Raw genomic sequence first — 68,442 nt, 5'->3', positions numbered from 1 at the left:
AAAACATTTATAAACGTGGTAATGTATTACCACAATGACTGAGAGAACGCACCTTTCATTGGAGAAAAACTCATCGACATAATCATTTTCATGCTTGTTTCCAGCCTTTGCAGCAGCAATTGCATGAGCACAAGGAAACTTCTCAACATCAAACACAAAGCATGAACAATGCCTTGTTTGAAAATTCACCACTTGATCTCTTGTATCTCCCTTAACCTCAAACTCTGAATAATTGATTTTGGAAACTTCAAGAAAGCGAGACGTAAAATCTTATAGCTCCTTCATCTTGTTCCCCACATCGAACGTGACAGGGTGCATGTGACAAATTCCTTGCTCACGTCGTTCAGTGAACCACCTAGTCGTTATCAACCTAATAGTGTTAAAAAGACAGACTATTGGATACTCACGACTCACTTTCAGCAAATAATTTATAGATTCGGCCAAGTTTGACGTCATGATGTTGAAGCGATTAGCAGGAGAATAAGCTCGGGACCACTTCCTGAAGTCTGCTTTACGAAGATAATCTGCTAATACAATGTCGGACACCTCAATATCATGAAAGTAGCAATCAAAATCATCCTTGGTGTAGACATAAGCAGCTCAACAACCAAAGGGACAAGTGTTGAACTCTTGAAATTGTCCTGGACATTCTTTTCAAAGTGAAAGACGCAGATTCCATGGTGAGCAAACGGATAATGTTGTAAAAGAGCATTTTCAATAGAGGTTGCACGATCAGAGACAAAAACTAAATCCTCTTCAACAGGAATGATGGTTTTCAGACATTTCATAAACCAACTCCATGAGGCATCATTCTCAGAATCAACTATAGCAAAAGCTATAGGATACAAGTGAAAATTATCATCTTGTGTTGTGGCAGCAAGTAGAGTCCCTTTATACTTTGATTTCAGATGGACACCATCAACAGAAAGTACCTTCCTCATCAACTTAAACCCTCTGATAGATGGACCAAGCGACAAAAATGTGTATTTGAATTTCCCAACAGAATCAACTTCGATAAAAGTCACAGAACCTGGATTCTTTTCTTTTATCATGTGAAACCAGCTGAGCAAAGCTTCATAACTGTCATCAGGAGTACCCCTAGCTATATCTTGGCCGTGCTCTTGAGACCTCCAAGCCTTTGAATATGAAATCACAACACCATGATCTTTTCTAGCTTTTTCCATGATCTGTTTAGGTTTCAGCCCAATCTTTCCTCCTTCATAATGATTGCTGACCATAGTTCCCAACAGTTTCGCAGTAGCTTGCCGATGACTAACACTACTCAGAGAAGTGTCACAAGTATGTTTAGATACATAATGACGAACAAAAAAAACTCCGAGATCCTTTAACTGATTTTGCACGAAAACTCCAACTGCATCTTTCATCCACGCAACTAGGGATGTCAAATGGGCCTAGTGTCCATGAGTAAACCATGTCCATATCCAATTGGACTGACCATTTTTGACCAAAAAATGAAGTTGTCCAATTGGATAAAAACCAATTAAACCCAAAATTATTGGGCTTGCCCATTTGGACTTGGGCTTCCAATAGTCTTCAAAATCCTAGGGTTTTCAACATTTGGGGGAAATCTCTCAAGCGTAGATCTCATCTCTCTCTCTCGACTCTCTCCGTGGGTTTTCAAAATCTTAGGTTTCCAATAGTCTCTCTCTCTAGACTCTCTCCGGGAGTCGACTTCTCTTCGTCTCTCCGAATCTCCGACTCTCCGTCTCGACTTCTCTCCGACTCTCCGTCTCGATTTCTCTCTGACTCTCCATCCGTCTCGAGTCTCAGTCTCGCACTCTCTCAGGTTTGGTCGCTTCAGATTTGCTTGTTTATTTTGATGGGGTTGCTGATTAATGTTTATGTTTGCATGTTAAATCAGGTCCTCTCGCTCTCGGCGACTCTCGATCCGTCTCTCTCTCTCTCTCGGCGACTCTCGATCCGTCTCTCTCTCTCTCTCGGCGACTCTCGATCCGTCTCTCTCTCTCTCTCTCTCTCTCTCTCTCTCTCTCTCTCTCTCTCTCTCAGCGACTCTCGATCCGTCTCTCTCTCTCTCTCTCTCTCTCTCGGCGACTCTAGATCAACCTCTGAAAAGGGTTTGCACGTCTTTGATTCTCTTATTTTGTTCATGTTCTGTTTGATTGGTTTGATGGGTCTGTGTACCGGATTCATGGCTTGTTACTTTCAGTCTTTTTGCCTGATGTTAAGCTTGATATAATCTGATGGGTTTGTTATATATGATTTGTTCTAGTTTGGTATGGTGGCTTGTAGCTTTGTAAGCTTGATGGGTTTAACTTATATTTAGCTCTCTCGGGATTGTGTTTCACTGTGATATTGTGTTTCTGTTCATCGCTTGTTTAATGATTCATGACTTGTAACTTGCTTACATTGCTTTAGAATGTTTGATGGTTCACGCTTAATGGATTTGTGGTTCTATTGCTTTCATTGTAACCGTTTTTGGTTCACGCTTGGATTTGTGAGATGGGTTTGTTTGCTTGTTATAATCTGATGGGTTTGTTTACTTGTTTTACGAGATGGGTTTGTTTGCATGTTTTGCGAGATGGGTTTCTCTGATGTTTTTCTTTGATTGCTTTCAGATGGATACATTGAGTTTGAACAATGATGATGACTACGCGAGTGACAATGGGGATTCAGAACAGGAAATGGATGAGAACAATCCTGTGGTGGACGAGTCTCTGATGAGTACAGCCGAGGTGAAAGGTAAACACAAGCGTAGACACTCTAAGTGCTGGAACTTTTTTACTATAGAAGGAGATAGGATGCCTGATGGAAAATTTAAATGTGTCTGCAACTACTGTAACCACTTCTACATCCTAGACTTACATAAAATTGGAACCAATATCCTTCTTCGCCACTCAAGAACCTGCCCTAAAACCCTTAATAACACATTTCCTAAGATCGATCAGTTGGTGTTTGGAGAAATGATTGCTGTGGCTATTGTCGAGCATGATCTACCTTACACCTTTGTTGAGTACAGAAGAGTTCTAGAAGCTTTGCATTATGCCAACCCGACCATAGAGTTCTAGTGTCAAAACACGGCGGTTTCAGATGTTTTTAAGATCTTTGAGAGGGAGAAAATGAAGCTCAGGCAGGTGTTGAGTGAAGTTCCGGGTAGGATCTGTCTAACGACGGATCTATGGAGAGCAATAACAATCGAAGGTTATCTCTGTCTTACTGTCCACTATGTCGACGCTGAGTGGAACCTTAGAGCTAAGATCCTCTCCTTTTGCGCTTTCCCTCCACCCCATTCTGGTCCGGCCATTGCCATGAAGCTAATGGAGCTGATTAAAGAATGGGGTTTGCAGAAGAAGGTCTTCACAGTAACCGTAGACAATGCGTCCTCTAATGACAACATGCAAGGAGTTCTCAAGAGGCAACTTAGAAAGGATTTAGTCTGCAGTGGAGACTTCTTTCACATCAGGTGTGCTGCTCACATTCTGAATCTCATTGTCCAAGACGGATTATCGGTGATAAGTGACGCCTTGGAGAAGATCAGAGACAGCGTTAAGTATGTCAAGGTCAGTGAGTCTAGAGAGTTGCTGTTTCTAGGCTGTGTGGAGACTCTTGGTATTGTTAAGAAACGCGGTTTGGTTTTGGATGTCACTACGCTGTGGAACTCAACCTATCTGATGCTGTCTAGGGTTCTTCACTACAAAGAGCCGTTTAAGAATCTTGCAGAAATCGAAGCAAGTTACAAGAGCTTACCTACAGAGTCTGAGTGGTTAAGAGCTGGGCTGATTTGTGATTTGTTAAGAGTTAGATGTCATCAAGTATTGGAAGAACAATTCAAACCGGTTTAGGGAGCTATCTCGAATGGCATGTGATGTCCTATGCATCCCAATAACAACAGTGTCGTCTGAGTCATCCTTCAGTGTGGGAAGTCGGGTTCTTAGCAAGTATAGGAGCCGCCTTCTTCCCTCAAATGTCCAAGCTTTGATTTGCGCTAGAAACTGGCTTCGTGGTTTTGAAGTGATTGGTGAGTTTGTTGAATTGATAATTGAGCTTTGATATGTGAAACTATTGATTGAACTTCTTGTTTTTGATAGCTGGATGTGATTTAGATGAGGAAGGTAAGGAAGATGCCAATGAAAAAGCAGAAGGAAGTGGAAAGAAGAAGAAGACCCGACTCAACTAAACCCTAAAGGTATAATTAATGTTGTTACTGTTGTTCGTGTCCTGTGAAGCATATCTCTCGTATTCATGTTATGAGCTTTATGGTAATCTTATTGGTTAGTTATCATGAACTAAATTGGGATTTATGCGTCATGTTTTTCTTTAGATCACTTTATGTCTGTGATTACTTGAACTGATGTGATTTAAACGGAAGTGAACATGCGGTATCTGTTTGTGGTATCTGCTTGTGTGATGATAACTTGATTAACTACTCTCATGCCTTCGAGATCTTCCACAGAATCAACGGTTTAGATCGTCCTTTCGACCATGTTTCACACGGAGAGCGTTGCTCTGCCTCATTGGCGAATCAAAATGGTGCCTAACGGTAACGTGGCTGTCACATGGCATGGGAGGATTTAGTACGAGATTATGCATTCTAAGCTTTTTCAGGAGCTTTATGACTCGAATGGTCATCCTAGCTCTGATCTTGATCATATAACCTAGACTCATAGATGAAATCAGATTCTTCCCGGCCTATAAACAACATATTTGCATAAGAAACAGCGGGCGTGAGGTTCTTGTTAACATCTACCAGCTTCCTAAGAGAAACGTTCATGTTATAGTTAGGGATGTTAATATGGGCTCAACCCCACGGGGTTAGCCCTAACCCTGTGAAACAATTTGTAGCTCTAACTCTTATCTATATAACAGAGTTTAAAAAGGGCTGGTCCTAATAGGTCTAGGGCTTAAATCTTAACACTTTAATTTTGATTCACAAAATTATTATACGATATTTAAATATATACTGAAATTTTAAATTTGTTAGATAATGCAAAATATAAGTTTTTCGTCACAATTTCAAAAACGAAAAAAAAAAATCAAAATTTTCTGCCAAAATGGAAAATCAAGTTTTAGCTAAAACAGAAAATCGAGTTTTCCCGCCAAAAACTAAAAATCGAGTTTTTCCCTACAACTAAGAATCAAGTTTTCCCGCCAAAAACGAAAACTCAATTTTTCCGCCAATACCACAAAATCAAATTTCCCGCCAAAACCGAAAAACTCAATTTTAAGTTATGGCGGGAAAATTCGATCTAGCGGTTTTGGAGGGAAACCCCAATTGTGATTTTTTCCGAAAAACCTGACTTTTTGTTTTTGGCGGGAAACTCAAATTTTCGTTTTTGGCGGAAAACTCGGGTTTGTGGTTTTGGCGTAAAAACTTGATTTTTGGTTTTGGTGGGAAAACTTAATTTTGTGGTTTTGGCGGAAAACTCGATTTTGCAGTTTTGGCGAAAAAAACTTGATTTCCGGTTTTGGCGAAAAAACTCGATTTTGTGGTTTTGGTGGAAAACTCAAATTAGGTTTTGGCGGAAAAAAACACAATTTTTCTTTTTGACGGAAAAACTTTATTCTTAGTTGTGGGGCAAAAACTCGATTTTGCCATTTTGGCATAAAAACTTGATTTTGATGCTCAACAAGTTGGAGGAAAGAATCATATCATATCTTAATTTTTCTAATTTTATCTCTAAAATTTAAAAACAAAAATAAATAAAATATTATTTTCAATTAAATGGGCTAACCCTGGTATCATCCCTAACCCTCGATTATAATAGGGTTGACCATACCAAGTTCGTGTACTCCCCTGAAGCTGGAGCTAGGTTTAGGGAGAAACACGGTGTTCCTGTTGGTAATGAGACAGTTATAGTGATGGGTGTGTCTGGACGTTTGGTGAGAGACAAAGGACATCCACTTCTGTACGAAGCGTTTGCTTTGATCGCTAAAACGCACCCGCAAGTGTATCTACTTGTGGCTGGATCTGGTCCTTGGGGGAAAAGATACGCGGAGCTTGGTGAACACGTTAGGGTTTTAGGGTCTTTAGAGCCAGAAGAGCTCTCTTGTTTCTACAACGTTTTGGATGTGTTTGTGAATCCAATGTTGAGACCTCAAGGGCTTGATTTGACGATCATTGAGGCAATGCAGTGTGGGAAACCTGTTGTGGCGCCGAACTTCCCGAGCATTGTTGGGACGGTGGTTGTGGATGAGCGTTTTGGGTATACGTTTTCTCCAAACGTGAGGTCTCTTGTTGAGACGTTGGATTCTGTTGTGAGAGATGGGTCTAGGGTTTTGGAGATGAAGGGGAAAGCTTGTAAGGATTATGCTCTTTCAATGTTTACGGCTAAACAGATGGCTTCAGCTTATGAGAGATTCTTTATGTGTATGACTAATGAGAGGTTTTGTAGGTACCCTCTTCCTATAGACAGTTGATTTTTTTTCATTGGTTTTGTAAGTTACTTTGATTCATATCTTTTGTAGCAAGATACTTGTTCTCTTGCATTACACAGTTTCATACTCTTTATTTACACGATACACACACTTGCAAGTTTTAGTGGATCTAGTAACGAAATTATAAGCGTTTATTTATTTGGATTAATCAACTTAATAGTCATTACTGTTATTCCTGGTTATTTTTATGTGTTCATATCTTTAGATATGAAGTGGATTGGGTAAGCAACGGAATATCTAATATAAAAAAACAAATCCCATAAAAGATGTAGCACTCTTGGCTAAATGATCATCGTTTGAGTTGATTATTCGAAATGCAGTAAGAAAAAACATGAAAAGGCCTCTTGAGTCTACAAACTCTTCGAGCTCTGCTGAGAAATTATGTCAAAATTCCGGATTATGTTATCGCCCATAAATAATCTATATTTTTCAAAGTTAATTTTAAATCGTATATCTACACGAGCCATTATAGAATACAAACATGATAAATTCAATTATTTCAGTCTCACTTTTCATACTATTTATTTGTACTTTCTTGTAATATACTTTATATACAGATATAATCCGGTCCTAGTAGACTATTGTATATTGTAGAATGTATAGAGTACGTAAAGCATGCACAATTCATAAAACCTGTAACGAACATCACAATTTATTTTGGTTACACCGAACGAACAAACAAGGCTGCGTACCAAACGGATCAATATGTTTTCTTATAAACCGGTTCTCGATCAAGAAAAGAAAACACATCCCTGCAAATTTAAATATACGAGAGTACGTAGTACTTAGTGATGACGAGGATCAGGACCTCCAGGACTAAGTCTCTTGGACTCGCTAAAGCCCCTCTCCATTAGCTTCTCCATATTAGCTTTCAACACTTTTTCAGCTTCTCTCATCATACGCCCTCCTTTATTTCCCACTGCGTTTGCAAACCGCTGCTGCATTGGCCGAGATGCTGATGACAGCGACAACGAAATACAGATCAGCAACAAACACAGCAAAAATTTTAAGTTAGCCATGTGTTATGTGCTAATCAATGATTCAATACGCAATGTTTTTATATGTTTAACGTGTTTTGTGTGTGTGTTTTCACTCACATGCTTGAACCATTTATATAGAGAATGGAGCTGGGATCAATCTCACTGAAATGATAATTTTTTGCTATATATTATAAAACTAGGTGTTTCGTCCACCCATGCGGGCATGAACATTTTATAATTACTTAGTAATATATGCATTACTAATTAAAAAATTATAATAATAAATTATTATTTATGTTTTCATTTGAAAATTTTTACTTGTTGCACTTTTTTTAAAAATTATTATTATTTATATTTTCATTTGAAAATTCTTATGTGTTATAATTTTTTTGAAAAATTCTTTGTACACTATATTTATTATACATAAATAAATCTTAAAAATCACTCAATATTATCTTTTCAATTATATAAAATTAAGAATTTTACGTGATTAATATTTAGTTATGTGTTTCATGTTTTTAAAATTTTAACCTTTTTTATTAAAAAGTTTTCTCAGATAACAACACAATATATATAAGAATTATCTTTTATTTTAAAATCTATTTTTGTATTTTGGATAAATCTTATTATTGCTAATTTTAATCATTTATCTAATCAACAAATTAAAATTCGTTTTGATTTTGTGGCTAATTTATATATTTTATTCATTAAGAGTAATAATGATATTAATCTGTTTAACTTTTAACGTAAGAACTCGAATGAAAAAAATCAATTCGCAAATAATAATATAGATAGACAAAAGGAGGTGGTTAAAGCCAATTTATTTAGGTTATTGAAAAACCATTTGATTAACTAAAGCTTTAGAACAGCATAACAAAGTTTTAGTGATACAATGTTGATTTTGCCAGATCATCAGCAGTAAAGATCAAGCTCCTAGAATGAAAGAAAATATAAGCGAAGAAAAGATGAAGATAGTTTCTCATTGTCTAAGTTGATTTTGTAGAGCTCCACTGGTTCGACAGCAATCCATATAATATTATTTTTTCAATATATAATGCTATAAGATATACTATTCAAGTAACCCATATTGATATATATCATATATTGAACATGATAAATCATATAACACCGCCTCCTATTTATACATAGTCAGGCTGTTGTTAATTAATTTGTGATGATTCTCTAATGTTTAAGTTACATAATTAAAATGTGCAAAAAATTGAAAAAGGAGTTGCAAACAGGCGAAAAGAAGCATTGACTTGTGTATTTTGAAATGATTTGATACTCAATGAGCTTTTAGATAATATTGGTTGAATTGGGAAAGCTACTATGATTTTAATCAGCTACTCTACAATCTAAAATTATGACCTTTCAATTTTTATATTTTTAAATTAAAAAAAAAAATTCATCCAAATACTTTAAAATCACTAAATTTTTTAAATTATTGTTTAAAATATTTCCAATATTTTTTATTTTAAATTTACAAGTTAAATAACATTATATTTTATAAGAGTTTTCAAAATTTACATTTGAATAACATATAATTTTCGTTTGAATATAAATTATTTCAAATGTGGATCAAATATATCTAAAGTGTTGTGTCGCACACTAGGTAGAAATAAAAAGAAGGTATACATTGAACTTTTAACTAATGAGTTTTGCAGTAAAAGAGAGAGAAAGAAAATTTGAGTCAAATAGGATTTTAATTTGGCCGCTTGATGATCGGAGGGTGGTAGAAATATAAGACAATATGTTTAAAATTTTAGGAAGGGCTAAGGCTAACTTCAATGGGGTACTAAAACACCAAATTTGGTGGAAGTTCATCTCCAATGAAACAGTAAAAATTACACAATTCCACCAAATTTGGTGTAGAGTAAATAGTGTTATACCAAATATGGTAAAAACCATTTCATGTTTTTTCTTTTTAAACCCTCTCATGTTGATGGGAGAGTTGTCTTCAGAGGGTATCCGACCGGGGTTCAGAATATCGAGTCAGATCTTTGGTTATCGAATCAGTGTCAGAACCGTCTATTTAACTGCCTTCATACCTACATTTGTTGTTTGTTTTCTGAAAAATACTTTTTGTTGTTCGTTTTTGACAGTTTCTTTTTATCTTGAGATATTTTAGACTTAATCTAACCAAAAGTATTTATATAGGTGTGCAATAACAATATGACTTAGTTTCATCATATAATATATAGATCAAATTTAAAACGTATCAGCATCTCAGATCCGTTTTTTACCACTCGATCACAAACTTCCGAATTAATTCGTTTTTGACAGTTGCTTGATAACGTCTTTTGATTGTTTCAGAGTACGAACATGAAGCAACAAATTAGGTGTGGCATGAACATTCTTCATACCATTATTTTTCTAGGTAAATAAGTTGCACATTTACCTATCACATGCAGACATAAACTATTTAAAGCTTGGCCTATTCATCGTAACAAATATTGGCATAATTTGAAAATCGTTGAATAGTAGAAAAATCACAAGTGTTATAACATTTTATTCTACTTAAATGAAGTGTATTCCTTACATGATTCCTCTAATACTAGAGATTGAGTTGTCTGGTTATATGGTTGCTGCTCCTTGCTGCAATTAATCTGTGCGGACACTTTCTTTCCAATTTTATCTATTTTAATTGATACGAGCAACTAGCAAGACTATTTTTTTTTGATAATCCAATATCCGACCACTTTTGCGTGATCGACTAGCCTACCGGGCCTAAGCCCATGTCATTACAGAATTTTTAAGCGTCCACTAAAGGGCCCCTGGTTACGCGAAGTGGTCTGGAGGGCGAGAGGCAGCCCATGTAAAACCCCTCGTGGCCAACGCGAATAGAACCCGGGACCGTATCGGGGCCGAAGCTCCCTCAAGTGGCCTAACGGCAGTACTGAATGTTTCTCACACACGACTACCCGAGGTCGCTAGTTCGATACTCGAGGACAGCGGGGTGGTACTGGGTTAGCTAAAAAATCCCTACGGGGATTTCTGGCGAGGTGGTCCTTCGGGATGAGCTCAGTCACTATAAAAAGTTCAACCTATACAGTTTAATCTTTGCGCTAGCTAGTTAGTTTCCTTCTAACCATTTAGCTTCTAGTTGATGTGGTTATGCTATCCGAAACGTTGAGTTTAGAATCATGGTGCTTTTAATATAAGCTTTCGGTTGTTCAAAAAAGAATCATGGTGCTTAAACTTTGAATTTTTCGACCAAAATCAAAGACCTAGTGCTATTTCTAGTCTCATACCATAAAACTCACGATCCGGTTTTAGTTCGGAGAGTCGTTTTGACCGAAAAAATATCATAAACGACACATGATAGGTAGAAAGATATTGATAAATAATATATATTTTCATAATAGAAAGTTATTATTTATTTTATCATTAAATTAAACAATAAAATATAAGGTTATTTATTTAATATTACTATATTAATATATGTTAAACTTTGCTGAGTTATGCTTTTCTACGTGTTGCGGTTTTTTTAATGTACAAAAAGATATATACCCAAAAAGTAACAGTTTAAGAAAAAGGTGAAATTGTGTAGATGACATATGTTAATCTGCATTTGAATGAATCGATCTTAAACTAGTTCATAATATAAATGGGTTCTATTTTGGAAAAAAATTGTTTAGCAAAGAGTCATCGGTGGTTAACTTTTGACTAGTTGACCATATGAGTTAACTAACGTGAATCCGAAGTAAATGATCCGAGTAATGTCTTTTGGTTGAATATTGATTCTTTCTATCGACTTAAAATAACAAATAAAATAGTGCTATTAATAACAAACAAAATCAAATATGAATCTCTTTATAACCTGTATATTAAAAAATAACTTAGAGAATATTCATGAGTGAGGTCCAAATCATTATATAGCTTCTTTCACGGTTTTTCTTTAAAATCAACGAGAGAGTATGGCAAAGTTAATCACTATATTTTACTTTGGTTAATTAATAATTTGAAGACTCTTTTATGATACTAGATTATTAGCGGAAACGATTTTGGATCTTGTGGATACAAGCTGGCTTAGTTTATAGAGTAAATGAAGCACCAATTCGAATCTAAAAGAAAAAGTTAATTGAACACTAACTACTAATTAAAGAGAGCAGTATTGACAAAAATACCTAATGTTAGATTGTATATTTGAGATACGATTTATATAGATACTCAAGATCCTCATGTGCTCTTATATGTTGTTTTGATTGGGCAGGCTCTGTCCTGCCCTGAGGAAAAGTTGTAGAACCTATGGCTTCTAACCCGCTTCCAATCCGTTTTCAATCTTCAATATTCTAAACTATTTCCAACTTTATTTTCAGTAATATTCTTTGAAATAAAGGTATATGTACTATAATTTAAATGATCATATCTTAAATTACCACATAACGCCCATTTGTTCTCCAGTTTTATAAAACGTTAACCGGCATTGAGTGTGGTAATAAAACATAGTTTTTTCAAGTTACAAAATAGTTATGGACGTGTGTTTTTTGTCAATATGCATTTTAGTTGGTTATTATACAATGTAATCCTATGGCATGACTAATTAGTGGAACTTAAATGTTAAGTTATATAGCTTACAACCAAAAATTATTTGGTTAATTGGTAATATCAGGGGCAACTTAATATGGAGGCCGGTCAGTGCAACTGCCCCGGGGCCTAGTCTAACTCTAGTAATATTAGGGGTCTTGATTCTTACAATTAGCATATGTAATCCAGATTTAGACAGCATAAGAACATGATATTTCTACTTCTCTAGTTAATATAACAAATAGAAATGTGTGTATGTTGTGATGCTTGAGTCAAAAGTTCTTAGTTACAAAACTAGCTTATCATAAGGTTCTAATTTTTTTTTTGCCCACAGGCTCTTTGTAATGTTGAGCCGGCCATGAGTAATATGTGGATTGGCTCCAACTTTCGATATTGATCGGGTTGTACTGTTTGTATTAAATGATCAAAAGTGTGTAAGCTAAAATCCAACTAATTCCCCAAAAACTGGTATCAATGAATAATCCAGTATCAAGTTTATTAAATTAAACCTAATACGTAGTTTTATATTCGTCTAATCAGAATCATTAGGAATTTAGTTAACAGTAGAAATGAAATCCAGAACAGTTCCAAACCCTCTTTCTTACAACTAGACTGTAACTGTTTTGGTTGTAAATTTTATTTATTCATCAATAGATTTAACATTTGAACAAATAATATACATATCAATATACAAATCTGCATATAATACATACACCAACTAATAAATAAATCAGAAAAGCCTTGGATGAAGTTTAATAAGTAAAGTATAGTCGATCCTCACAGAAGATTAAGGTTATTTAGGTTTAGCTAACTACCTCGCACCGTAGTCCTCACTCATCTAGTCGGCACTTTCTTACATAACGCACTACAACTCAACTTTTTTTTTTCCATTCAACTTCAATTAGACAAAAGTATAAAATATTTATAACTTTATCTAGTGTATATGGTTATATATCAATTATACTTTTGAGTTAAATAATAACGATGGGATTAAAATGGATCATGATCTCTGAATCCAACATAAGCTAAATAAATTTAAATGACGGTTAGATATGTATAGAGTCACAACTTTAGCACCACTTTTTCCATTTGAAAAAGAATTGTTACAAAAATTTAAGGAATGTGTTAATTTGTAAAGTCAACTATTTAAAAAAGAAAGTAGTATAACTTGGACACTGACACAAATTATTAAACTACGTGTGTTTAACTTCTTTTTAAAGATATTAGTTATTCATTTAAATATCAAAATTATAAATATGGCTCGAGTCTACTAATTAATAGGACTATGGCAGGTAACATAATAGTTCATGTCAGTATTGTTAATGTGTTGCCATCTAAAGTTGAAACTCGATAAGACAAGAGTCTGCCTGTGAGGACATCATCAACAGTAAGACCAGGATGAACACGAACTTCAGTCTTTGGCATGGAGTTATATGACAATGACCATTTGTTAGAGATGTGTCACATTGGAATATCCAAACTATATATCTGAATTCATTCTCAGATTGCATGGTATGATACAAGGCACACCAGCAAAAGGGTCACATTTCAGCAGCCAGAAGCAAATTGATTCCATCCAAAAAAAAGGGAAATCCAAGAAAGTTTATTAATGGAAGTGAAGCAATGATTGTCTTCATACAAAGCTTACAAGTTCTGATCATACACAATAAAAGGAGATAGATGCAAGTAGGAGTTTCTATTAAAAAGTTTCCACAGGCTTTTTTTACTGGGTATCCAGTGCAAGATCATGCCAAGCTTCTCCATCTACTTGCTGAGTTTCCTGATCTGAAACAATCGCAAATGCTTTAGTCGTAGGAGAAAGGCGTAAAGCTCAAAGTTTCTCTCAATGTATATTCACTATGTGTCTATGTCTGAAACAAACACAAAGTGCTGCCTCCACTGGTTTCCTTATGACATTTCAAGATCTCAATATCTTATGCATCAACATGGTGAATTGAAGCTTTAGACTTGTGTAATAAATAAAGCAAAACAAACAAAAGGGGAAAACATACTGGTTTCTTCGGTATCATCAGTCCTAACAGCAAGCACTGGAGGCAATGGGAGATCTGCAAACAATCAATAAATAAATAACACACAATCAATTAATCTGATGAAAAAAAATGATCTCGAGATGGAAGGTAGGTTAACCATCATCAGGGAGAGTGTCCCTCATCCACTCCTCGTCCACAATGTCTATAAGCATACCAAGACTCACTTCTGCCATTGGAATCCCTCAAGATTTTCTACTGAAAGAATGTTCAAAATTCAGTTGATAACTAGCCAATATCCATGAACAATTGAAAAAAAAATATACATAGCTTCCTCGGAGAGAAGAAAAAACAGAGTATGGTTTCTATTGAGGAAATTCGTCGAGCAGGTGGTGAGCAGTCTAGGAAAGAGTCCCGAATGACAAAAATGAAAGCCAACCCTTGATGAAAGACACGATTCTCAGTACGAAAAAAACCTTACTCGGATCGATTTAGTCAAAATATTTGCAAAGAGATTTCATTCGATTTCACCTGGTAGAGACGATGGAAAGTGAAAGCAGCCACCGAGCGAACACACTAACTAGTATTGAGGCTTGTGGTGGTTAATTCGGTTCGGATGAATCGGGTTTCGGTTAATTCTGTTCGCACAACGTTTTACCGAACCGGGCGAGAACCCGTTCGGTATTCGGTTGTCCGGTTTATATTTTAATAAGGGTTACCTTCAGAGGGTTAGTGAAATTTGCAATTTTAGGGTTATCTCATTACACAAGAGTTGAGAGCAAAGCCCGCCACAACAGCCACCGATCACTCTCCCCGCCGATCGTTTCAGGTACCTCCTCCTTCTTCTTCAGATTTTCTCCATTCTTTTTGTAATAAAAGCTGGCTTACTTTAATAATCTCAATGCATTTCGTCGATCCAGCATAGTAAGATCTAAGTTGCGATTCATGTGTAACTAACTAGCCTGCTCATAGCTCAAGTTTGATTGTTAATGTGGGTTTCACTAGGAAATTTGAAAGCTTTTATGTTGATTTCAATTAGACAAGTTGTGTTACTTTACTATCCTCAATGCATTTTATTGACCCAGTTAAGTGATTACGTCGCATTTCAGTAGGAAATTTAAAAGTTTTCTGTTGATTTAGGTCTCTCTCTCTCTCTCAAGTAAAGCAATGAGTTCTTCACCGTCGTTGGAGATTTTAGGTAACACATCTCTCAAACTCAATTTCAGGTTATATTCAGAGAGGTGCCTCTTTCTCTAAAGTCACTTCCTTTATTTGTTGTTGCAGTTAGAGACGCTGAAGGTTTCGTTGTGTGGAACGGCCCTCCTTTTAGCAGTAACGGTCAACCCACTCCCAAGAATGAGCGAGTTTCATGCTCCAGCACCAAGTTCAGCCTTGATGGATCCAAGTTCATGGCTGTGAAATCTGATGGAACCATTAGTATCTATGACTCCGCCAGCTTGAGAGAAATGCGGTCGTTCGCAGTAGCTAATGTTACGGCTGCTGAGATATCTCCGTCTGGGACTTACCTTCAGACCTTTCAGAAACCCACTACTCCCCAGGAGAAGAACGTCTCCCTTTGGAATATTGAGACTGCAGATCTTGCACACGGTCTTTACCAAAAGTCCATTACTAAAACCACATGGTAAGCTGCTCTTAGTGCTTTGTCTTTGTGCTTGTTATAATGCTTCTGCTTTTTATGATATGGAGTGTTTCTGTTGTTGCTCTATAGGCCATCGATTCGCTTCTCTCCTGATGAGTCTTCCGCGTGCCGTTTAGCTACAAATGAGGTCCAGTTCTTTGACCCGAAAGATTTCTCTAAAGGGATAACATCCCGGATCAGAGTTCCTGGAGTAGCGGCATTTGAGCTTTCCAAAACCCCAGCTTCCCATGTTGCTGTCTTTGTTCCAGAAGTCAAGGTGCTCTTCATTGCTTGGGCTATCCTACTCTCTGCTACTTAGTATTCTAGTTCAAAAAGTTATCCTTTTTTTCTTTCTTTCTGAAAGCTGCAGACTAGTTTCTTCAGTGGATAAGCTATTCTGACATGGTTAATGCTTACATATATAGGGGAGTCCAGGTAGTGTCCAGATATTTGGTTGTGGGAAAGAGGCCGAGAGTCAGCCAAGTGCTAGGCGTAGCTTTTTCCGGTGTTCCTCTGTGCAGTTTAATTGGAACCATGGTTCCACTGGACTCCTGGTGGTTGTACAATCAGATGTTGACAAGACCAACAAAAGTTATTATGGGGAAACGAAGCTACACTACCTTACAGTAGATGGCACACATGAAGGCCTTGTTCCATTACGTACGTCCTAAGCTTTTATAATTCTGCTCTCTTGTGGTTTTTGAAAGTACTGACTCTCTGGTGCTTTGACAGGTAAAGAGGGACCAGTTCATGATGTTCAGTGGTCCTTCTCGGGTTCAGAGTTCGCAGTTGTATATGGCTGTATCCTTTTCTTCCATCCGCTTTAAGGACTTATCTGTATGAGTTTACTGAGGATTGATGTTTTTTTGTGCATGCATTAGTCAGTACCAGTTGACATGTGTTCGGGTTAAGAGGTTATTTTCTTCAAATTTTATTTTTCCTTAAGCGTGACTTCAGTTATGCCTGCTTGTGTGACAATCTTTGACAAGAAATGCAAACCTTTGATGGAACTTGGCGAAGGTCCTTATAACACTCTTCGATGGAACCCAAAAGGGAGAAGTACGGTTCTCTTCCTCATCCCTATATTCTTTTATCTTCTTTTTGTTTCATTATGAATTGAGTATTTGTGTTTGTGCATACTTGGTAACTTTCAATCGATTCTACAGTTTTATGTGTGGCTGGATTCGGAAACTTGCCTGGTGATATGGTAAATAACGATATCTTCTGCTCTTCATATCTTTCAATTTTCGGTTAACAGTCTGTCCTGATGATCTTCTCTGAATGGTTACTCAACGGATTAACTTATTACATTTCAGACATTCTGGGACGTTGTAAGTAAGAAGCAACTAGGAAGTAATAAAGCCGAGTGGTCTGTGACAAGCGAATGGTCTCCGGATGGGCGTTATTTCCTGACTGCATCAACAGCACCAAGACGTCAAATCGACAATGGGTATGTTAAAACTTATTGCTACAATATTGAGTTTGGTATCTTATCTGCATCAGTGGGTCATAGTTCATCTGAACAGATCGAGTGGTGAAATGAATACTGTGCATTAATTGTATGTCGTCATATCCACTTATCTTAATCCATGACTTTTAACGTATGAATCTAGTCGCTGTTATATTTAAAGTTATCAGAGAAGATGGTTTCTCCTTTGTCTATTATGATATCTCACTGATATGGACTGTTTTGTGTTCTATATCCTCTTTGTTCTGACTGAAGGATTAAAATCTTCAACTATGACGGGAAGCGTTATTTCAAGAAGATGTTTGAGAGACTGTACCAGGCATACATCTCTTAACAGCTTTGAAAAACATAATTACAACTTGTCTTACTAAACGTGTCATGGTTATTTTACCTACAGGTTGAATGGAAACCGGAGTCTCCAGACAGGTTCGATGAGATCAGTGAACTTCTCAAGTCAGTTGAATCATTGAAACTCGAAGAGGGCAAATCGCAAGGTCTGAGTCTCTTGTTTCTTGAATCTGAAACATGTGCTGATTGTAAGAAAGTTTATCTTGTTCTTAAACGATTCTACTCCTTCTTAGGACAAGGATCATCTCAGAAGAAACCTGTTGCTTCCATCCCCACTATACAAAGACCAGCTGCATATCGACCTCCTCATGCTAAGCAAGCGGCTGCCATTCAAGCTGAGGTACTACTACTCATAATGAACTTTTCTATGGTCTCACAACTCCAGTCATGATTTTGGTACCTAGTTTATCTCAACCGGCTTTTTAAAGTGGTTTTAGCTTTAACTATTCCCCATTACTACCGTTTTTGATTGAACATACGGCTTCACATATCAATGCATCTGATAGTTTCATGATTTGTAAATTGCAGTTGCTTGGAGTAAACCCAGAAGGGTAAGTCTCTTATCTTGCAATGCATACATAATCCTAGAAACCATCAATGGTTCTTTTGTTGATGGATGCTCTGTTGTTAAATACAGAGAGATGAGCAAGAACGCTCTTAGAAACAAGAAGAAGAGGGAGAAGAAGAAAGCGGCAGAGGCTGCTGCTGCTTCTGGGTCTAATAACGCCTGATTGAAGAAGTCACAACCAATATATCAGATTCAGTGAAGACGGTTTTGAGATTCCTGTTTTTTTCTTCTTGAAAACGTTTTTGTCAGTTGTGTTAACCAGCCAAAATCAGAAGAAGCCTAAGATGTAATCAGGAGGAAAACTAAGGATCACTGCTTCAAAAAATACAAGAACATTGTTTGACATAAACAAAAATTTGGTTACTTTAAATGTCACTATCTTTTTGAAACTTTATGATTTGTGTTCAAATTGCTAATGTGTTGAGCGTTCTTTTCCAACAGAAATATGACTCTGAAGAATATGTTGCAACATTAGGCTACCGGTCAATCTTAAAGACAATCATCAAACTTTGTATTACAATCATTTTTAAATCTTTTTACATTTTCTTCTATAATAGCATTATTATTTTCTTATATATCTAGATGAAGTAGGAGAATGTTATTTTACACATATCTGAGTAATTTCTATTATAAAGTTTTTATATTTTAAAGAAAAAATACAGCAAAAATGGTCTAAGATTCTGATCAATCTACCTATTTGGCATACATGCATGCATCGTCAGCACAATACACAGAGAGAGACAAACACGCACACGAGGACATGTAGTTATAAAACTCGAACCTTACGGTTTGTCCAAAAACTTACCTTGAGAAGATAAGGAGGCAGGAGGAAGTTAATGATATGCACGAACACAAACTTCTTAGTTTGAAGTCATGATGGTTAAGTAAAAATGCATGCAATCAAGGCTACGTGTCCATCTCAGGATACTCAAGTCTCACATCTGTCCTCCTTTACTTCAACTTCGCTTCTTTTAAGCTCTCTGTCTCTATCTCTCTCTTCTCACGTCTATCTTTCTTCTTCTCACATCCTTGTTAATTCAGAGCGTTGTGATTGTAATGGCAACATCAGCTCATAGAGCATACGCTTTTGGTAGGGCCGACGAGGCTACACACCCTGACTCCATTAGAGCCACTTTAGCTGAGTTCCTCTCCACTTTTGTCTTTGTCTTTGCAGCTGAAGGCTCTATCCTCTCTCTCGGTTCGTAACACTCACCCTTCTCTATGTTTTGAGTCTTTTGCTTATGTGAATATGACTTGGGAATTGTAAGTTTTTAATCTCAGATAAGTTGTATTGGAGCCATGCCGCGCATGCAGGGACAAACACACCAGGGGGACTGGTATTAGTAGCGTTAGCTCATGCCTTTGCTCTGTTCGCTGCTGTCTCAGCAGCCATCAATGTCTCTGGTGGACACGTTAACCCTGCCGTCACGTTTGGTGCTCTTATTGGAGGCAGACTTTCTGCGATCCGTGCCATATACTACTGGATAGCTCAGCTTCTTGGAGCCATCCTCGCTTGTCTATTGTTGAGGCTTTCCACAAACGGCATGGTAAGACTAATTAATATCATATATATATGATGTGAGTTAGTATATTGTGTTGCAAAGGTTTAAGAGTTTGTGTTCATGCAGAGACCAGTGGGTTTCCGTGTAGCATCAGGTGTTGGTGCAGTTAATGGACTCATTTTGGAGATCATCTTAACGTTTGGCCTAGTATACGTCGTTTACTCTACTTTGATTGATCCAAAGCGTGGAAGCCTTGGGGTTATAGGACCACTTGCGGTAGGACTCATAGTTGGGGCAAACATCTTGGTGGGTGGGCCGTTCTCTGGTGCGTCAATGAATCCAGCTAGAGCCTTTGGTCCAGCGTTGGTTGGATGGAGATGGGATGACCATTGGATCTACTGGGTTGGACCATTCATTGGTGGTGCTTTAGCTGCTCTTATATATGAGTACATGGTCATACCTACTGAGCCACCTACGCACCCCACCCACCAGCCCTTGGCTCCTGAAGATTACTAGATGAGACAGTCCTCTTGGTCTGGCTGCTGCTTGTCCATGTTCAAGCTTTCTTTGTATGTGTAAAATCACTTTGCATAGAATCTTTGTTTTGATGTTGTGATAATATGAATAAGGAAAGATGTCTAGAGGATATCTTTTGATATTTTCACCATATATGTACATGGGATACAACAATATCCTAAGCTAAGAGATTTTGTCTTTATATAGTTCCTTTAGAAACAGAAGAGGGGCAAGGGTTTACTTTACACCAGTTCATCAAGAACATAGCAACATGGCTGTTTGTGATATTGTGTTCAACAGATGAGACAAGGTCGAGTTCAATATCGGACATGCTTGTGAAGCCAAACCATAGTTCGATCAGATGGTGCGGCTTCATGTGTACCTCAAAGCCCCGTGACTCCTATTGACAAAGTAATTGCATTCCACAGCTATGAAACAGAGACGGTCTAAGATACTAAAAGAGCGGAGGAAAAAGGAACTCTTTTTCTGCTTTCAGAGTCTATTAATCACACCATAATCCTAAAAGAATGAATATTCCAGTATTCTAACTATGTTGTACTTAGTCAAAGTAGTTACGGAAATATAGGGAGATGAATAATATCTCTTGTAACAACTTACTGTATATATCCTCTTTACGTAAGCTTAATGAGATCAAGGGATTACATCCAAACTTTCAGATCCAAAGTTCTTCAGGATTGACTTCCCACTTAGATCCACCATTTTCCGGAGCTGTGTTTGTACCTTTTAATAATCCCTTTGATTCATATGCAAAGGTAAAATTCAATTGATCATAATCCTTATTATCGATTCTTCTAAGCAGCATGCAAGACCACAAGCAAAATGATCAGATGAATACACAAACCCAGCAGAAAAGTTATCCAAGTAATGCAGCAAATAAACATGGTACAGACAAAAGTTGTCATCAATCATTTAACATTAAATATATTTTTTTTTAACAAAACAAACAAAAGGACTTATCAAATCTACCAAAAACAAAGTTTTATCTTTTCTTTCCTCTTACCGACATCCAAGAAGACAGATATTTATATACTTAGAAAGAAAACTACAAAACAGAGTCCTCTGTTACAGATTCAATTAGAAAACCAAACAGAAAGAAAGAAGAAGAGAAGTACAAGAGTAACAGCTTAATTTACATGGTCTCACTCAAGAACAAAACATTCTTGTTTCTCATCACAGTAACACTAAAAAAACGGAAAAAAAAAACTCTGTTTCTTCTTAGCTACTTCCTTGGCTTGCAAGTTCCAACAGGGGAAAAAACTCGCCATGGCGGTTCCTATCTAAAATAGCGCAACGAGCCAGAAGCAGCAGCAACAGGAAAAAAAACGAAAAAAATGTTATGGGTTTTCAAGGTTTAGAGAAAGGGTAAGGTCTTAAAAGTTGGAGTTGATGAAGAAGTAAAAGTCATGGTGATCAACCATGAATCCTCAGTGCTCTGAAGGTAAAACAACCGATCCTGGTGAAACTCTGTCTTTCCCCAAAGATCTCCTTGCATCTTGTAAGTAGCCAAACCAAATAGAGGCAATGTGATCCTCTTATTCACAACAGATTCTTCACAACACTCTGTCTCTTCCTTGCTTTCGGTGTTGCTATCATCTCCTTCCACCACATTATCTGCAGAACTTGAATTCGTTAAACAAAACAGAAACTGTTCTTGTTTTATACATCAGTAAGCAGGGATAGATCATACATACCTTGAAAAGAGGAAGACAATGTATGATAAGTTGAGAAGCATGTCGTCAAATCTTTCTCGTTCTTGCAGGTTGGACTGTGATATATCGGATACCTAGTTCATAAAACAATCACACTTATCAATCCAATAGTTCAAGAATTGTACTAACTCATGATTGCTTGCTTACCACGTAACAGCCATCCAACTTGCATGAGACATATCGACACTCCCTAAGGTCATAAGTCCAGGATACTTCTCAGCCAGTTCGTTTATCTGAAGAAGAAGAATCAAGCAGACTTTGATTCAAAATCAAACATAAAAAAGAGAGTGGTTACTTAAGGATCAAGGAAGAGAAGAGAACCTTGTTTGGTAAGGGAACCGCTTGTATGGTGGATCTATTTCAATGAACTTAAAAGTCAAGGTAATCAAGTCTATCTCGTGGCGATAGATAGCATGCCATATGGATCAAAATCTTCAAAGAAAGCAACACCCCCATGCTTTTCTTGAATCATTGCTCTTAGATCTTGACAACAACATCTCGCTCTCACTATCACTCCAACCGTTACCACTCTCAGACTAAACCACTTCATTATCTTTCCTGCAACACAAATATCGTCCTAAACATCTAGAAATCTGCCATGAACATTTTTGTTGTCAAACCACAAATACAACTGATTGATAATGAAGCTAACATGGACACGATTTCTCCATTTTTTAAGTCGACTTGTGATCCGAAGCCATACACACTAAGCTCGTCATAGCAGTCCCATAGATCACCAAGCCTGAAAATACTCTATCTCATCCTTGCTATGTTGATGCCACAAATGAAAAACATCACTAAAAAAACTTTGCTAATAGTACATAATTCCAGTGTTTAGTTGATAATGCAATGTGATTAACACCTAGGTTATCCTATATAGAACTGTGATCAAGCGGTACATATCATTTCAAACAACTTCTCAACAACATGATCTTTAGTTTTGAGACCAACATGGCCATTGTAGTATTCATTAGTATTGTATAGAAATATTGATTAACATGTATTTAACAATGAATCTCTTCTTAATCAATAATCACATATAAAAAACTTGAGTACCAAATAAGATAAAACTCTAGTGACATGATCCACATGATATGATTCAAACCACATCTCACAATAGTTAGCTATTGGATTGATGATTATAACTTACTTATTTTAACAAAGGCAATTTGTCACACATTCTCTTTTTTATGTTTGATTTTGTGTTTGATTTTGAATAAAATCCCTCAGACGCCGTCTTCATTACTTCAATCTCTTTCTCCAACTGATCAACGTTAAGTCTGAATTCCGAGATGTCTTTGTTCATGCCACTTATCAGTGATTTTATATCCTCAACCTCTTCAACCAAACACTCATCCGCCCATTTGAATAAATGTCTATGTTTTCACAATATAACCAGATCTAAGTATTACGTTACAGAACATGCGAAATAAGAACCAAAACGAACCTTATTATATCATTTTCCGCAGCAATAGTACAATCTTTCTTGATTTGTAGCGTAGGCCTGGGCATCCGGGTCCTCGGGTCGGGTTCGGGTCGGTTCTTTTCGGGTCCGGGTCCTTCGGGTCCTGGAGATTTGGACCCACATAGGTACTTTTAAAAATTCGGGTCGGTTCCGGGTCGGGTCTTGTCGGGTCCGGGTTGGTTCGGGTCCATTTTTCTTGTACCCATTAATACCCGATTTTTTTTCGGTTCTTTAATGTTTCAGGTCGGGTCCAAGTATCTCGGGTCCATGTTCGGGTAGATGGCACATTTTCGGGTCGGTTCCTGATTTTTTCGGGTCGGTTCTATATATTCTTGGGTCTAAAATATGTGTTTCGGATCTACTTGTACCCATGAATCTTTAATTTTACCCGACCGCCAAACCTGAAATTTTGAAAACGAGCAATAACCATAACAAAATACAATCTGAAAACCTGCAGTAGTGCAGTAACCATATTACCATAATCATAACTAATAAATATAAAACCTGATCAAGTTGCCATTCAAAACACACAAAAGAAAAACAGAGATCATAATATCATACTCTCAACACTCAAGTATCAAAGTATCAATTATCAAAGATAAAACAACAGAACAGAGAAGTGATCATCAATCCAAAAACATAAAAATAAAAGCCAGTTTGCAACTGAAGCAATGAAGTTCCAGACCAAGTCCAACGTCCAAGACTCCAAAATCCAAACGTCATCAGATCATCTGAACATTAGCAATAAATAATGTATAAGAGAATGATACTCGAGAGCAAAAAATAGGTTCAAATTTGATAAATACAAGCACAAAACACTTACTAGACCTTTTTGAAAATAGGTTCAAATTCTACAAAATAAAAATGGAAGAAGTCAGGATTAGTAATCCAAAGTAAAATGCATAAAGTAAATAAAGCTAGTAGACTTGATTACCTCTCATAAGCTCATCTTGATTCTCTAACTCAGAAAGCATTTGTTCCTTCTTTATGATTCCTTTTCCTTTGAATTTAATCTCACATTTGAGCCACTGCTCTGTGCACATCAAGACTTATATCATAAAATGTGTCAAGCAGCTTCTGCTTGGGTCTAAGACACGCCCACTTGTGCTGAAGGCTGATTCGGAAGCTACTGAAGACACTTGCATTGCAAGTACATCTCTGGCTACTCTTGAGAGAACTGGAAACTTAGGACTGTTAAGCTTCCACCATGAGAGTACATCATACTCAGTACAATCAATTAATTTTGGGTACTCCACACTCTCTTTCAAATACATATCCAGCTCATCTGTTTTTTCTTGAACCCCTGCTTCATTCACAAGCTCAAAGTAGATGTCACTCATGCTTTCATAAGCTAGTCCATTCCCAAGTACGGTTTGCTGAGATACTTCTTCTACAAATTGTTCTTGGGACTGAGATGAAGTTCCATGAGACTGAGACTGACTATGAACAGACTGACCACCAGAAGCCTCATTATACTCATCAAACAAACTTCTCAAGATGTCTTCTGTCTCATTAGTCAAAAGTGTAACCTCAACACTGCCTACTCCATACAATTTCTCGAAACACTTAACTACAAACTTCATCTTCTTGGTTGGATCAAGAACACCAGCGACAATGATCATCTTATTCATCTCAACATTCTCAACAAATGGAGACCAATACTTTCCTAATTTCCGATTCATCGCAGCAGCCTTAGACCTTAATATTTCATCAGGGCCTGGAGTTATGCTTAATAAACTAATGTTCCTTGTGACAGTGTAGATTGCATGATATAGTTTATGTGCACAGGCTGTATTTGAGGCTGACAAAACTAATGTAGCTTTGTAAAAGATGATTAAGAACTGCACTAACCTATTAACAGCTTCCCAATCTTCTTTTGTTGGTGGTCCAATGCGCTTTTCCCCATCCACTATTTGATTGAAGTAGTCGTTATAGGGCCTGTCTTCAGCTTCCATTTTGTCAAAGGCCACTTTAAACTTCATCGCCTGTTCTAGCATCAGATATGTGGAGTTCCATCTTGTTCTCACATCCAAAGGTAAGCTTCCTCTTTGAATCTTTCCTGACTCAACACAGCATCCGAAGGATATTTGTCTCTGTGTAGAAGACCTCACAAAGTAAATGCCATTTCTAATGGCATCTATATTGTTGTCAACCTCTAGCAGACCTTCTTTCACAACCAGATTCAGAATGTGTGTTGCACACCGAAGATGCAGGTAACGACCTCCTAAAACCAGTGCATCAGCTCCATTTTCCATAAAACTTTCCTTAAACCTTCTCAGCGCTGAACCGTTAGCAGTGGCATTATCGACGGTGATGCTGAACACTCTCTTGATGCCCCATTCTTCTAAGCATTCAAGAAGAGCCTTAGAGATCGTTGCTCCTTTGTGGTCATACACATTCTTGAATCCTATAATCAGCTTCTTTAACTGCCACCAGGAGTCAATGAAGTGGGCTGTAATGACCATGTAACTAGCACCAGTATGAGGAGCAATCCATATATCAGTAGTCAGAGAGAGTCGCTGCTTGTTCTCCTCGAGTAGCTTCTTCATGGCCTCTTTCTTTTGCACATAAATCTCAACAATGTCGCGTGTTGCAGTTCTCCGAGAATGCGGATTGCCGAGCTTTATCTTATCAGTGAAATGTCTCCAAGCCAAACCCTCTACCCAGGATAAAGGTAATTCTCCTATGACCATCATCTCGTTTGTAGCTTCCCTAACAACAGTGTCTGATACCTTACACAAGTTGACATTACCACTATCATCTTCAGGACCATCTTTCTTAAATTTGTTCGCAGCTAGCCACACATGGTAACCCTTGCATGCTAAATTCAAATGCTTCCTCATGTTAGAAGTTCCAGATTTGCTTGGACATGACATTTCTTTGCCACAGTGGCTGCAACAAGCTTTGTCGCAGTCATCTTTCTTCCTGGTGAAATGGTTCCAAACCCATGATGTAGTTTTGCTCTTCTTTCTTGACTTTGAACCACTGCCATCCTCTGCTTCTTTACGTTTTCCTTTAGTACGAGTTCTTGGAGTCTGAGCTTCATCTGCAGTTGAACTATCTGAATTATCATCACCACCATAATTATGTTCATCTATTCCATCTGGATTATCACAAGACGCCATCTACAATACAAAACAAAAGCCACAACATAAGTTCATATCATAGCATGCCAAACAAGAATGAAAACATCAAAAGAAATTAAGCATAAGTCGAGGGAAAAAAATAGAACAAAGTACAAACTATAACTCTTTCATGGCTCAATATAAAATATTATTATGAATTAATAAGAATCAACAGAAAAACAGCATAATCACTTCAAGTTACGTGTCTTTGATCCCCTGTAATCGACAAAGAGTAGCAACCATAATAACTTAAAAGTTTTAAACATATAGAGACAAAGCAAGCCAGCAAGGCACAGAAAGGAGATCAAGTCAAAGTCAAACAAAAGTCATGTCGATTGTCGAACTTGAACAAAAACATAAGCAAACTCGAATTTTGATCCAAAAAAAAAATCGAACGAAAAGGATAGGACAGAACAACAATTTTGAACAACAAACTCAATCAAAAAACAATTATACGCAATTACACATCAAGTCAAGCTCGACTTGAGTAAACTCAAAAAAAAAAGGAATTAGGGTTACCTGAGATCGATTTCTAGACGTCTCTGATGGAAAAGAATACACTGGATTTTCTGATTCCAGTTTGTAATCTGCTTGATTGATTTTAGGATTTATGGTTTATATACTCCAATTTCCTTTTCTCAATCGTTTTTTTGGCTAATGGAAACAATACACGAGGGAAAGTGTAAAGGACTAAAGGTTATATCTGGTTTCAAGACTAATTAAGTCTACCGACTTTCGGTTTTTAAAATACCCGATCGGGTCCCGGGTCGGTTCTGGACCCGAACCTGCTACTCACGGGTCCTCCATCTTTAGACCCAATAGGGTAAAATTCTCGGTTCCGGTTCCGGACCCGAACCTGTATTTTCAGGTCGGTTCCGGGTCGGGTCTTCGGGTCCGGGTAAAATGCCAGGCCTATTGTAGCGGTTCCAGATGTAGAAATGTAACATGGTTCACCACACCAACATTGTTTCGGCGTTCCTCTTTCCGCATTCAAACGTCGTCTGTAAGAATTTCTTGAAACGCAGGATGAAGAAGACATTTTGATTCTCAAAACAATTTCAGATTCAAAATGGAATTAAATGGAATTAGGGTGAGTAAGAAGACGACATGATGAAACGACGTCGTTTACTTATTTTCTTTTTATTTAATATAATAATATTTAAATGTCTCGATATTGTAAATCCCTCGACACATGTGTGGCAGCCGTGTATTTCAAACTCTTAATAATTAGCTTTGATATTATGTTTGAGCCGAATTTTCCACACACACCATAATTAATCGACAACTCAGTCCAATCAAGCAAGCGGAAACGTCCCATTAGAAATGTATTATATTAACATTCACAGTTGGGTTTTGGCTATGTTTTACTATGGATGAATTATCATTAGTTTAATAACGGCTGAGTTTCGGTCACTTATGGCTGGGTTTATGTTTAATTAACATTCACAGCTGAGTTACCTTATACGTTCTGGCTGAGTTATTTTAACAGATACGGCTGAATTATATTCACATTATGGCTGAGTTATAGTACTTAATATAAAAGAAATTTGAATTCGACATGTTTACATTCAAGAACCGAAATTATCAGAATCAAAATACAGACAAGGCATCACTTTCAGAAACCAAAATTGTAAGGACCAAACTCTTCAAACATGTGGACGAGATCACACCAAACTCTTGTTAACATCCACAGAGGCTTGTCGCCTTCGTTTGCCCAAGTTCTCTTCAAATGGTGCATCTGGCAATGAAATAGCGTTCTGGCCACAAGATTAAAATGTGTCCAAAGTGTCAAATTATGCCTTCGATCCCACGTATTTTTGCGATACAACAAAAAAGATTACAAAATTGTTGAGAACACAAAATAAAAATAACTCAGCGACGCTATGTTGTCATTTTAACTGGACAAACAGTTCTTACAGTGAGTTGAAGAAACCAGCGTTCCTTAAAATGATCGGGAATGGCGCGGTATGTCGGTCAATCATGAACACATCCTTCTGCAAGAATCAACGGGATGACGAGGGAGAGATGACTTAAAAATTTGAACCATATAGTACTGGTTGTGTCAAGCAATTCTCCCGGACCAGGGTATAGAAGAGGAAGGTTTTCACGATTTGCAGAGCTTAGTATCGCATTGACACTGTTCTCTAACATCGTTGAATAACCAGAAAGAATCGGCATAACTTTTGATGGGGATAGAGAGATATTGTTTAGGTTTTATCTAGAGAGAGAAAGGTGTAAGAGAGGAGACAATATATAGAGAGGTACAGAACATCAAACGTCTCGAGTTAAAATTTCCCAAGAATCAATTATCTTTTTCCCGCCAAACGTCAAGATTAAGTTACACTTTACGGTTAAGTTACTTTAAAATTTACGACTGACTTAGTAAATGGGGTTTAGGGTTTAGGGTTGCTTATTTAGGGTTTAGGTTTGCTTTTTTGGGTTTTTAGGTTTGAAATTTGGATTTATGGTGCAAGAAATATTATAGAAACAAAAATTCATAATAAATAACACAATAATAGTTTATGAGTTTTGAATTATGCTCACACCTTATATATATCAGTTAAGTTTATGAGTAATTGTAAGATAACATATACCTCAAGATCATGATTGATTCTAAACTCGTAAATTCAATAAAGAAAACACATTCAGTTGATTATATATTCACTTCAAATTTATAATTGGAGTTTCAATTTAACATTTTAAAGTATAAACATTTTTTTTTTTTTGATTCTAGGGTATGTTTGAGGTATGGCTGAGTTATAATATTGTAACGGCTGATTTATACTAATCGATACGACTGAGTTATATAAACATTTTACGATTCTAGGGTATGTTTGGGGTAAGGTTGAGTTACACATATACGACACGGCTGGGTTATAAAAACGATAAGACTGAGTCAAATACTTAATAAAGTACAAAATAACATAAGTCGAGTACAAAACAACAACATAAGTCAAGTACAAAATAACAAACACAAGTTCAATTAGCCAGCCAACTGCTCATCACAGAATTTCCTTCTTCATCGAGGATCTCTGCTGGCATCTTCATCCGTAAACCTTGAATTATCGTTTATCCCATCAAACGTTTCACCAAGCGCTAGACACTCCACAAACTTCAACGAATACACCCCACAATCGCCAATCTGGGTGTTTTGTGGAGTGTACCTTTTGCTCCTCCTTTTGAATGAGAACTTCTTCTTACTAGGGGCTCGGATATTGGTAGGAATATGATCACTCAACATATACAGAATCATGTGCGTCAGCGGTTTAAATGAATTTAGAATTCTCTGCTCACTTTCGGGTGTTGCCTCTCCAAAGATTGGAGCGTAGCAATCAATCTTCCCCTTCTTCAGATCCACATGATACACAACCCAGTAATTTCTGTCGGTTTGAAGACATTCGTACAAGTGATCCACATCTTCATACCATTTCAAGTTTGTTGGACAGTGTTCGGGAAGCTTACCCTTTAACATATCTTCATAACCATTGCCTTTGAAATTGAACATACTAGGTTTTATCTTGAACTGAGTGAAATCGTGAATCAAAAAACTTTACCACCAAACGTCAATGAAGGCAATCTGCTTGGACCAGAATGGAGTGGGATTTCACATGGACCTTTTAATGAGGACGTTCAAATACGCAACGACATGCTACACAAATAATATTAACAAGTCAGCCGTGATATAATAAAAGAATATGTAAGTCAGCCGTAATATAATATATAACTCAGCCGTACTAAAAGAATCTGTAAGTCAGCCGTAATCAAATATATAACTCAGCCGAAATATAATAAAATTAATATATAACTCAGCCGCACTAAAGACTTACATTATCAAACATCCATCCATATTCCTTTTCCGGTTACAGTCTTTCATGAATGAGTATGCTGTAGAAATCACCCTCATGATCAGCGGAGAGGACTGCTGGTTTATATGCTGGTGCTGGTAGTTTGGGTGGAATTCCCTTAATGTGTTGCATCAGTTTTTCGAGTAGCACCGGATCAACAGGTGCTAGAGGGTCATATATTACTGATGAAGGAGTAACATTTTTCTTCATGCACGTCGTTACATTCTCACCTACGTACGGAAAAACTGCTGGTGGAGAAACTGCCGCCTTTGAAAACCCTTTTGGAGTTAACTGAACACTTTTCTCCCGATATTCCTTAATTATGGCAGATCTAACCAGTTCAGATCCAAAGACGTCAGACTCCGGCGCGAATTCGTTCTCTCCCCCCACAATTTCGTCAGTCACATCAGCAAATACACTGTCCTCTCCAGATGGAGTCACCTCTTTGTTCTTTGACTCAGCATGTTTTCGCTTCTTTAGCTCAGCCTCTTGTTTCTTCTTTAACTCAGCCTCTTTTTTCTTACCCTCAGCGTCTTGTTTCTTTTTACCCTCAGCCTCTTTTTTCATCGCTTCAGCCTCTTTTTTCTTCTTACCATCAGCCTTTTTTTCTTAGCTTCAGCCTCTTTTTTCTTAGCCCCTGCATCTTTTTTCTTAGCCTTAGCCGCTTTTTTCTTAGCCTCAGCCATCTCCTTCCTTTTATGCGCAGCATCTGCCTACGCTGCTTTTTCTTCTCATCGGCTTCCTCACCCTTAACAATACGGTTGCCCTTGCAGCCGCGTCCATAGGCTGGAACCTTATTATCCTTAGTAGCTTTTGAAGGAGAAACTAATACAAAATCAACATGTTGACTATCAAGATCAGTAGCTTTAGCGACACTACCAAACTCCTCAACCAAAATCCTTTTCACCCCTGATTCCTTATCAAGCTCCTTAGCTAAATTCTTTTTTTTTTCCAAAAACCTTACCAGGAGTCACAGCTAACGCTGGACTATTGACAGATTTCTGCTTCGTTTGAACCCGCGGTGATGCCAACGTTAAAGATTTATCTACTGATGGTGGAGAGGTGTTATCATTGTTTTCGGGAATTTTCCTAACTCCCATAACTTTCAGACGCTCCTCCACTAAAGCTTTCACGCTGTCATCAATGGTCTTTTGGTCCATCAATGGTCTGTTCCGGTCTAACTCGTAAGCTTCCAACCGTGAGTTAAACTGCTCAAATTTCCTGGAAATATTATCCTGAATACTCACAATGGTCCTCAGAGTCGCTTTGTTCTCCAACTCCAAATCTTTGCTACCTTCCTTCTCGCTAGAACCCTTTCCCGCTGCAGCAACTTCAGACTCATTCTGTGTCTTGACTTTCTTCTGCTTCTTAGTGGGTGGCTCGGCTTCTGAAGAAACTCCACCCTTCATTTTATTCTTCTTCTCATTCCCCTTCCCCTGCGCATTACCCTGCGTATTCCCATGCACTTCCCAAAAACCTTTCACAAATCTACATGCATGTATGTATGTTATCAAGCTAACGAGTTGTGGGTCGTCAGGTTCACCCAGCCATTTAGGAAACATCTCTTCAATTGAGTCCTTCAAAACCATTCTCCTCACACGCACATGCAACACCAGGTTATAACACATAACTCAGCCATCAAAATAATAAATCAGCCATCAAATATAATAAATCAGCCATAAAAAAAACTAAAAACTCAGCGTTAAACCTTACCTCGCCATGCTCTTTGATTTCGGCAGCCAAAAAGTTATCAAAACATGCACATGTACGCTTTCCACCCCATCGCAAAAGCGGAACGTCTTCATTATTCACCATCCTCCCAAAATTCTCACCGAAGCAGGCGACGGATTCATACACCCAAATCAATAATGCGACGGTCATGCCGCTTATTGTGTATGACCCTCCTTCTGGAGCCAATGTTTTAATAGAGTCAATGAAAACTTTGTATGGAGTCCGACCCCATGGATACGACCCCATGGCTTCATCATCGAATACCCTTATTGCACTTTCAAAAGGTATCCTTGAATTGTGATGCAAACAATAGACTCCCATGGCTTGAAGAAGTAGCAGCCCTAACCACTTACGCTTTTCAAAACTCCAAAGCGGACAGAACGCTAATGCTTCCTTCAGTTCATCTAACTTGGGTCCTATCCCAAGCGGCACCTTCAACTCTTCCCAAAACTCTTTGTATTGATCAGGTTCAAACCTTTCTGTTGGCAATGGACATGTGTTTAACCCAGTGATCTCACCAAACTCGAGCAAGCTAAACCTGATAGCCTCATCAACCACGAGACACCATATCTCCTTCTTATGTACTCGCAGCTGTCTACGTAGTAGATAGTGTACGGTCCTACCAGACCATACGCTTTCGCGTCCAGCTAACCTAGCAACTACTCCAATGGGAGAGTTCACCAGTTCTTCCCACACATCAAGTCCAATTGTTTCTCTAATGTGGGGGAAAGTTCCTAGACGGAAATTGTGATTAATATCTTTCTTTTCCAGGTTAGAAAACCCTTCAGGGTAAAGTCTTGGAGGGTAATCCCGTGATTTAACTTCAGCAACATCCATCTGATCATATAACCCAACAATAAATCATCCACAAGATAACAATAACACATCCGTACAATAACAATAACTCAGCCACAAAATGTTTGAATAACTCAGCCACAACATAACAGTAACTCAGCCGCAACATAAAAGTAACTCACCCACAACATAACATTAACTTAGTCATGACACAGCGATAACTCAGCCATAAAATAACCCTAACTCAGTCACAACAAAACCCTAACTCAGACACAACAAAACCCTCAACAAAACCATATCACAGCCGCAACATACCCCTATCTCAGTCGCAACAAAATATAATATATAACGTCGCGATATCCTACCGGAAAAAACAAACTCGTATATAAGAATGCGGCGAAGACGGCGGCGAAGACGATTTCGTACAAACGATTGAAGACGACGATTTCGGGCACGACGATAACGGAGAAAACAGAGTATCACGACAGAGAGTTAGTTCGAGGAAGAGGAAGTAAACACAGACAATGTCGATGACGGAGAGTGGGAGTATCCTCGCGGTTCTTTCTTCGACGGTTCCTTCTTCGGGACGACAAAGACAATGTTCTTAGTTAGTTTTTTTTTTTACTTCTATGTAGTTATGATGAAGAAGAGACGGTTTGGTTTCTATTATGATGATGTGTATATTTAATTAGTGATGTGGATTTAATATTTAAAAATAATTTCAATTAAAAAAAACTAACCAAAAGTCCTTACAGTCATTTACTATGGGTATGTAAACATTCTAGTAATTTTTAAAAGATGTTAACCAACTTTTCTTATAAATTCTAGTAATTTTCTCTACTAAATATGTAATCCAATCAAGCAATGATGTGACCATTAAAATTATTTATCATACTAAGTTTTCCCTGCTGCGCAACATGGAAGCTCCTGATTTTGGGAGCCGTGAAGGTGGCTAGAGTTTTGCTTATGGAATCAGGACGATCTGATGTGTGGCAATGGAAGGAGAGAGAAGGGGTTTCGCACCATACATTCTTCCATCGTTTGGACAAGACGGAGGTTATGATTGCGTACTCGGTCGGAATGTAGGAGAGGATGTGATGGATGATCGCGTCGGGTAGTGAGCTGATGAAATCAGAACGGTCGTTTGAACGGAAGCGGTGGCTAGGGCCTCTTACGGCGGCGGAGATTCCGTCACTCTCACTTTCGACCCTCGTGGCCATTTTTTTATTTTCACAACTGATGAGTAAATTTTCTAGAAATTTACTGGGGTTATAATGCAAAAATGAAAAGAAAAAGTGTAATGCCTATGTCGTGTTTAAAACCGAACCGGGAAAACTCTTTAGTCAGAAAATTGGTTTTTCGGTTTTAAAATACTTGATTTGTACATATTTTGTAACCAAAACATAAATAAAATCGGTTCAAAAAAAAAGAAATAACCAAGCGCTCGTAGCTTGGTGGTAAAGGAGGTACAGCTGTACTGCCCGCCACCCGGGTTCGAGCCTTGGCCACAACGGATTTAACATCCCTTCCGTTGGGGCGCTGGACCCCTTTTGGAGGGATAGTTTGAAATGTGGCTGCACAGATACCAGAGTTATCAAAAAAAAAAAAAAAAAAACTCTTTAGTCAGTCTGGCCATTTTATCAGATCTATCTGAACCCGACCCAAAAACAAATTGAACTGACCTAATTTTTCAAAACCCCGATTTTTGTATCTTGTTAAGAAACTTTAGAGACTGATTTTTTTGACAAAAAAAAAAAGAGACACTGATTCTATAGAAAAGGAATTTCTAAAATCTTGATAAGTATATGTATTTACCCATCATATTTTGATTTCTTGTGGTAGAGATTTTAATTAGAAAAATTCCTTGTTCGGAAACTCGTTAGACGCAACGTGTGTTGTCGGATAGAACCTAGCGTCGAATCAATTAATCGGATATTGTACGTGGATTAATCGGCGAGTAGTTTAAGGTTAAATATATTCTTTGTGTAGAGTTTCACCCATAAATGGCCCACAGTCTAGTGGTTATTGGCTTCCTATATTCTTCTTAGTACCCGGGATTGAGTAAATTACCAAGCATTTTTGTTCCAATTTTAGGTTAATTAATAGGAAAATGACAAAAACGACCTTGTCTTCAACGTAGACCTGCACTTTCTCTCCCAAAGTTACAGCCGCCATTTTTTTTGCTTTTCGATTCAATTGTTTTTTTTCCGCTATTCTTGTAGGTTTTAACTATAATATATCAAGTATAACACATATGTATGTGATTTTGAACACAACTTTCAAAAACGATTATTTTAAAAAATATCCGATTAATTGACTGTATTGCACCAAATCGCGACGGTGCTAAGCGCAACGCGAGTTTACGGCCGCGGCGAAAACAAGGAAAGATTATAGGTGTTTTATATATAGGTAGATATCTTTATTGTATAATAAAAATTATAGAGTTTATGAAGCTCTAGTAAATATAAATAACAGTGGGAAAAGTCAATTAAATTTAAACTATTGAACATACCAAAAAAAATATCAGAAAAAAATTGATATATTGAAATGAGAAATAAAAAGTCATAATTATCCATAAATCATATTAACCCTAGGGTTATAAACGTATTTTTTCTCTTTTACAAGTAAAGGTAAAAACGGTTAATGTAAACAGAAAAATAGTATTATGAATGTGGTATTTTTGTAAATTTCTGAATATTTTTTCTCTTTTAAATCAAGATTTTATGGATAATTAAGATGTTATTTATCTTTTTTTTTTTGGCCAAAAGATATTATTTATCTTAAATGAAAACTTCACCAAAGAACGAAACGAGTTCTGGGTTCATAAAACCAAAACTTTAATTGAGTGAACACTTTAAAGAAAATGCAATCAGATAGCTGGGGTTTTTCTTTAATTTTGTTCAAAATTTTACTCTTTTAACTAGGTGAGATTTTGATTAAAAAAAAACTAGGTGAGATCTTCAATGAGAAAATGGAAATATGGAAACTGAAATAAGAGATAAATGTTAATCTTTGCGTAGAATTACTCTATATTAGTGGAAGAAGAAAACGAAGAAGGCAAACTACTCTATATTAGTGGAAGAAGAAAACGAAGAAGGCGAACAAATTTTTAATTTATTTATTAATTAAAAAAATTGAAATGTTTTGTTGATTTGTTCAAACGACTAAATAAATTAACTAAAATAATATAAACTTTTTAGATATCAGAAAAAAAACTTACGATGAAAATAACAAAAAAGAAAAATCTTTTAAATAGTATTTTTATTAAGGATAAAATGATAAATTACTCAAAATTTTATGCTTTTATCCTAAGTAAATTTATAAATACTAAACTTTAAACACTTATCAATAAATCAAACTCAAATAAAAAACAATTCTTTTTATTTTTAATTAATGATATTTTTTTTGAAAAATTGCTTTGTATGCTCTTTTAAGTAATTATATATTTTAATGCTATTTTAGAATATTTTTCTTAAAATTGAAGGAAGTTTAAAAACAACAGAGATTGATGTTCAAAGAACTTATTAACATAAATAAAAATCTATTATTATAAAGAAGAGTTTCTTCTTCTCTCCTTAAGACTCGTTGGATTCCAGGCAGATAAGTCGGCTTCTGTCAAGGCGACATGTGTCCTATGTAAACAAAACTCAGCGTTTCAGTACATCGCCTTCTTAAACTCTGAGTTTCATAGACAGGGAGACCAGCCGCAAATTGTTTTAGGGTTTGGTGTTCATCTTCGACAATGAATCGAAGAATCTTTTTTCTCTTCGATCTCTGCAACGCGGTTTCTATATTCCTCTAAAATGGCTACTTCATCAATCCTTTTTCAGAATAGAAGTCATCCCTTTGATTTTCAACCTTGGAGGTGAGATTGACAGAAAAGTCAGATGAGGTGGAAAGAGTTTCCGTCACCGGCTGATCCGGAAATCAAGTGATTGAATCACGAGCAGGGAGAGATGGGTTTGGGTTTGATCTTGGACTCGACAAAGGATGATGAACCAGATCCATATACTCACGGATATGGTGGTTACTTAGTCTCGGACCCGATATGCTTCTATTTAAAGATCACTTTCGCCTGAACTTTTTTCGTTTATGTCCCCAACTTCTCCATCTTTAATGTTGTGTTTCATGTACTCTTCAGTCTCTTTGTTATGTAGCTAAGTGTTGGCTTTATCTTTACATCTTTTTGGTTTCAGAAAGTGAATAGAGAAATCATTGGATGAATGGTTCCTAAAGGTATTGTTATTGCAGTTGCTTTGTCGATGACAAAGAAGAAAAGAAAGGAAGGAGCAGAAGGAGAGTATTGTTAATGGTATTGGAGAGACTGTCGAAAAATATAACTATGTCCATGTTTTTCTTTTGTTTTGTTCTGTAATTATCAATAGCTAGGTGTTGCTTGAATATAAGTTAGATTAATATATGTCACATTCGGTCTTTGAATTGAATTTTGGTTCCTATTGGTTCAGGTTCTTCCTCGGCTAGAACAAATTGATCCAGTTTTCTCTTGGTCCTTCTACTTGGGATGAAATCCCTCATGCCATCTTTAAAGCTTCCAAGGTTGTGTACTGAGCTTCTTACAATAGTTGTTTATATTACTTGGTCTTTTCTCTCCGGTTGCATTTTTACATATGTTTTGGAATTTTTCAGCTTCTTCATGGTGATGATGAACTGCTTATTACAGATATGCCAAAGGAAGAGGTTGAAAGGTATCATCTCTCTCTTGAAGACCTTTTTTCCATCTTGCTTTGGTCAAAACAACAGTGAAAGGCTTAAATTGTATCCATCTCTCCTGGCTTTACTGTATCTTTGTTGTAACTGTTTCTAACTGGTTATCATTGCAGCTTATTTGACTCTTATGAAGATTCTGATTTTTCAAGGATTGAAAGTACTGCAGTAGAAAAGGTTTCTGACAAAATCTATTGCCAGCTTAATAAACAAACAAGCTTGACTGTGTTAATCTTCATTACTGATTAACACTGTTTTGTTACAAATACAATTGATTGACCAGGTTGAACTGAAGAGAGGTCTTCTAGAACAGTTTACACATGAGATGGAATCGTTACTAGGGAAGCAAGGTATGCCTGTTCGGCTCAACAAAGGGTGTATCTTGCCACTTTTAGTTTCCCTCTTCCTCACTCACAAAGATAATTTCTTTTCTTGATTCATTATGTAGGTACAACCTGATGTTGATCATGTTACAGTCAGATGGATCCCAGCCAATAATCTGTTTGCAATAACGGTTAGCGTTATTGATCAAAACCCTGCTCAGAAAAATGTGTACCAAGATCAAGGTGTTTCCTTTCCGGATTCGTGCTGAATTGAGCATGACGCAATGCAGAGAAAGCCTGACAAAATGTAAGCTTTTTTCTTTCTCGGATAATCAATAAGTGGCAAGAAAAAATGATTGCTGGATCGATTTTTACAGGAGGATAAATTGACAATCTGGGGAATTAACAGTCAAAATGCCAGAGATTTCCCGAGACCATACAGCTTATGCACTCAAGAAGGCACGCAAGGCTTAGCTGCTCAAGTTAGGCAAAATCACAGACCCTCCTGTTTTCTATCAAGCTTGGTTTTTTCTCTGTTTCCATGTTCACTTTATTCGATCAGCCAAATAAAAGATCAACTTATATCACCCTGTATTTGTAGAAAGGTGTTTTAAAATTATGGTTATGATCCGATTAAAAATAAAACCTGGTTAAACACATAAGATACATTGCAATCTTATAAATTCATCTAGGCCCACTCTGATTAGTAAAAGTTATCGGTACATAACCTACTTTGATGAATGTGTTGCTATTATTCCATGCAGCCATTGACTCGGACGTTGTCGACTAGCTTGGAAGAACCCACTGATATAAGGAAAAGCTGATTAAAAAATAAAACTGATCAAGTGAGATGATTTTTGTAGAGAAAGTATTTGACGAAAGTCGATGTCCTTTCTTCAGTTTTGTACTAATAAAATAAGATTATTTGCTGACATTTCAGATTTTGTTATTAACTAGTAAATGTTAGAGTGCAATATGGTATAGCAAGTCTAGAGAAATTTTTAAAAATTATGGTCAAAATATAGATGACAACACACCCAAAAGAAATAAGTTATGGAATATATATGTGTTCTATGTTCTCCACTATTTTTACATTTTATTAACATAAATGGATTTAGAAATCTCTTATGATTATGAATGTGAGAAACTTGCTTGACGAAATTATGTTTACCAATAAATATCTTACTCTCATCACTTGAATTGGTTTTGATCTGCATCAATGAAAATATGTTTTCACTGAAATTCTTTTTTGAAGAAAACATCTTTTTTTCTTTTTTTTTTGTAACACGAAATAAGAGCTTTTAACTACAAAAATAATGTATAAACATAAATTAATCCCAGCATTTGTAAATATCTATCAAATATGTAAATTTATATGAACACTGGGATACATTAGAGCTTCCGACCAACATTCCACTGTGAAGCAAATGATTTTACCTTTTCAAATAAAAATTGCAACATATTCATACATGAAACAGTTTCCAAAAACAAAGATCAACACAACCCCCATAAACTTAGAGAAAACCCTTTTTTGGTTTAAAAAAAGGAAACTTACACAAAACCTTTTAAAACAAAGTTTACAAAACCTTTAAAACTAAATTTGGCATTAATTTTTAATTTTGTTTACTACTAAGATCAAATATACTAAGACATTTAGCCATTATTTTCTCTCATTAGTATTTAATTTTCAATTCAAACAGATTTTTAATATCATTTTCAGTCAGCAGATGATAATATAGTGAAAATACATCACCTCTGCAAAATAGTTTGATATTTTTTTCCTAACAATTACATAATATAGTTTGCCAATAATTTGAAAAGAGAAAGTGCAAAATTGTTGTTGATTTCCTAAAATTTAAAATCTCTTAAACATATTTACTAAATCAAGTATAAGAACTCAAAGAATTTATAACCCTAAAAGCATACCAAAATGTTACGATATCATGTTTTTATGAGATGAAAAAGTAAATTATCTTATTTTCTAATGACATTTAGTTTAGTTTATTATATACAAGTAAAATTTATTGTGTTTATATATAAGAAGAGAATAATACCTAAGGCCATGATTATCCCTAAGAAACCCATTGGATTTCTTAGTTTTTTAAAAAAAAAAAAAAAAAAAAAAATTAAAAAGCAAACCAATCACGGGCCGCCACGTGTCAGTGGGGCCCGCGAACAGTGTAAGAAACTCACTAAAATCGGTTCTTAATTAGTAGTTTTTGTAACCGATCCTTAAGGGTTTTGTGGGGGCCCACGCACTAAGAAACTCACTAAGGACCCCGGATAATCATGCTCTAAAGCAACTTTACATGTTGTCGTTCTTAAGGGAATACATTTAGAAAGAAGCTGATTGTTTTGAGATATATGATTTCAAATTATTCACATATGTAAAAAATAATTGTGTACATTAGTTGTGTTACATGACTTTTAATGCTATTTGTATAGTAGAAAATTTATTACACAATCCGAATAATTTATAGGATAAAACATATTAATGGATATATGTGCGTCGTAGATAAAAATAACTTTTCTTTGATAATAATTCTTCTATATCTTTTTCTTCAACATATATATGTATATTGTAATGTGCACATTTATATAATAATAAATAATGATTACTATATATTATAAAACTAAACATTTGAAACTAAAATACCTATTAAAAATATAATTCTATTTATCAAAGAATAGTGAAGGTTGTTGTCATTATAATTCAAAACAAAATATTTATTATTATGATCTCATAATTCTTTCATTATTTATTTTTTTATAATATTTTTTTAATCTATAATAATTTTTAAATACTTCATAAATTAATATAAAAATAAAAAAACACTTTTATCATAACTTTTCGCTTGTAGGGCGGGCCGACCCTAGTAGTTTATAAAAAAAGATTTATTATGCAAAATTTAAAGAGGAGAAGGAAACCTTAGTTTGTCACCAAAATTAAACAATATATATTGATTTCATCGAAATGGTTTAAGGAAAGACTGCTATTTCAGCAGCCATATTACATTAATCAGTCTTTTAATATTTTGTAGAGTAAAAGGAAAACATTTCTATATTTTCTTTTATAATAGAGCTACAGTAGATTAAGTAACCAAGTGATCTTGACCTAGTGGTAAAGGGGTTACAGTTGGAGCTTCCGTCCTAGATTTGATTCTCCTTGGCCACCCATAGACGTCTTAAATGGCAAAAAAATTTGAATTTCTATGGGCCTCTTGATGATTAGTCCTTAGACCTAGAAAGCTTTTGGAATCACACAAAGGTTATAAAAAAAAACACTAGATTAAGTAAAAAATAGAAAGAAAAATAGTATTTCATTGGAGACATTGTTAATGTCCTATTTACTTCTTAGCGATTTATCAAATACATTTTTTTACTGTAAGAAAGCAAGAGACCACGTCTTATATTTTGGTATTTTACAGAAGGATAACGGCAAAAAGCTCAACTCCACCTGGTTCTGTTCAAGTTCCGGTCACAAACTCGGACCAAACAATACATATTCACGTGCCTCGAACAGGGTTTCAACACAGTTTGGTCCAACTTTGGGTCTAAAACCCTTAAAAGCCCATTTAACTTTCACAGTTTCACATTCAGTCACCGCCGATTAAAACCCAAATTACTCGCTCTTCTCGTCAAGCGTTCATGCTAGGAGCATCTGCTGCACCTAGTTGCACTAGGTGACGTAGCTCCGCGCAAGCGCGGGGATGTTGACAAATGCACATATTGTTGTTGTTTAAAAATCAAAGTTTGAAGTATTGTTGAAGAAGGGAAGACTATATGAATGTGTGTTGTTCCGGGCCTCGTAGTCTGGTGGTAAAGGAACCTCGGCTGAGGTGTCCGCCACCCGAGTTCGAGCCCCGGCCACGAAGGGTATTTACATGGGCTGTCTCTCGCCCTCCAGACCACTTCGCGTAACCAGGGGCCCTTAAGTGGACGCTTAAAAATCCTGTAATGGCATGGGCTTAGGCCCGGTGGGCTAGTCGATCACGCAAAGTGGTCGGATACTGGATTATCCAAAAAAAAAAAAAAAAAAAAAAAAAAATGAATGTGTGTTGTTGGAAATAATATCAATGTGTATTATGAAACGTGAGGAGAAGTGGGGAGTGACTAATTGCGCTGTAGATTTTCATAATTTTGTATATAATTAATTCACAGTAATGGTTGGGTGTAATGTATTTAAATTTATGTTACCAAAAATGCTTAAGAAGACCACAGAAGAAAAGGTAACGTGAATAAAATTTTGTTTCAAAATTCCTTAAATAATGTCAAACCTTTTTTCACTATTAATATAAGAAATTGTTAAGAAACAGAAACAGAGTTGGGTTGACGGTGGGACAGTAACTTCACTCACGGGTGCGTATGTGGCGAACATCTTTGTCCTTAACTCCGTCTGGATTTGTGTCATCCTTTTCACTTTCAACCTTGATGATGGCAGAAGCAAATGCTTCGCCAGCTTCCCCTCCAACAATGAGAGCTTCATCGGTGCTGAAAGTCTGGAAACCATATGAAAATGTGTCAGTGTAACATGACTTTTATTATCACGTAACTGAGAATTATATCATAATACCTCGGGGTTGATGTGGTCACTGATACCAGAAACAGTGAAAGTGCGGTGGCGTGGGGTGAAATTAAACGGTGTCACACGTATCTGGAAAACAAATTCTTTTCCAGCAATTTCTTCAAGGCATTGTGGGAGTTGAACACCGCCACCACCATTCATCGGCAATGAGTGAAAGAATCTAGTAACAACACAATGCTTTCTACAATGCTATACTTTAAATAAAGTTTGTTGAAATTTAAAACAAACCTCGTCTAGAGTAAGAGTTGCAGCATCTCGCCTAGTGAGTTTCAGCATCTCTCTGTCCAACGCAGTATCACAAAAGTGGCATTGTCATTTTCATCATCAACTTATAGTTCAACACGGTATCTGTAAAAAACGGAAGACATAAGTGATCGCATGAGGAAAACAGTGTGTAATAATCATAGATAATCATCCATAAAATCAAAACTCCTAACTTTATAACGGTCATTTGTCTTTAACACAGCGGTTGCAACAGAGAGATGTGCATGATTTGTCTAGCTTCCTGCTGCATCCAGTGCATAAGACAAACGACCACCCCTTTTGTTGTAGGACCTCAACAACCCAAGCCTCGCAAATAAATTTTGCTTCATGTGTCTTCACCAAGCAATATACAAATTATTTAATAAGTTGTATCTCAAGTTCACTGACATCTACAAATTATTAGAACCATAACTGTTACCTGCTCATCAGAGTTGGTGAAGAATTTGTTTAGATCACCAATGGAGACATGTTCCTTTTTCCTTATCCCTTCCTTGGTATCGATACAAGGGAAAACTTCTCCAACTGGATCTCCTAAGCTGCAAGCAGATTGGATCTTCACATTTGTAAGCAAGAAATTTAATTTTGGACCATCTGCAAACCAAAATAAGTTCTTACCTAGCTGTGAACTCAGCAATGGCTGGAAAGTTAGTGTCGAAATAAAATTTTGTGGCTGGGGTGGAGTTGAGTAACAGGTTACCTGCGGGAAAATGAGTCGTTCGTCTATCATGGGTGGTAGAAAAAATCAATCCCGACAATGTATGAGTTTACAAAACCAGAATAAATAAAAAAATTCGACAGATATAACAAACCTCCAAATATTTTGGGATTCACAGTTGTCACCACCATAACAGACTGGGTTCTATCACCTGAGCTGATGAGGCCCCTAAACATTGACGCAGCTTCGTCCCATAAGGACAGGTACACCACAACGGTCCTGTAATACATATTGAAATATCTGATTACTAGATCACGGTTATGTTGACTTACGGTTCAATGACGAAGCGGACCTCAACTCGTGTCATCACTTGAGGTCAGAACCTTGTACAAAAGGAATTTGCCCAACAACATCTGACAGGTGATAAACATATTACTATCTCAGTAACAAATCAGCTATAATATTTTAGACAAAAATAACCAAACGAAACTAAGATGGTTGTTGATCTGGAAACCAAAATAAATATTTAACTTAAATAATTGGGCGGTGTTTGAAAATGATCATCGAAAATAAGATGGTTGTTGATTGAGAATAAGATGTTTGTTGTTACAATACCTTCTAATCAAGGAGAAGTAGGGTGACGCCATGGATTCACCATGCTTTTTGATGTTTTTGGAGTCCCAGAAACGGAGCAGTCAGACGAGCAACAATTAATTAGGCAGATCTACTGAAAGTGATTGCGAATGTTCATCCACCTTTCAACCACCCCCTACTATTTATAGATTTGAAGGCGAAGAAACGAAGAGGTCGGAATCGTTACAGAGTTTAATGTGTATAACAGTTGTTACCGGATTTTAAGAATCCATTGAACTTCATGGAATGTGAAGAGATCAGAAGAGAAACTTTGAAGATTAAACGGCGAGTTTATCTTTGAAAGAAGGAAAGCGATGAAGCTCTAATCAAATAAAGGTGAAAACGCGGCGTTTACATGTTTTCCTTTAAATCACACCAAACACGGAGACTCAGAACCAAACCATCATTTAATTATTCATCGAACCAAACACGTATAAATAAAACCAAACAAATCAGTCGTCCGAGAAAACCAACTTTACGCGGCCCCACTATCATTAAAAAAGCGCATACGTGGACACTCTCAAAAGAGAGAAAAGTCCCCCATTAGGAAGGGAAAGTACAATGATGACGTCTATCGTGTTGGTGAGACTCTGGTTAAGAGAAACGCGAGATGCTCCTCTTTATGAAACACTAACGCAGCAGGGGAAAGCAGAAGAGATGGGAAACAGAACGTAACGTTCTTGATCACTAATGCTGTTCCCTTTTTATGTACAATGTGAAAAATGTATGCAACGTTTATCCCTTTTTTTTTTGAATGCAACGTTTATAAAAATGGTCAGAACCAATAGTCAGGAAGCTGTGTTGCAAGAGTTGACTGAAAGACCGAACATAGAACTCATTTGATCACTGCTGTTCGGACAAAAATCAATCATCATGTGATAATAAAACCAAGTCTTTCTGTTCGCAAAGATTTGAGAAAACAAGAACCAGAGCGACAAACACTTCACTTAAGGGGCAGTAGCTTTAGCAGCTTCTTCAGCAGCAGGAGTCTCGAAAGTCTCTCCCGCTACAAGTTCTGGGACATCATCGTCGTCGTCCTCTTCTTGGATAGTTGCTGGAACATCAGCTCCTCCACCTGGTGCCTGTTTCTGGAACTGCTCTGCTAGCTTCTTCAGATTGTCCAAGTTATCAGTTCCTGCGACATTATCAAAGTAAGACAAATCAGTTAACTCAAGGTTTCATTAGTTTGGAAAAAAGTAAAACTAAAAGGTGCGTACCAAGTTGGCTGATAATCTGAGGAAGTATGTCTTGCAACTCTACAGGAAAAATTTAAATTCCAAAGTTAGAATGAACACAAGCCGAGAAGAGTCATGGTTGATACGCAAGACTTACTTTTGGTCTGAGGTGTACCGCTCACAGCCCATGTGTTAGCAGCAACCGAAGCTTGAACTGTAACAACAACATGCAATAACCATTAACCAAACGCTGAGACTGATAATAAAAGTGAAAAAAGGTCGGAGCTTTACCCTTAGGGTTAATGAACTGAATAACTACATCATCCTTAAAGATGTTAACTTCTTCAATGCCGGGGATAGAGTTGACTCCAACTCTCTTAAGAGTGCTCTGGAGCTTCTTGTCATCAGTCGTGTTCGTCTTGTGAACAGCCTTCTTCTTTCTGAAACAAGAAACAAACTACTTAAGTAAAAAACATAACACTGGCTAATGCTGAAACTGAAAAAAAAAAATTTAGATACACATACCTTCTAACTGTCCCTTTACCGCCAGTACGGACAGTGTTAGCCATCTTCATCAGCTTCTCCCTATTCATCTGTTGTAATGAAAACAACACACAAAGCTTAAACCTTTAGTCCCAAAGACTTAAAACACATTTAGGCATACACAACAATAGATCAATGATTAGCAGCAAGAAGACCAAAGTTTCGTTTTGTACTATGAGCTTTAACGTTAAAGCTTCAACCTTTTCAATCGATTTGCTTCGATAAAATCAGACAGTACTTTTCACATTCAGTTAAGAGGATACTACTCAATGACAAAAGCAGTAACCAATTGAATGGAGAAAAAAAACATGAAACCGATCTTAATCACTTTAGCTAGGGGTGGGCACTTTACCCGATACCGCACCCGAATCCGACCCGAAAAACCCGAACCGAAATCCGAATCGAAGTAGAAAAATACCCGAACGGGTATTAAGTTAGGAGAAATTGGATATCCGAACCCGAACGGGTAATATCCAAACCAGAATGGATATCCGAAGATAAACGAACATATGTATATTTACCTTATATTTCTAGTTTACATCTCTTATTTTTAAAAAAAATATTTATATTGATGTTACACATACTATAAGATCATAAGTATATATATAATTATGGAGAAAATGATTTGATATTCATTTAAAATGCATGTCAAACTTTTTGTTTCATGTATTAACAAAAGTTACATTCAAAGATTAAAAACAATACCCAAATTAATATCTATTTGTTTTTGGAATATTATCTCCAAAACTATTAATCATTCAATCTATAAAAATAAAAAAAACAGTTAAGTGAAATCTATATTTTTAAATACAATAAACTTAAAAATGAAAATTTTAATTTTTTTCTTTTAAAATCTAGATATACGAAACCGATTCAAAATAATCGAACCCGAACTAAAAATATCCGAACCCCGAAGTACATAAATACACGAACAAAGGTTCTCTATCCCTATAGCGAAATACCCGAAAATCCGAAATAACAGCCCCGAACCCGAACGAGTATCCGACCGCCCACCCCTAACTTTAGCTGAATCAGATAATCACTAAGGAAACAATCGATTTTGTCGGAATGAAGAAAGATTAGATTAGTGAAAGTGGGTTTTACCTTGTTCTCGATTTTTAGGGTTCTTCCTTCGTAGGGTATAAGACGAAGAAGAAGATAAGTAAGAGTGAAAGAGAGGGAGATAGAGGCGGAGGGTTTTGCAATTTTAAGTAAGTGCGATGCTTATTAGCCCAATCTCGCTTTTAACACGAATACAATTATTATTATAATAAAATGCACCATCCAACGGTCAGTGGCTCACGTTCCTTAAAAGAGTCGTTCTCTACCGTTCGATGTTACTTTTATTTGGACATGGGCCTTAATGTTTAGCCCATTTCAGATTCCGAATTTAACATATTTATTTGTCTGTAAATGCGTAATTACCGGAGGACGTTAGCACTTTAGCACACAGACTCGAACAGTAAACAGGTTTTAGAAATTCAAGAAGTACAACTTTGTGTAATGAAGAAGCAATAATGTAACAGTGATTTTTATCTTAATTACTTAATATGATTTTAAAAGCAGGTTGTGCTTCACTGAACCTGTCTGGCTGCCTCTAGCTATTCTCTTGATGGTCTGATTAATCTTAGCTGTCAAGAGGCGCTTCGTATGAGAGTTTAAATTTTGATGTCTATTGTCCTATAGTGTTTATTAATTTCAAGTTGCCATTGTTGGCAAACTTGGAGTTAATCCTTTAGTATCTTTGGTTTTGTTTTTTTAACTTTTTGCGGTTCTTGAAAGCCTTAATTAGTTTCAAAAAAAACTTTTTGCGGCTCCAAAGATTCAAGATGGCTATCAAGCATAATATGGTTGTAATCAAAATTTCATTATGATTAATGACATTTACAATTTAGCAAAAAAAGAAATACTCCGGTTCGCACTTATACGAGACTTCAGTGTCCAACGCATGCACGTATGTATTATTCTTACCTACCAATCCATGACCACAATTTCGATTATAACAAGTTAACTAGGGTCAAACTGATTAGGTTCAGAGCAGTTGATTTTGGTACCAAAGAGTATAATATTCCATTTTGGGGGTCAGCATCAAAGTGATTATAATTCAGAAAAATCAACTCGTGCATCGTGATCATGTAAATATTACGCTAAATACTTGAGGAAAGAAACAGATAAGATATATATTTTATTCAACTTTCAAAAAAAAAAATATATTTTATTCAACTTTCAAAGGAAAACAGAGAAAGAGTCACACAGACGTTTTATTGTAAGTAATGATCGAGTTTTGCCCTGTCACAAGCCTTACATAGTCTTGGACGAAATCTCAGTAACATTAGCTTTCTTGAACATAACCAAGAAGGGCTCAGAGCTTAAAGCCAAACGCCTAACACCGATTTCATCCACGAATATTCCAACATTCCTGCATCTCGGACGGCCAGAGTCACAAGCCGGAGGACAGAACACAAACTTGTAATCATCTCCAGATTTTTCGATCTGGAAGAAACTCTTCGGTGAGTCTTGCCGACCAGCCACCACGAAATACTCCTTCCTCTCCTCATCGAACTCACCGACTCGCCAGTACGTTGACTGGATGCAGATGGTTACTTCAACGTCCATCTCGATGTTAAGGTCTTGGGACTCGGGAACAAACGCAACTCTAGGTCTCCAGTTTGAGAATTTTACGGGAATACCTTCGTCGACCTCAGATGATTCTTGCACGATGTCGTAAGGACATAGCTCTCCACCTCGCCCCTGTAGAGTTACGCCCCCACCTCGGCCGCGGATGACGGGGAGAACATAGTAACTGCCGCGGAAAATGATGTCGCCGTCGATGTCAAGAACTGCACCATATGTCTTTGTGGCCAAAGCTAGGGTTAAGGCAAGAGCGAAGTAAAACGTAGGACTCATGGTGTTTTGGTTTTGCAGTTTTTTTTGGGGGGGGTGGAGAAAAAAGATGAGTTGATGCGATCTATTTATAAACACACTAATACTCCACTAATATAGCCAATGGTGACTGGATGAGGCGGCTTGGATGATGTCTAGTGTGGGTTAGCTTGTGAACTATAAACTCTCAATAGTTATTTGATTTCTAGCCTACTACACATTGGGAAGATATATGTTCATATATTCAACACACGTTTCTTTAATTTCTTTATTACTAAATTTTTGTCAAGCTGGATTTTCTTCATCATTTTTTCTTTAAAAAGCATGAGGACTGACTTTACTATATATTCTAGTTTGATTTGGTATGGTTTTAATTTAATACTTTCCTAACAGCTTAATCTCCAATTTTTCAGAAGATATTGAAGTGTTACATAGCTTTAAAACATAAAAATTTGGAGGTGAACATTTTACTTTGTTTTCTATCAAGTCTTTTCCAGATATAGAGAAAATGCAAAGAAATGCAAACGAAGATTTGTTTGTATTTTAAGTGTCTAGATTAAACCAACCAAAATGGACACGTAATTGAAACTTTTATTCTAATCCATAGATGTCATAAGCCTGTCATTTTCTTGGCAAAAATACTCATTATCGTTTCAATGTCATGTGCATGTCAATGTTAGTTTGGAGCATTGTACGAAGATGACATCAGAAATAGAACTTTAGCTATTTTTGTATACAGTATGTTTTTGTAGATTTGAATTAAGATAATAAATGACTCAGTAACAATAGACAAAAAGCTCTGTCAATAAAAATTTTGATGTTAGAGATTAGTGATAGACATAGTAATTTGATCTCTTTATTGATGATAGAAATGCGAATTACAAGCTAGTTGATCGATTGAATATAGTACTCCTTCTTTTATTGATGACAGAAATGCGAATTACAAACTAGTTGATCGAGTCTTGTAAGTATAAAGTAAAGATCGAGAGTTTGTCCTATCACAAACTCTCACATAGTCTCGGACGATATCTCGGTAACATTAGCTTTCTTGAACATAACCAAGAACGGCTCAGACCTTAAAGCCAAACGCCGAACGCCTATTTCGTCCACAAATATTCCAACGTTCCTGCATTGACGACCAGAATCACCAGTACGAGGACAGAACACAAACTTGTAAGCATCATCTCCAGATTTTTCGATCTGGAAGAAACTGTTGGGTGAGTCGTCTTGTAGACCAGCCACCACGAAATACTGCTGCCTCTCCTCGTCAAACTCACCGACTCTCCAGTATGTTGACCGGAAGCATATCGTAGCTTCAACGTCCGTCTTGATGTTAAGGTCTTGGGACTCAGGAACAAACGCAACTCTAGGTCTCCAGTTCGAGAATTTAACGGGAATACCTTCGTCGAGTTCAGATGATTCTTGCACGATGTCGTAAGGACATAGCTCCCCACCGCGGCCGAGTAGAGTCAAGCCGCCTCCTCGGCCGCGGACTACGGGGAGGACATAGTAACTGCCACGGAAAATGATGTCGCCGTCGGTGTCAAGAACCGCACCATATGTGTTTGTAACCAAAACTAGGGTTGATGCAAGAACGAAGTAAAACGTAGGATTCATGTTGTTGTTTTGTAGTTTTTGTGATGAGTTGAGTTTATGGGGATGAAGAAATATGAGCTGATGCGAGCTATTTATACACACACTAGTATAGCCAATGGTGACTGGATAAGGCGGTTTTGATTTCTAGAGTATGCTAGGCTTAACTTGTGAACTACAAACTCTGAATATTTATTTGAATTTAAGCATATAGAGTACACACTGAGAAAATGTATCTTCATATTCTATACACGTTTCTTTAATTTCTTTATTATATACTAGGGGTTGTCCGCGTTTCGCGCGGAATATTATTTTGTTATGGTTAAATATGATATTTTTGGATGATGTAATTATATGGTCAGTATTTATTTGTGAAAAGCATGATTTAATATTTTATTGTGTTATGTAGTATTAGGTTATAGATTAATATATTATGTGTTCTTCTTTTCAATAATGTATTGTTGTATGTATAGTAGTATTTGTTAGTGGTGAATTGAGCTTCTAACGTAAAGCATATTGAATTTCAATCACTTTGAATTTAAACATTTGTTGATTTTAGCATTAACGGTTTCAGCGTCAAAATTGTATTTCATATTTTCACATTTTTGAACATTATTTTTTTTTTAAAAACATTGAACATTATTCTAATAAGATGTTTTTTTCGTCTCCGCATATTTTGACTTGAGCCGTCACCATCTATGTATTTATTTACATTTTCGGTATGCAGTGTTTCTTACCACCACCGGAAAAGACTCACCTTTGTTGCTCTTGTTTTTCTTCTTCTTTTTTTTCTTGTGAGATTATCTGATATTTGTTGTAGATCAGGTTTATGAGTTCTCAGTTGTGCGGTTGTTTCTCATGATGTTGTACGCTGTTCTGGTCAATATTTTTCCTCTTTTTCCTTAGATTTGGTTAATGTTAGGAACTACATCTCTTTGGGTTGGATCAGAGTTTAGTTGTCTTCCTCGTAGTTGGCTTGCTGTTGATAGTTCCTGCTAGTCTTGATTTAAGTTTAGATTATGTGTCTTACTCTAGTTTTTTTTAGTTTAGTTATTTTCTGATTTTTAATAGTAAAATAAATTATAATTTGTAAATAAAATAATAGAAAATTAATAAAATAATAATAAAATAGTAAAAATTTATGTTATTTTTAGTTGTGAATAAATAAAATATTTAAAATCTATTTTTATTTTTTTATTTTTTTCTTTATTCATCTCCAATTTTATTGACTAATAAAATATAATATAAAACTTCACATAATAATGGTTAGTATGAGAAAAATAATAGTGCACAATTAGAAAGTACAAAGCCAAATTGCAATAGTGTAAAAGAAGAAAGACCTAAAATGTAAAAACAAAAATATATGGGGACACATGTCATCAAACCCACTTGACACTTATCATAAGAAGAGAAAATGCTAACTTTATATATATAGACAAACAGCGATCTGGTTTTTGGTGATCTGACTTTTATGTTCTCTTCGTAGCTCAAGGATGGCTCCACAGTTTGCTGATTTTGTGTAGTCTCTTTTTCTTTCTTTGTTTTCTCATCTCCTTGCACTTTTCATCGCTGGTTGTGTCTCTGGTGGCTCTCCATTTCACATATATGCCACTCAAGGTTTGGATAGTGTTTTCCTTCGTGTATGTTTTGTGGGCTTGGAAGATTATTTCTTGTCTCAAACTTGAGCTCTGATTTCTCTGTGGTTGGCTTTCATTCTCCCTCCCTTATGTTGCTTTTCTTCTTCTCCCGCTTCCTTTGGTATAGGTGTGTGGAGTTAGTCTTTTGGTGCTTTGGTCTCTTCTATTCAGAGCTTTGTGGTTCTTCGTTGGCATGGGCTCCTTGTATGTGGTTGTTTTGTTTGTGAGGTGATTCATACCTTTTAGCTGGTGGTTGTGCATTATGCATGTGTTTTCCTGCTTTGTGGTGACTTTGGTCCGGTGATTATTCTTTCTCAATCCTTTTTTGGTGTTTTGGATTGGTGCTTGTTCGCGTTCATTTGTGTTTAAGACTTTTATTGAGTAAGTGTTACTATAATATTTTATTTTTTCTTTGTGATCGTGGAGATTTAAGTTTAGATTTTGTGTCTTACTCTAGTTTTTTTTAGTTTAGTTATTTTCTGATTTTTAATAGTAAAATAAATTATAAATTGTAAATAAAATAATAGAAAATTAATAAAATAATAATAAAATAGTAAAAATTTATGTTATTTTTAGTTGTGAATAAATAAAATATTTAAAATCTATTTTTATTTTTTTATTTTTTTTCTTTATTCATCTCTAATTTTATTGACTAATAAAATATATTATAAAACTTCACATAATAATGGTTAGTATGAAAAAAATAATAGTGCACAATTAGAAAGTAAAAAGCCAAATTGCAATAGTGTAAAAGAAGAAAGAACTAAAATGTAAAAACAAAAATACATGGGGACACATGTCATCAAACCCACTTGCCACTTGTCATAAGAAGAGAAAAATCTAACTTTATATATATATATTTTTTTTTCAAGGTGGAGTTTTTTCCAACTTTTCTTTAAGAAGTAACTGAATTTACTATTCTAGTTTGATTTGGTATGGTTTTAATTTTATACGTTTCTAACAGCATATATCTAAAAGATTAATTAATCGTTGATTTGATGACCTAACTTTTTCTTTTTTGGGGGGCCAACATTTTACTTTGTTTGTCTATTACGTTTTGTCCAGATATGGAGAAATTGCAAGAAATGCAAACAGCATCATGAACCAACAAGACAAGTTAAAGAAGCAGAAGCAGAGATTTCATAACAGAGGAAATGTAGTGTTTAGCCATTAGTTCTTCAAGTTTCAGAAAGTCAATGGCCTTATAAAAGGACTGGATTCATTGTATCTATATACTAAAAACCAAACAAAAAGTCGCGACCACTCTTCATGTCTCAGGAGATTGGATCATCACCGAACCTGTTACATTATTTTTAATCTGAACATCTCGTGCCTGATCTTCAAATCTTATACAGTTTACTAGTGTTAATAGAATACAAAACTACTTGTTTATTGTCCTTGCGCTTGTCGTGACCACAAAAGCAATTTTATTTTCAAACATTAAGTAAATATACATCTGTTGTCCAAAAAAAAAAGAAGTAAATATACATCTTATAATATTTCTTATTTCAATATGTTTAGTGGCATGCCTTCGTCTTACAAAACTAACCTCCATGGTTAACAAGACTTGATTTGTGAGAGAAATTCTTTAAAGGAATACATGTAGATATTACCAAATCATATGCTAATTTTTAATCATCGAATGATTTAATTATGTGGAAGTTGTCTACAGAGGTTGGCCACTGATCCACCTTTGAAACATGACAGAGCTTTCCTCTGGTTTAAACTCTGCCGTGTGCCCACCTCCCTGTAATCAAAACCCACAACTAATATAAGTTAAAACCTCAGTAAATATGTTTGAAAGTGGAAAGAATAGAAAATTTAAAAGAGAAGTAGGAAAAACTTGCTTTGATAGTAGCAAATGTCATTTTATTTGCATAAGTTCTTGTATACCTGGCAAGAAGAGGCAAAGATTAACTTCAAGGTGACTCTCTAATAAACAAGAACCAAAAAGAAAACACAGAGCAGTATAATACCCAGCAAGTTTATGGGTGATCATCCATGGCCTCCAGTCATCAATAACCGAATAGTTGAGAGATCTTATCCAAGCTTGAGTCCCAAGATAAGGCACTCCCAAATCGTGATCACCACTTTTCAGACAAAACCACATAAAGTTTTGAAACTTGGTGGGGGAAGAAAAAAATTGAACTCTGACCTGAAGATGAGAGAACGATAGCCATTGATGCTGTTATCCACATGGTAAGGTACACTATTTATAATGTCGTGAGTGTATGGAATATCGAAATTACATCGTACCCATCTCCCTATACTCTCCTGCAATTATAGATCTTCTTTAAAAAATCTTGACAGCGTTTCTTTACTAAACCCCTTGAAATGAACTTGTTCTATATTATACCTTATTGATTTGAAGAGCTTTACGTACGCTTTCGTCGTTGGCCCAGTAGGTAGCTAGCAAATGCCTATAAATCTGCAAAAAGCAACCTTATATATATTTTTTCCTCAATGTCTTAACGGGTAAGCACATGGTTAAGATGTGCCTTACTTACATAGCAATCTGGAGTTTCAGTTTCACACGATGGTTCTGATATAAGAAACGGGTTTACTGTCTTTGTAAACTATAATTAGAAAAACCACAAAAGGTCTGTACTGAGTGATGTTCTTTTACTAATTAAGCAGACACAACATCAACTAAGAAAAAAAAAACATTCAAGAGTGTGGACCTTGTTATATTCTTCAAGGAGTTTCAAACATTCTATGTTACCTGAATCAACATTTACATATTTCCCTTTGCAAATTCTCTTCAACGACTGCAAAAGAAAAAGAATTACTGAACTGCATTGTTGGAACATGAAACAAAGGCAAAATTTATGATTTGAAATACCTCGTAGAGCTCATCAGAGATCAGTGCCATTTCATGAGCAAAAGGAATGCGGCTGTTCCAATCAATTTCGAATTCTGTTACCGGGTTACCGAGCAGATACCCCTGTCGTTGGTCAGTGTACCAAGGTCAGTTTCTAATGATTTGGCATATACCTCATAAAAGAAGCAACAAATACCAGACGCACCTGAAGATTTATTGTAGGTTTGTGCCGTTGATAGTTGCCTGTATTTATCAATCATGTTTCATATGTTATAAAAATAATTGACTGAGAAAGTGGCTCGAGGACTGATATCTCAAAACCATACATTACCTTTAGAGATTTCTTGAACGAGCGGAGGAACAATCTTACCGGTGTAAGAATGCCCGCCTACATAGAAAGGGTTGGGAATAAACTCTTCATGCTTAACTAGCCACTGCACAACAAAGCAGGAAAAGAAAAGAAGCTTCTAAATTGTAAGCACAACGAATAAATTCATTTCAAGAGACATTTTATGTTTCTCATTAGTTTACCTTCTGAAGAAATTCATGGATCCGTCTGGCCTCTCCTGAATCACTCGGTGTATCAACATGTTGAGTCGAGAAGGAGAAGCCAATTCCAACAGGCTGATCCAAGTATATAATGCTAGAAGTCTGTGGAAACATGCTATGTCAATGTGTATTATTGAGATGGTCATATAAAATTAATCACTTTTTTTTTTGTGTTACCTTAGTCCATGAGTATGTAGTAGAGACTAAAGAAGGTAGAGTTCCATTGTACACCTCAAGCTTCATAGTCAAAGGCCCCTCTCATCATATAAATATATAGAATTAAAACAAGTAATCACATAAGAATGAGTTTATCAAGGTCTTAGATTTCACCATTCTCAAAAAGAAGACCAGAGATGGAAGAACAGCCAGGTCCTCCATTTAGCCAGATAAAAAGAGGGTCTTCTTCAGGGTTCCTCTCAGACTTGATGAAGTAGTAGAACAATTGCACTTCCTCCTCCTCACCAACACCAATGTAACTTCATTCACCAAGAAACGCTAACCTACTTAGATTATCTCCAAAACCAAACAAAAAGTAGCTACCCACTCTGCATGTCTCAAAGATTGGATTCATCACTGTGCATGATCTTCAAATCGTATATAGAATACAAAATTACTCGTTTATTGTCCTTGCGCTTGTCATGAGCATTAAAAACAATTTTATTTTCAAACAAAGTGAAATTTCATCTTATAATAATACTGTAATGTCAATATTTTTAGTGGGCACGTCGTCGTCGCACAAACAGAACCTCAATGGTTACAGGTAGATACCAAATAATGTGCTTATACAGAGGTTGTTTAAATATGGGGAAACTGTTTACAGAGGTTGGCCACTGATCCACCTTTGAAACATGACAGAGCTTTCCTCTGGTTTAAATTAAGCAGTGTGTCCACCTCCCTGTAATTAAAAAAAAAAAAACCTTAAAACCACAGTAAAATGTCGAGCGGAAAGAACAGTAAATATCAAGAAATAAGTAGGAAACACTTGCTTTGATAGTAGCAAATGTCATTTTATTTGCATAAGTTCTTGTATATCTGCCAAGAAAAGGCAAGTTTAACTTTGAGGTGACTCTAATCAAAACGAATAAACAAGAACAAAAACAAAAAATCAGTATGATACCCAGCAAGTTTACTGTTGATCGTCCATGGCCTCCAGTCATCAATAACCGAATAGTTGAGAGATCTTATCCAAGCTTGAGTCCCAAGGTAAGGCATTCCCAAATCGTGATCACCACTGTTCACACAAAACCACACATAGTTTACATAAAGTTTTGAAACTTGGTGGGGAAAAAATAATCTCTGACCTGTAGATGAGAGAACGATAGCCATCGATGCTGTTATCCACATGGTAGGGTACGCTACTTATAATGTCTTGAGTGTATGGAATATCCAAATTACATCGTATCCATCTCCCTATACTCTCCTGCGATTATAAATCTTTTTAAAAAAACTTGACAGCGTTTCTTTACCAACAAAGACCTTAAAATGAACTTGTCATATATATATATATATACACACCTTATTGATTTGAAGAGCTTTGCGTACGCTTTCGTCATTGGCCCAGTAAGTAGCTAGCAGATAGCCAGATACCTATAAATCTGCAAAAGCAACCTTTAATATATATTTTTTTTTCTTTTTTTTTTTCCTGAATGGTTTAACCGTAAAAGAGAGAGCTAAGATATGTATTACTTACATAGGAGTCTGGAGTTTCAGCTTCATAGAATGGTTCCAATATAAGATATGGGTTTACTGTCTCTGTACACTATAAAGAAACAACAAAAGGTTTGAACTGAGTGATGATCTTTTACTAAGCAGACACAACATCAACTAAAACCATTCATGAGTCTGTACCTTGTTATATTCTTCAACGAGTTTCAAGCATTCTGTGTTACTTGGATCAGCATTTACATACTTTCCTTTGCAGATTATCTTCAGTGACTGCAAAAAAAAAAATGAAAAAACTAATTGAACTGCATTGTTGGAACAAGAAACAAATGCAAACTTCATGCTTCTTTACCTCGTAGAGCTCATCAGATATCAGTGCCATCCCATGAGCAAATGGAATGCGGCTGTTCATATCAGTTTCGAATTCTGTTAACGGGTTACCGAGCACATAACACTGTTTTGTTGGACGGAAACTATTAGTTTTAAATAATGCTTTGGCATATCTCATTCATACAAGAAGCAACAAAAATACCCACGAACCTGAAGATTTATTGGAGGTTTGCAGCATTGATAATTGCCTGTATCATACATGCATACATCATGTTTTTCCTCTGTTATATAAACAGTTGACTGAGAAAGAGGCTCCAAGGATTGATTATCATAAAATCCATACATACCTTTAGAGATTTCTTGAACAAGAGCAGGAACAACCTTATCGGAATAAGAATCCCCGCCGACATACAAAGGGTTGGAAATGAACTCTTCATGCTTACCTAGCCACTGCACAACAACCAGGAAAAAAAGAGAGAGAAAATAAGCTTCTTCTAGCTTCTATGCACAAAGAAAAGGGTGTTTGCTTTGGGATTCATTATTTCAAGAGAGAATCATGTTTTTTTTTCTTCATTAGTTTACCTTTTGAAGAAACTCATGGACCCTGAATCACTCGGTTTATCAACAAGTTGAGTTCTTGAGTAGGAGAAGCCAGTTCCAACAGGCTGATCCAAGAATATAATGCTCGTAGTCTGTGGAAAATGATATGTCAACGTGTATTGAGATGGTCTTATAAAATTAATCACTTTTTTTGTGTTGTTACCTTAGTCCATGAGTATGTAGTAGAGACTAAAGAAGGCAGAGTTCCATTGTACTCCTCGAGCTTTATAGTCAAAGGCCCTGCTCATCATATATAGAATTAAAACGAGCAATCAGAGACTGCACAGGAATTGAGTTTTTATCAATGTCGTTTAGATTTCACCATTCTCAAAAAGAAGACCAGAGATGGAAGAGCAGCCAGGTCCTCCACTTAGCCAGAGAAGAAGAGGGTCTTCTTCAGGGTTCCTCTCAGACTTGAAGAAGTAGTAGAACAATTGCATTTCCTCCTCCTCACCAACACCAATGTACCTTAATTCACAAGAAAACAGTAACCTTACTAAGAGAACACAGCACATATTTGATCAACCACAACAAGAAGAGAAAACAAACCCGGTTTCGAGTTCAAATGGAAGAGGGCCTTCAAAACCAGGAAGAAACTTGACGATAGATGCAGAATCAGCATCATGAATCAACAAGACAAGTTGAAGAATCAGAAGCAGAGATTTCAGAACATAGAAAACGTAGTCTTTAGCCATTGGTTCTTCAGTTTCAGAAAGTCAATGGCTTTGAAGTACTTATCAATGATTGTATCTATATACTAAAACCCCAAACAAAAAGTCGCGACCCACGCTTTTCATGTCTCAAAGATTGGATTCATCCACCACTGTCCCTGATCTTCAAAAATCGTACAGAATCACAAAATTACTTGTTTATTGTCCTTGCGCTTGTCGTGCGCATTAAAAACACTTTTATTTTCAAACAGAATGAAATTTCAGCTTATAATATACTCTAATGTCAATCTGTTTAGTGGGCACGTCGTGGTCACACAATCAGAACCTCAAAGGTTACAGGTAGATACCAAATCATATGCTTATACATAGGTTGTTTAAATATGGGGAAACTGTTTACAGAGGTTGGCCACTGATCCACCTTTGAAACATGATAAAGCTTTCCTCTGGTTTATACTCTGCTGTGTGCCCATGCACCTCCCTATACTCAAAACCCACAACGCAATTAATTTAAAAACCACAGTCTAAAGTCAATATTTTAAAGAGAAGTAGGGAAAGACTTGCTTTGATAGTAGCAAATGTCATTTTATTTGCATAAGTTGTTGTATATCTGCCAAGAAGAAGCGAAGATTGGTTGATCTCTGAGGTGACTCTCTAATAAATAAATAAAAAACAATAAACAAGATTATCAAGAATAATACCCAGCGAGTTGATTGTTGATCATCCATCGCCTCCGGTCCTCAATTACAGAATCGTTGAGAGATTTTATTCAAGCTTCAGTTCCAAGGTAAGGTATTGCTAGATCGTGATCACCACTATTCACACGAAACCGCACAAAGTTTACCTAAAGCTTTGGCTCTTGGTGGGGTATAAAAAGTTAAACACTGACCTGAAGATGAGAGAACGATAGCCACTGATGCTGTTAGCCATATGGTAAGGTACACTACTTATAATGTCTTGAGTGTATGGAATACCGTATTTACATTGTACCCATTTCCCTATACTCCCCTGCAATCATAGATCCTCTCCTTCTTACACACTTTCTTTACCAAAACCCTTGAAAAGAAATTCACTTATATACCTTATAGATTTGAAGAGCTTTGCGTACGCTTTCGGCATTGGCCCAGTAGGTGGCTAGCAGATACCTATAAATCTGCAAAAGCAACCTTCTATATAGATATACTCTGTTTCCTCAACGGTAAACAAAGGGCTAAGATATGTATTACTACTTACAGAGCAATCTGGAGTCTCAGTTTCGCACAATGGTTCTGATATAAGATATAGTTTTACAGTCTCTGTACACTATAAAGAAACCACAAAAGGTCTGAACTGAGTTGATGTTCTTTTACTAAGCGGACACAACATCTACTAAAAACCATTCATACCTTATTATATTCTTCAACAAGTTTCAAGCATTCTGTGTTATTTGGATCAACATTAACATATTTTCCTCCGCAGATTCTCTTCATCTACTGCAAAAAAGAAAAAAAAAAAAAGTTAATAATGCATTTTTGGAACAAGAAACAAACGCCAAAACTGTATGCTTCATACCTCGTAGAGCTCATCAGAGATCAGTGCCATTTCACGAGCATATGGAATGCGGTGGTTAATATCAGTCTCGAATTCAGTTAACAGGTTACCGAGCATATAACCCTGTTGTTGGTTAGTATACCCAGGACAAAAAAAAACTATCAGTTATTTTTAATTGTCTTTGGCATATGTTATAAAAGGAAGTAACAAAATACCAACGAACCTGAAGATTTATTGGAGATTTGCAGCATTGATGATTGCATGTATCATCCATCATGTTTATACCTTTAGAGATTTCTTGAACAAGAGCATGAACAACCTTACCGGAATAAGAATCCCCGCCGACATAGAAAGGGTTGGGAATATACTCTTCATGCTTACCTAGCCACTGCACAACAACAAAGAAAGAAAAGAAGCTTATAAATTCTATGCACAAAGAACGGTTTGTTTCTTTGTTAAGTTAGGGTTTATAGGTGATCGAGGTATTATTGCGCTTGGTATTGTGGATACTGCAATGGTAGCAGATGTTCTAAGGAACCATATAGGCGAAGGAGGCATAGGTTATGCATACTAAATGATATACCTCTATGGAGATGTGCAGAAGGCAAATATGCAAATAATATTCATCAAAGAAGACTTGGTTGCAGATGAGAACGAGTCGACCTGTATGTGCTTGGAGTCGTGGAGTATGATTTTTCTAAAGCTCCTCCGAAATACTCGTTTATGCTTTGGATTGCTATGCTTAATAGGATGCAAACGGGTGATAAAATGCAAGCTTGGAGTGCTGCCATAAACACAGAGTGTGTTCTATGTCATGAGGTTCAAGAGAGTTGTCAACATCTTTTCTTCAATTTCCCATACTCCTTCATAGTTTGGGAATCTTTAGTTAAGGGGATCCTAAAGGAGAAGTTCACTACTGTATGGAATGACATTGTGGCTTTGATATCTGGCTCGAGCTTTCCAGCTACGGAAAATGTTCCTCATCAGATACTCTTTCCAGGCTGCGATACATAGTATATGGTGGGAACGTAATTCGAGGAGACATGGTGAGGAACCAAAGGATGCAAGAGTTTTAAGTAAGCAGTGAAAGCAAAAGGTCAAGCATACTTAGAGAAGGGGATGTGTACTTGGTTTGGAACAAGGCATATTTCAGATCCACCATAAAAGAAGATTGAAGGTTTTTGATTATTTGATAGAAGTACATAATCAAAACAGTTGCATTTGATGTAAATAAGTTTTTTTGCTTGAATATAATTTTACATTCATTCAAAAAAAATAAGTTAGGGTTTATATTGATTACTTCAGATGTGGAACCCTAACATATCTCAATAGACAATTCTATTTTCTCACCTTTTGAAGAAACTCATATATCCGTCTGGCCTCTCCTGAATCACTCGGTGGTGTATCAACACGTTGAGTTGAGAAGGAGAAGCCAGTGCCAACAGGCTGATCCAAGAATATAATGCTCGACATCTGAGGAAACATGATAAATAATTAGTCGGTCAACGTGTATTAAGATAGTCAGATGAATTAATCACTTTTTTGTGTTACCTTAGTCCATGAATATGTAGTAGAGATCAAAGAAGGCAGAGTTCCATTGTACACCTCATGCTTTATAGTCACAGGCCCTGCTCATCATATACAATTAAAACGAGTAATCAGAGACGCATAAGAATTGAGTTTAATCAATGTCTTTCAGATTTCACCATTCTCAAAAAGAAGCCCATAGATGGAAGAGTACCCAGGTCCTCCACTTAGCCAGAGAAGAAGTGGGTCTTTTTCAGGGTTCCTCTACTTGATGAAGTAGTAGAACAATTGCACTTCCTCCTCCTCACCAACACCAATGTAACTTCATTAACCAAGAAACACTAATCTACTTAGATTTCAACACGGATTAATAATTAAATTAGTCACAACAAGTAAAGAAAACAAACCCTGTTTCAAGTTCAAAGGGAAGAGGGCCTTCAAAACCAGGAAGAAACTCGACGATAGAGGCAGAATCAGCATGATGCTGACTCAAGAAGACAAGCAAAAGCAGAAACAGCGATTTCAGAACAGATGAAACGTGGTCATTAGCCATTCGTTTTTGAAGTTTGTGGCTCTTTAGGGTCTGTACAAATGATTGGATCTTTATACCCTTCATCTTATAAATCCCTTCATCACCAAATCTAAAATTACTACTTAATTGTCCCACGCTTTCCACGAGCACAATAATTAACATAAGTAACCAGCTTTATCATCTATATTATTAAAAGAAAAGTGTCCATTTGAAAATGGTCTTACTTCATTAATTAAACTCTTTATTTTTTTTTCTTGTCTTTTTAAGTTGTATTTATGAAATATCCTAAAACGAATAAAACTACTTAATTTATTACTTGTCTTTTCAGTTACATTAATGAAATATGCTTAAATGAATTTAAACTTCATATTTTATTGTTTGTCTTTTTCAGTTACCATAATGAAATATCCTTAAATAAATTTGGACATAATGTCATTTAATCAACCAAAAAAAATCATGAGTTATCCTTACGTGCATAATTTTAATAATGAAGATTTTTAAAAACGTGCATCATTAAAATGTTACATAAAACATGCAACACTAATATATAACATGCATCAATAAAACTAGAATTTGACTCACACAATTGTACGGATATTATTTTCACTTGATTAAATTTAAAAATAATTATTTATTCAAAAATATTTAAGAATGGTTATGTTTTTAAAAATTATAAGGTATTATTTGCTCATAACTCATTTGTCATTTGCTAAATTGTTAGAAATAAAATTTTAGCATAATATAACTCAGTTGTCATTTGCTAAATTTATGGTTTTTATTTATATTTTTTATTATTTAATTATAATATTTTCATTTTATATTTGAAAGATAAATAAATTTTCTTTCAAACAATATTTTTGTAAATGTATTTTTTTAAATAATCAATTTAAATTGTTATTATCATTGAATATCATTATTTTGACATAATTTGAGTTTTCGTTTACATCAAAACTTATTATATTTTACGATAATTTTAATTTAAAATTTAATTTTCATATTTTTCAAACAAATTCTAAAAATATTTTTTAAATATTTTGTTATAATTGTTAAAAAAATATTGAGTTGCATTTCAAATAAAAAGGTAAAGATATTAAAAATATTTTAATTAAAATATGTAAAATTTAATATAGTTTTAAAGAAATGGTCAAAATAAAAAAAAATATACATAAAATAATCATGATTTTTGTTAACTGGGCGGATCATTATTTATATGATATCGCACACGAAAGAAAAAAATTCTATTTTTACAATTATCTAATTAACTATATATACTCATTTTTTATATTTTTTTATATGATATCACACATTCGTAAAAAAAATAGATAGTTTAAGATGCAAAAAAAATATTTACTTAATGAATATAATATGAACGAATATTACAAATACATCATTTAATAAAATAAATAATTAAAAAACTGAAAATTCATATCCGCACTGGCGCGCGGGTCAGGGTCTAGTTTAATATTATAATCCCAACTCGTTTAAACAGACAAACCTTAATTAACGAACCCAATACCTCACTCTTTAATAACACTCTCAAGACCTCATGACAATAATTAACAACACTCTCAACACCTCACTCTTTAACAACACAACCCAAGAACTCATTCTTTAATAACATAAGTAAAGAGTGAATCCAAGACCTCACTTTTTAACAACACTCCCACATGACGAGTTGTCACCACGGGATATGCAGCTCAATTGGTGACAGTTTGTTCTTGTCCTGTGGGAGAGTTGTTAAAGGGTGAGGTCTTGAGTTCGAATAACGCCAAGCGCATCTATAACCTACATGGAAAAGTCAATGAGAACTCACATGTGAGAGGTTGGGGTTGGGTTCGATGCCCTGCAGGGCTGTGAACCTGGGATACACGGGACAGGTTGTCACAATTAGTTTAACCTAAGTTAGACACTGTATTCTTGTTATATGTTATGTGAGTGGAAGAATGATACCATTCCGTAGTTCTTCCTGATAGGAAGATTGTAGTTTGATGGCCGTAAAGTTGCACAACCGTTTGGATCAAATGCTGAACAGCTTCTTCGCTGTAGATAATATCTGAGCCTAATACTACACAAGTGCAGAGACAGCAAATGGTAAAACAATCTTATTGTCCTTGCGCTTGTCATGACCATAAAACAATTTTATTTTAAACATAAAAGTAAAGTTTCATCTTATAATATTGCAGGTCGTGGTCACACAAACAGAAACTCAATGGTTACAGGTAGATACCAAATCATATGCTTATACAGAGGGTATATGGGCAAGTTGTTTACAGAGGTTGGCCATTGATCCACCTTTGAAACATGATAAAGCTTTCCTCTGGTTTATACTCTGATGTATGCCCACCTCCCTATACTCAAAACCCACAACGCAATTAAGTTAAAACCAACCACAAGAGCATTGCCGAGTGGTACGATGGGATTGTAAAGGTGCTAAGTATCCCAAGTTTGAAACCTACCAAACTCACATTTACTGGCTTGCTTGGCCAGGCGACATAGATATTTAATTCCCACTATGAACAACTCTGCCTGGCGCATGTAGATAGACCTTCATAAGACTAGTTGGTTAGGCCTCGGCCCACCAGATGCCCTGGGTTATCAAACAAAGAAAGTTAAAACCATAGTAAAATTGTCTGAGTGAAAGAACATAAAATTCTAAAGAAAAGTAGGAAAGACTTGCTTTGATAGTACCAAATGTCATTTTATTTGCATAAGTTCTTGCATTATTCTTATTGTGAAATCCTCAAACTCTCGATTCTCTTTCGTTTTAATCATGATTCCGCATCGATTCGGTCATGTCTGTGCCACAATCTACCAATTAAACCTTCGATTCACATAGAGAAATTAAATCTGAAACCCAGTCAATGAACCCTAAATCCCCTTTCTAAAATCCTCAGTTCCGCCAAATCTCAAGACTTTCATCACTTATTCTTGTTGATTTCTACACTCTTACAAGCTCCTCTCCACTTCAATCAATTTAGTTCACCTATTTGTGCCATCAAAGATTAGCCTCCGTCATTCCACTTTTTGATTTTGGGTTTCAATAAATTTGATTTTCTTCTGCTCTAGAGTTGACATAAGTCTTTTTTGTTTGTACATATGGCGATATCAGTTTAGGTTTTGTTGCATTGGATATACTAATTATCTGAGTCATTTGTATGTTTATGGAAAAAAAAAAACAACTTTTGTATTGCTTACTACATTCTACAGTTTTTTTCAGAGCGCTGACTACATCAAATTGTGCAAAAACATAACGAGCAAGACTTTATGAAGAGGGGAAATGTCCATTACGACATCGAAGCATGAATCATAAAACTGCCACTTGGCTTGTCAACTTGTTATTGTGATAAGCTAGCTGTTCCTCTAGCTATGGCGCAGAGAAGGTCGAGGTCGAAGAGACCTAAGAAGAGTGGCTAAAGGAAGAAGGGAAGAAAGCAAAGACTCTCATGTGTGAGAGGTTTGGAGCCAAGTCTCATAGTTAATAATAAGTTGTCGTATGATGTCTTTACATTATCTATTTAATACCTTGAGTTGTAAACATTTGATCTTATCATAATTGATCACTAAAGTGAAATCTTATCTTCTCTCTCTTTCTTCTATATCTCTCTCCTTTTCTTGTTACGGATAAGCACCTGCTTATCATTGGTATCAGAGCAAGATCATGCCTCCTAAGTAAGAGACCCATTCCGATCGGATCACTGCTTTGGAAGGTCAGATCGTGGGAATCACAACGGCAATCGACGGGCTGCCAGAAGCAATGGCGAAGACAGAACGATCCATCGCTGAAGCTACGGAAAAGAGCTTGGAGAATGACAGACACGCGGAGGAGCGACACGCTCAGCTGGTGGAGATGTTCATGAATACCAAGAACCCTAGCCCGAAACCGGTGGAGACCGAAGATCGACCGCGAGCTTCAGTTGAAGTAGTGAGTCCTCAAGCTGAGATCTCTCAGATCCGAGCGGAGAAGGGGCTGCTGCAGCTACCGGAGAAGGCGATCCCACTCAGATCGACGGAGATGAACACTTCGACGTATAAAGGAGGCTCGTCGGGGTATTCAACCCACCAGAAAACCGAATCGCCACCTAAGAAGATGGATCTACCAGGCTTCGAGGGTAAGAACCCTGATGACTGTATATTTCAAGTAGAAAAATATTTTTCGGTAAACCAAACAGAGGAGGATGAGAAGCTGTCAATCGCGATGGCTTGCTTGGTTGGAAGTTCCATGACCTGGTTACGAATGATTCAGGACCGAGAGGAGCCATTGGATTGGAGGGATTTTAAGACTAAGATACGAAGAAGGTTTAAACATACCCGAGGAGGAACTGTGTTGAGTCAGATGTTACGGCTTAGGCAAACGGGAACCGTGGCAGAGTATCGAGAGCAGTTCGAGGAGCTCTCGGCGGAGGTGCCTCATGTTCCAAATGATGTGTTGGAAGAGATATTCTTACACGGCATGAAGAAGAGTTTGAGGGAGCATGTGGTTAGACTCAGACCCACGGGAATAGATGCAATTGTGGAGATGGCGCTGATTATTAAAGAGCAGGAGAAAGAGCTTAGTGCGTACCAGTCTCGGTCCTTTCAAAGGACCAGTTCCGCACCTGCACTCAACTCGAACCAAAGGAGCTACAATTCTAACTCAAACCTGTCGAAGCATGTGGAGAGCACGGCAGCTAGAAAGTCAGTAGACTCGCCGTGAGATCAGAAGGGAAGTGATCAGAGAAAGACGGTGCAGAATCCGTATAGGCACTGTGGGGAGCGCTTCTTTGCAGGCCACCGTTGCAAGGCTTTCCAGCGTTATAAGAAAATGGAGTAAGAGGATAGTGAAGAGAAAGACGAGGAAGAGTTGAGTAAAGATGAGAAATCTGAGGAGTTAAACAGGACTCTCGAGCAGGAGTTACATGTTCTGTCACTAAACTCAATGGTGGGAATAACTTCGAAGAAAACTATGAAGATGAAAGGAGTATAAGCTTAGGAATGTATGAACTCAATATAAAGAAACTCTTCTTTATAAGCTTAAGAAACACTCACAAAACTTAAGCACTCAAACACAATCTCTAAGCTCACACAAAGGTATGCAACACTCTTGCAACTCTTTATATAGAGACTATATTTCCTAAACTCATTAGGAACACATATTTCCTTTTTTTTTAAGCTAATCCTATACTCATTAGGATTGGTGTAACTTAACTCATAAGTTATCTTTATGTTTATCTCCAACATTCTCCCCTTTAAACTTAAAGTTAACTTCTTCAATATCTTGAACTCCAACAAGATCCTTCATTTCTTTGAACTTGATTCTTCCTAACGCTTTAGTTAACATGTCTGCCTTTTGTTCTGCTCCTGGCACATGTTGGACGTCAACTTGTTCGTTCTCGATGCATTCCCGAATGAAGTGATAGCGCTTGTGTATATGCTTACTACGACCGTGGAAGACTGGATTTTTGGTGAGGGCAATAGCCGATTTGTTATCAAGCCGTACCACTATCTTTTGCCTCGGTTGACCCGTAACCTCTTCGAGCAGATCTTGAAGCCATATGGCTTGTTTTGCAGCTTCAGTTGCCGCCATAAACTCAGCTTCACAAGAAGATAATGCTACTGTCTCTTGTTTTTGAGAACACCACGTGATAGGACAATCATTCAAATAAAAAATGTGGCCTGTAGTACTCCTACCGTCATCATCATCAATATTATGGCTTGAATCACTAAAGCCTTGGATTTCCATTGTGGTCGCTTGCTTGTATACGAGACCTAGTGTCGTTGATCCTTTAAGATACCTCAGGACGTGCTTCAACGCGGCTCCATGGGATCTTCTGGGATTGTGCATGTACCTGCTAAGTAGTCCTACACAGAACGCAAGATCTGGGCGTGTGTGGAGTAAATAGCGAAGACATCCAATCTTTCGCCTATAATCCTTCTCGTCAATGCTCTCTTCCTCTTCAGCCTTGGAGACCTTTAGACCGAACTCCATCGGTGTTTGTGTAGCATTACACTCGGTCATACCTGTTTCAGTCAAGATTTTATTTGCATATCTTGACTGTCTCAAAGTTATTTTTCCTTTCTCTTGGCACAGTTCGATTCCAAGGTAGTAAGTTAATAGCCCAAGATCACTCATCTCAAAGTTACTCGACATCTCCTTTTTGAACTCACTTATCATGTCTTGGTCGGAGCCTGCAACCAGAAGATCGTCAACGTATACGGCAACTAGGAGAATGCGATCTTTCTGTTGCTTGCAGTACAGGGAAGGTTCTTTCGAACAACGATTGAAGTTTAAATTCTCAAGAACCTTGTTTAGCTTCTCATTCCAAGCTCTTGGGGCTTGTCTCAGACCATATAGGGCTTTATGGAGTTTGTATACCTTATGCTCCTGACCTTTAACTTCGAAGCCTTCGGGTTGGCTTACAAACACTACTTCTTTTAAATCTCCATTAAGGAACGCGGTCTTGACATCTAGGTGGTGAATCTCCCATCCTCGTGAGGCTGCTAGTGCAATGATAAACCTGACGGTTTCAATACGTGCTACGGGAGCAAATACTTCCTCGAAATCAATACCATGCCTTTGAATGTATCCT

At 36.5% G+C, this 68,442-nt stretch overlaps 11 protein-coding genes and 3 pseudogenes across 28 annotated transcripts; 5 read left to right on the top strand and 9 right to left on the bottom strand.

Annotated features, from left to right (window-relative positions):
- Positions 1-3,098: 3,098 nt before the first annotated feature.
- On the top strand, positions 3,099-4,156 carry LOC106403735 (zinc finger BED domain-containing protein RICESLEEPER 2-like). The gene is made up of 3 exons (XM_048759870.1): positions 3,099-3,711; positions 3,776-3,997; positions 4,068-4,156. Exons 1-3 carry the CDS (start codon positions 3,099-3,101, stop codon positions 4,154-4,156), a joined length of 924 nt encoding a protein of 307 aa, XP_048615827.1.
- A 1,224-nt stretch (positions 4,157-5,380) lies between these two features.
- LOC125575549 (phosphatidyl-myo-inositol mannosyltransferase-like) lies at positions 5,381-7,163 on the top strand. Its single transcript, XM_048760054.1, has one exon. The coding sequence runs from the start codon at positions 5,839-5,841 to the stop codon at positions 6,394-6,396; it is 558 nt and encodes a 185-aa protein (XP_048616011.1). The 5' UTR covers positions 5,381-5,838; the 3' UTR covers positions 6,397-7,163.
- A 17-nt stretch (positions 7,164-7,180) lies between these two features.
- LOC111207166 (CLAVATA3/ESR (CLE)-related protein 1-like) lies at positions 7,181-7,546 on the bottom strand. Its single transcript, XM_022704896.2, has one exon. It carries the CDS (start codon positions 7,431-7,433, stop codon positions 7,200-7,202), a length of 234 nt encoding a protein of 77 aa, XP_022560617.1. The 5' UTR covers positions 7,434-7,546; the 3' UTR covers positions 7,181-7,199.
- A 5,956-nt stretch (positions 7,547-13,502) lies between these two features.
- Positions 13,503-14,625, bottom strand: LOC106406434 (anaphase-promoting complex subunit 13). Of its 11 annotated transcripts, none has more exons than XM_048760052.1 (5): positions 14,441-14,625; positions 14,236-14,349; positions 14,070-14,167; positions 13,934-13,987; positions 13,503-13,706 (listed from the first exon to the last, which is right to left on the bottom strand). In XM_048760052.1, the coding sequence occupies exons 3-5, from the start codon at positions 14,143-14,145 to the stop codon at positions 13,645-13,647; spliced, it is 192 nt and encodes a 63-aa protein (XP_048616009.1). In that variant the 5' UTR covers positions 14,146-14,167; positions 14,236-14,349; positions 14,441-14,625; the 3' UTR covers positions 13,503-13,644. The 11 variants fall into 11 exon arrangements, with proteins under 11 accessions (XP_048616009.1, XP_048616010.1, XP_048616007.1 ...); XM_048760053.1 differs by having other exon boundaries at positions 14,070-14,164; XM_048760050.1 differs by having other exon boundaries at positions 14,070-14,349; positions 14,441-14,623.
- Positions 14,611-18,324, top strand: LOC106406433 (eukaryotic translation initiation factor 2A-like). 2 transcript variants are annotated; one of them, XM_013847097.3, is made up of 14 exons: positions 14,611-14,738; positions 15,050-15,107; positions 15,194-15,551; positions 15,639-15,825; positions 15,974-16,208; positions 16,281-16,349; positions 16,506-16,607; positions 16,715-16,755; positions 16,865-16,998; positions 17,272-17,335; positions 17,414-17,510; positions 17,598-17,704; positions 17,893-17,915; positions 18,002-18,324. In XM_013847097.3, exons 2-14 carry the CDS (start codon positions 15,077-15,079, stop codon positions 18,093-18,095), a joined length of 1,542 nt encoding a protein of 513 aa, XP_013702551.1. In that variant the 5' UTR covers positions 14,611-14,738; positions 15,050-15,076; the 3' UTR covers positions 18,096-18,324. The 2 variants fall into 2 exon arrangements, with proteins under 2 accessions (XP_013702551.1, XP_048616005.1); XM_048760048.1 differs by having other exon boundaries at positions 14,653-14,739; positions 15,053-15,107.
- Positions 18,325-18,724: 400 nt separating this feature from the next.
- Positions 18,725-20,156, top strand: LOC106403191 (aquaporin TIP3-1-like). Its single transcript, XM_013844033.3, has 3 exons — positions 18,725-19,130; positions 19,214-19,479; positions 19,561-20,156. The coding sequence occupies exons 1-3, from the start codon at positions 18,989-18,991 to the stop codon at positions 19,948-19,950; spliced, it is 798 nt and encodes a 265-aa protein (XP_013699487.1). The 5' UTR covers positions 18,725-18,988; the 3' UTR covers positions 19,951-20,156.
- A 16,708-nt stretch (positions 20,157-36,864) lies between these two features.
- Positions 36,865-38,276, top strand: LOC106403733 (annotated as a pseudogene).
- On the bottom strand, positions 37,542-44,191 carry LOC106406545. 7 transcript variants are annotated; one of them, XR_002659361.2, is made up of 8 exons: positions 43,809-44,174; positions 43,526-43,606; positions 43,348-43,472; positions 43,154-43,235; positions 42,957-43,074; positions 42,503-42,871; positions 42,263-42,434; positions 41,854-42,188 (listed from the first exon to the last, which is right to left on the bottom strand). XR_002659361.2 is itself a non-coding variant. In XM_022704771.2 (7 exons), the coding sequence occupies exons 2-7, from the start codon at positions 43,558-43,560 to the stop codon at positions 38,441-38,443; spliced, it is 483 nt and encodes a 160-aa protein (XP_022560492.1). In that variant the 5' UTR covers positions 43,561-43,606; positions 43,809-44,188; the 3' UTR covers positions 37,542-38,440. The 7 variants fall into 7 exon arrangements, 3 of the variants coding, with proteins under 3 accessions (XP_022560492.1, XP_022560496.1, XP_022560494.1); XR_002659360.2 differs by having other exon boundaries at positions 42,263-42,622; positions 42,712-42,871; positions 43,809-44,171; XM_022704771.2 differs by lacking the exons at positions 42,263-42,434; positions 42,503-42,871 and adding an exon at positions 37,542-38,493 and having other exon boundaries at positions 42,047-42,116; positions 43,809-44,188.
- Positions 44,192-44,641: 450 nt separating this feature from the next.
- Positions 44,642-46,821, bottom strand: LOC106406546 (nascent polypeptide-associated complex subunit beta-like). Its single transcript, XM_013847239.3, has 6 exons — positions 46,649-46,821; positions 45,527-45,594; positions 45,293-45,441; positions 45,159-45,215; positions 45,044-45,082; positions 44,642-44,961 (listed from the first exon to the last, which is right to left on the bottom strand). Exons 2-6 carry the CDS (start codon positions 45,592-45,594, stop codon positions 44,774-44,776), a joined length of 501 nt encoding a protein of 166 aa, XP_013702693.1. The 5' UTR covers positions 46,649-46,821; the 3' UTR covers positions 44,642-44,773.
- Positions 46,822-47,745: 924 nt separating this feature from the next.
- On the bottom strand, positions 47,746-48,569 carry LOC106403048 (kunitz trypsin inhibitor 4-like). The gene has a single exon (XM_013843889.3). It carries the CDS (start codon positions 48,449-48,451, stop codon positions 47,846-47,848), a length of 606 nt encoding a protein of 201 aa, XP_013699343.1. The 5' UTR covers positions 48,452-48,569; the 3' UTR covers positions 47,746-47,845.
- A 692-nt stretch (positions 48,570-49,261) lies between these two features.
- Positions 49,262-50,142, bottom strand: LOC106404810 (kunitz trypsin inhibitor 4-like). The gene has a single exon (XM_013845478.3). The coding sequence runs from the start codon at positions 50,042-50,044 to the stop codon at positions 49,436-49,438; it is 609 nt and encodes a 202-aa protein (XP_013700932.1). The 5' UTR covers positions 50,045-50,142; the 3' UTR covers positions 49,262-49,435.
- A 2,983-nt stretch (positions 50,143-53,125) lies between these two features.
- LOC106406338 (serine carboxypeptidase-like 2) lies at positions 53,126-55,346 on the bottom strand. Its single transcript, XM_048760047.1, has 12 exons — positions 55,205-55,346; positions 55,010-55,129; positions 54,810-54,912; positions 54,684-54,721; positions 54,500-54,601; positions 54,339-54,425; positions 54,165-54,233; positions 54,014-54,085; positions 53,813-53,931; positions 53,634-53,747; positions 53,505-53,550; positions 53,126-53,404 (listed from the first exon to the last, which is right to left on the bottom strand). Exons 1-12 carry the CDS (start codon positions 55,268-55,270, stop codon positions 53,324-53,326), a joined length of 1,017 nt encoding a protein of 338 aa, XP_048616004.1. The 5' UTR covers positions 55,271-55,346; the 3' UTR covers positions 53,126-53,323.
- Positions 55,347-55,841: 495 nt separating this feature from the next.
- On the bottom strand, positions 55,842-58,347 carry LOC106406339 (annotated as a pseudogene).
- Positions 58,348-58,683: 336 nt separating this feature from the next.
- LOC125588585 lies at positions 58,684-62,184 on the bottom strand (annotated as a pseudogene).
- Positions 62,185-68,442: the final 6,258 nt, after the last annotated feature.

Source organism: Brassica napus, chromosome C6, assembly GCF_020379485.1.
Source record: "Brassica napus cultivar Da-Ae chromosome C6, Da-Ae, whole genome shotgun sequence".
NCBI lineage: Eukaryota > Viridiplantae > Streptophyta > Magnoliopsida > Brassicales > Brassicaceae > Brassica > Brassica napus.
The sequence above is the reverse complement of the archived record's forward strand: the minus strand, read 5'-3'. Positions and strand labels throughout refer to the sequence as shown.

Bases quoted from the DNA above. Each gene is read 5' to 3' on its own strand.
- LOC106404810 (XM_013845478.3), bottom strand. From the start codon at position 50,044: ATGAATCCTACGTTTTACTTCGTTCTTGCATCAACCCTAGTTTTGGTT.
- LOC106403191 (XM_013844033.3), top strand. From the start codon at position 18,989: ATGGCAACATCAGCTCATAGAGCATACGCTTTTGGTAGGGCCGACGAG. The intron at 19,131-19,213 runs GTTCGTAACACT...TTTTAATCTCAG, and splicing joins AGGCTCTATCCTCTCTCTCG to ATAAGTTGTATTGGAGCCAT. The intron at 19,480-19,560 runs GTAAGACTAATT...GTGTTCATGCAG, and splicing joins GGCTTTCCACAAACGGCATG to AGACCAGTGGGTTTCCGTGT.
- LOC106406338 (XM_048760047.1), bottom strand. From the start codon at position 55,270: ATGAAGCTTGAGGTGTACAATGGAACTCTACCTTCTTTAGTCTCTACT. The intron at 54,722-54,809 runs GTAATGTATGGT...TGATAAATACAG, and splicing joins CGTTCAAGAAATCTCTAAAG to GCAACTATCAACGGCACAAA. The intron at 54,086-54,164 runs GTAAGTAAGGCA...TGCTTTTTGCAG, and splicing joins CTGAAACTCCAGATTGCTAT to ATTTATAGGCATTTGCTAGC.
- LOC106403735 (XM_048759870.1), top strand. From the start codon at position 3,099: ATGAAGCTCAGGCAGGTGTTGAGTGAAGTTCCGGGTAGGATCTGTCTA. The intron at 3,712-3,775 runs GTTACAAGAGCT...TGATTTGTTAAG, and splicing joins TCTTGCAGAAATCGAAGCAA to AGTTAGATGTCATCAAGTAT. The intron at 3,998-4,067 runs GTGAGTTTGTTG...TGTTTTTGATAG, and splicing joins TCGTGGTTTTGAAGTGATTG to CTGGATGTGATTTAGATGAG.
- LOC111207166 (XM_022704896.2), bottom strand. From the start codon at position 7,433: ATGGCTAACTTAAAATTTTTGCTGTGTTTGTTGCTGATCTGTATTTCG.
- LOC106406433 (XM_013847097.3), top strand. From the start codon at position 15,077: ATGAGTTCTTCACCGTCGTTGGAGATTTTAG. The intron at 15,552-15,638 runs GTAAGCTGCTCT...GTTGCTCTATAG, and splicing joins TCCATTACTAAAACCACATG to GCCATCGATTCGCTTCTCTC. The intron at 16,209-16,280 runs GTACGTCCTAAG...GTGCTTTGACAG, and splicing joins TGAAGGCCTTGTTCCATTAC to GTAAAGAGGGACCAGTTCAT.
- LOC106406546 (XM_013847239.3), bottom strand. From the start codon at position 45,594: ATGAATAGGGAGAAGCTGATGAAGATGGCTAACACTGTCCGTACTGGC. The intron at 45,216-45,292 runs GTAAAGCTCCGA...TTGTTGTTACAG, and splicing joins TCAGTTCATTAACCCTAAGG to TTCAAGCTTCGGTTGCTGCT. The intron at 45,083-45,158 runs GTAAGTCTTGCG...TTTTTCCTGTAG, and splicing joins CGGTACACCTCAGACCAAAA to AGTTGCAAGACATACTTCCT.
- LOC106403048 (XM_013843889.3), bottom strand. From the start codon at position 48,451: ATGAGTCCTACGTTTTACTTCGCTCTTGCCTTAACCCTAGCTTTGGCC.
- LOC125575549 (XM_048760054.1), top strand. From the start codon at position 5,839: ATGGGTGTGTCTGGACGTTTGGTGAGAGACAAAGGACATCCACTTCTG.
- LOC106406434 (XM_048760052.1), bottom strand. From the start codon at position 14,145: ATGGCAGAAGTGAGTCTTGGTATGCTTATAGACATTGTGGACGAGGAG. The intron at 13,988-14,069 runs GTTAACCTACCT...GATTGTTTGCAG, and splicing joins GGACACTCTCCCTGATGATG to ATCTCCCATTGCCTCCAGTG. The intron at 13,707-13,933 runs GTATGTTTTCCC...CGATTGTTTCAG, and splicing joins TGATGATACCGAAGAAACCA to ATCAGGAAACTCAGCAAGTA.
- LOC106406545 (XM_022704771.2), bottom strand. From the start codon at position 43,560: ATGACACGAGTTGAGGTCCGCTTCGTCATTGAACC. The intron at 43,075-43,153 runs GTAAGAACTTAT...ATCTGCTTGCAG, and splicing joins ATTGCTGAGTTCACAGCTAG to CTTAGGAGATCCAGTTGGAG. The intron at 38,494-42,046 runs GTGAGTGAAGTT...TCCTTATATCAG, and splicing joins TGTTCGCCACATACGCACCC to TGGGTTCTTCCAAGCTAGTC.